Source organism: Pollicipes pollicipes, unplaced genomic scaffold (assembly GCF_011947565.3).
Source record: "Pollicipes pollicipes isolate AB1234 unplaced genomic scaffold, Ppol_2.1 Scaffold_4219;HRSCAF=4965_pilon_pilon_pilon, whole genome shotgun sequence".
NCBI lineage: Eukaryota > Metazoa > Arthropoda > Thecostraca > Pollicipedomorpha > Pollicipedidae > Pollicipes > Pollicipes pollicipes.
In genome coordinates, this window is record NW_023596448.1 from 29,857,198 (window position 1) to 29,923,979 (window position 66,782).

The window sequence follows — 66,782 nt, forward strand, 5'->3', positions numbered from 1 at the left end:
GCATGGCATTCATAAATCAGAATGCAAGAACCACACCTTTATCGGTGTGCAAGTGACATTTGCATGCCGCATTCCGCGGTAAGGCGCCACGCGACAGCATTGACGGCCAAAGCGTCGCAAAGGAAAAGAAAACCTTCAGCGTTCAGATACCAGGCAGACCGCTACGCCAAAAGCTCTGTTGGACTTCTGCGCCGCGTAAGGTTGAATCACACAAATATTTTTTGGTGCCTCGGGCGAGCAAGCATAGTCACAGGTGTCTGCCTACGCCTACTTTTTCGGGGTACGTTACACGAGTTGAGGTGCACTGGGGTAGTTTCGCAAAATGAGCTGGGGCTAAATAATTAAAAAGGGAAGAAATCTACCTCAAAAATATGCCTTCAATATGACTTTCCCCCATTATGACTCACTTTCTTCCAAAAGTTGGTGAGGCGGAGGGGGATGCCTGGAGCCTAGGAGGGGAAAGAGGGACGGGGAGCTGAAGCCACTTGAAACTGAACAGCAAACTACGCCCCTGAACAGAAGCCCCAAATTTTGTTTCGTTGTTTGATTGTCTTGCACACAACATATTTTTGTGATAATTTGTAGACGATTGCGTATTCTTGGTTGAATGCACGTGACTTAGCTGTTGACGACTGATGAAGTTGAGTAAAAACCAATATTTCCTGGTAAAGCCAACACATGGTTGAGATATAACATCACATATAATGTTTAACTTTTAAGAGCTTTTCAGCGCATCAATGCATTGTAGGAACGGCTGGTTGTTCGCCCTGTCATTTCTTTAATGCTAGGGTATTTTTGACGCTAGGGTTGCAGGCATATCATCCCCAAATTATGAGACAGTCCAGTTCATAAATGTACAGAAGACTCGAACTAGTTACCAAAACTATCAAGATTATCTGGCCAGCTATATTGTCATCATAATCAGGCATTATTCGACTTGTGCTGAAATTCGCGCTTTGTATAGTGGATTGCTGCTGTGATTGATGGTGTGATAATCCTAACCATACTCGTGTTTAATAACTAGTTGAAATGTATGTGAAACTCTAAACTCTGAGTTAACTCTAAGTAACCCGTGAACTCTAAGCAGCCGTGCAGTGGTACCAGTCGGGGGTGAAACCCACTGCAGTGGGCGCGCGAATGCCAGCAGAAGATTTGTTTACCATGCCTCATCAAATGAACGTGACCATCTGCCCTCATCATGCCGCAACACCCGACGGCATGCTGCCCAATGCCTGGACAATGCACAGTCTGTGAGCCTTCTGCGAAAGAAGTTCCCGGCCCGCAAACAAGCGCGTGTTTGTCGATACAAGGACACGGGCTTCATAAGAATTCACCGTGCCAGCAGCGGGAGAAAGAGTGTACATTCTCATGATAGGATAGAACGTGAGAGGACGTGAAGGGACATGAGAGGATAAAATGTAAACACTTTTCCCAATGAGTGCTCTATTGTCCGATGTATCCTATGAACTCATGAGCCAGTTCTGCACTGCAGAACGTGCAGAGCGACTTGATGCAGACCCGTCTTGAGACCTCAGCAGGCCCGCAACAGCAGATTTTCCCGTCACACCATAAACCCGGGGAACTCCCGAAATCCTGGAGCTAAGAGCACCTCCGTGTGGAAAAATCAAACAAAAACAATGCCTTCATACTCCCGTATAGAGCACCCTAACGATGTTTATGCAACCATGTAGCACACAAATGACACGTCAAATCACGTTATCACCTACAAATATCATGATGCAGAAGTGTAATACGCAGGGAGCGATGGCTACCAGCAGGATGATTGAGTGTTCAAGGCAGAGCCGTTGACGACAAACTTCGATTTATTCCGAAGGTTTTAAATCTGTCACGTCCTTGCATACACAAACCATAAGCTTCTGATGGATTCTGGGGTGATGCCGGTGGAGTGAGTCCATGAGATATGGTATCCAAGAGGAAATTTCAGTGATATTTCCAGCAAGGTGTTTGTTAGCTCATTCACGGGCATGTCTTCTGGGTTTTCCAATGTAAACAGTTTGCTCTTTGCCACACCAGTTACATAGAACTTCGTACACCGAGCTGTTTTTGTGAAAGCGGCCAGGCGGTCCACTTAGCACGTGTTGTTCCTTTTGGTACCCATTGTGGTGTTCGTGCTCGGTTTAGTGACGTCACGTGTGGGCAGCCCACCCTGCCGTTCGATATGCCGATTACGGCAACCTTGTCTGCCGAGAGTGGATGCGCTAAGTTGGCACGGCGTGCACGTGTCCAGAGAAGAACGCATCGTAGATTGGTTTAATCGTATGTGCCAACGAACCAAGGACTTGACATGGCGCGGTCGGTAGGGGATATAATGTGAATGTCATGTTTTGCACATTTCGCCTCAAGTACTTCTCGGCACGAGTACGACACTATAGGCAAGCCAGTCAAAGCCGAATGAGTATGGAAAGCACATGAGAAGCACACCGTACCAATAAGGTCCTCAGTAGTCTAGTACACAGCGCGTCGAGCTCTCATGCGGCGGGGCCGGGGTCAAGTGCCGGTGGAGACGATCGTTCTGACACGAGGGCGGATGGAAATGATTTTGCCGCTGCTGTAGCGATCCTCACTAATCTGTTGAAAGACTAAGTACGAAGCCGCTAACCAGCGTGAACCAACGTATGGGTGATCTTGTGACTCAGGCTTTGCAGGGCAGACAAGGGGGCGAGCCCGCAGACGAGGCCGTCGCCGAGAATTCACAATCCACGACCAGCAGACTTCGCCTTCCACCGTCAGCCACCCCAGCACCGCGGCTAGCCACCTCCGCTAGTCTGAGAGAGTTCTCGGCCTGGCGAGAGAAGCGCAAAGGCTACCGTCTTCTCACAGACCTCGACTCCCTCCCCATCAAAGAGCAACGAGCAGCGCTACTGGCACTCCTCGACGATGAATGGACGCGAGTCGTGCGCTATTCTCTGGACGTGAGCGACACCACTAAAGGAGACAACCTGCTGGATAAGATGGAGAAGCACCTCAGAAGCCTAAGGAGCGTCATACTCGACAGGAAGGAATTCTACACAAAACCGCAAGCAGATGGAGAGCCGTTCGACGATTACCTGATGGCGATAAAGGAACTGGCGGAATTCTGCGACTTCTGTGCCCACTGTATGGACGACAGACTCAGGGACAGGATCGTAACCGGCATCCGGTGTGTGAGAAAACGCTGCGACTTCTTCTCGCCATCGCTGACGCTGCAGAAGGCAATCGACATCTGCCAACCGTGTGAAAACGCACCACAGAAGAGCGAAGCGCTCCGCGGGAGCCACGCTCGCCGTGTCCGCCTACCGCCGTGGCCGGAGCCGGGACAGCAGAGGTAGACGGGACAGCCCAGACAGCCGACAAAGACGGAACAGCCCAGACGATCGTGGAACACGATCCAGCATGGAAAGACGGGACGCCAGCTACAGACGAGGCGACGACTTCAGACGAGGCGACAACTACAGGCGAGACGACGGCTACAAACGAGACAACCGATCGCATAGTCGCGAGAGGCGATGCAGTACTGTGCCGAACCATGGCGTCCCAAGGAGCAGATGGCCTCTTGCCCAGCCAGAAACACGACGTGTAGTGCCTGTTGCATCAAAGGACACTGCACATCAGTCTGCAAGCGGGCTAGACGGAGCAACACGTGGTCAGACTGCGGAGAACGACAGACGTCCGACAACCTCCATGTGAACGACGTGCGCGCTCAAGGCGTGACCGCCAAGAGGACGCCACAAGTGTTTCTCCTGATCAGCCATCAGTGAGGTGAAGAATCACTCCTGTGGACCCCACATGCTGGTGCCGAAGTCTCCGTCATCGGCACCAAAGAAGCAGAGCGGATCGGCATTGACTCCGCGCAGCTGACACAGCCGGCCGACAGTCTCCTGGCCGCTGGAGGGCATCAGCTGGAGTGTACCAGCACGTTCCAGTGCAAGTTGACCATGGGACGACGCCAGACGTCGAACACCGTGACAGTTGTGACAGGCGTAGACGCGGCCCTCCTGTCATGGCATGACTCCATCGCGGTTGGCATCATCTCGCCTGACTTCCCGAAACAGATCTACAGTGTCACAGGAACAACGACGCAACATACTGCTGCTGAAGAGACGACGGTCTACACCCGTGACGACTCAGGACGTTCAAGCAGCAGAAGTCAGCCCGTCCCTCCCAAGATGGAAACCAGACGACGGGGACCCGACGCCAGCCCAGAGGGACCAGCACCTGGACACGCCGAAGAAGGCGTTCCCGAGAGTGTTCAGCACCCAGCCACCGCTGAGGGAGATGTCAGGTGGTCCAATGCGGATCGATCTACGGCCAGGCGCTTGTCTGTACGCTGTGACAACCGCCAGACACATCCCGCATGCATGGCGAGACGACATCAAGCATCAGCTGGACGACCTGATCGCACAAGACGTCATGACGCCCGTAGCACACCCGACTGAGTGGTGTCACCCGATGGTCCAGTGTCGAATTCGCCCACGGACCGAAGTCACGGCAAGACCTCCGTACGCATGTGCGTGGATCTGACCAGACTCAATCTCTACGTTCGACGTAGAGCGCATCCAGCCACCACGCCTCACGATGTCGTCACCGGAATCGAGCAAGGGAGCCGGTACTTCACGAAGCTGGACGCGAAGTCAGGATACATTCAGGATCCTCGATCGCAGAGGAAGACCAGGACCTGACGTGTTTTATAACACCCTGGGGACGCTACAAGTTCAAACGCGCCGTCATGGGCCTCTGCACGTCCGGAGACGAGTATGGACGGCGTGGAGACGCAGCACTGGCGGGCCTGCCGAAGGCGAACAAGGTGACCGCCGACATCCTGGCCTGCGATGACGACTACTCGACCCACCTTCTGCACGTGGCCCAGATTATTCAGCGATGTGACAGCCATGGCATCACCCTGAACCCGGCGAAGGTGACGTTCGCCGCTCAGACGCTAGACTTCTGTGGCCATGTCATCAGCCCTGACGGCTACACAGCAGACTAGCGCACGGTGCAAGCTATCGCTGACTTCCCCGTTCCAGAGAACCTCACAGACTTAAGGAGCTTCATGGGACTGGTCAACCAGCTCGGAACGTTCTCGACGGACACAGCCAGGACAGCCGAGCCTTCACGCGACCTGCTGAGACCGCGGAGCCAGTGGACGTGGACATCGGTGCACCAGGCAGCGTTCGAAGCCGTCAAAGCAACGCTCGTCACCCCTCCGATCCTGGCCTACTTCGACCCGTCACTGCCAACCGCAGTCCACACAGACGCATCACGACTTCGAGGCCTGGGCTACGTGCTGCTGCAGCGTCACGGCCAGGAGTGGAAGCTGGTCAGTGTGGACTCCAGATTCTTGTCTGAGGTCGAGTCACGCTACGCTGTCGTGGAGCTCGAGAATGCTGGCGGTGACCTGGGCCGTGCGCAAGTGCCACATCTATCTGGCTGGAATGGCAGAGTTCAGCCTCGTCACCGACCACAGACCTCTGGTGCCCATCTTCAACACCAGGTCTCTGGCGGAGATAGAAAACCCCAGGCTCCAACGACTACGAGAGAAGCCCATGGCATACACCTTCACAGCCGCCTGGAAAACTGGAAAGACTCATCAGCTCCCAGACGCGCTGTCAAGGTCACCCGTCGATCAGCCGAACCCTGAAGACCAGGAAGCTGAACACGACGCGACGTACCAGACGCGCAGTGTCCTCCTGACACGCCCCACCGACGGCGGCGAAGACGAAGCGGGATCTACACCGTTCCAGGACGCTCTGCTGGAGAACGTCAAGGAAGTTGCCAGCGCGATCGAGGCATACCAAAAGGTGGCTGAGACCGTCATGCAAGGTTTTCCCGACCACAAGGCAGACCTCGCCAGTCTGGCTCATCCCTACTGGGACGTCTGAGAGCGCCTATCCATCGAGGACGGCCTTCTTGTCTGTGGAGCACGGCTCGTCATCCCGTACAGCCTGCGACGTGAAGTGCTCGAACGCCTTCATGACAGTCACCAAGGCGTCGATAGGGCAAAGCGGCGCACCAGACAGTCGGTGTACTGGCCGAACATCGACCAGGACGTCCACAATTTCGTGACATTATGTCGCCACTGCCATGAGAGACTGCCCAGCCTGCAGAAGGAGCCACTCATGACCGACCCCAAGCCGACAAAAGGCTTCCAGTCCGTGTCAGCGGACTTCTTTCACCACGCAGGAAAGACGTTCCTCGCGTACGCCGACAGACTTTTCGGTTGGCCCATCGTCGTCTCCTGCAACAGAGAAGTGACATCACGGACCCTCGTCTGCTCTCTGCGCGAGATCTTCTCCTCCATAGGGGAGCCAAACGTCCTGAGAAGCGACGGAGGCCCACAGTTCACGGCGCACCACACCAGGGACTTCCTCGTGCGCTGGGGGGTCAGACACGTGCTATCAAGTCCGCACTACCCGCAGTCGAATGGCCACGCAGAATCAGCAGTCAAGCTGGTCAAACGACTCCTGCAGAAGACGTCTGTGGCCGGCAACACGGACTCCGACGGGTTCGCCCGAGGCATCCTGGAGATCCGCAACACGCCCCGGGTGGACGGACGCTCATCCGCCCAGATCCTCTACGGGCATCCAGTTCGGTCGGCGGTCCCCATGCACCATCGCGCCCTCGACAAAGTTTGGCAGAAGGCTGCGGAGGATTGCGACCGGGAGGGGGAGGATGTAATGAGAGCGACGACTACAGCCTACGACAAAGGAGCAAAGTCACTGCACCCGATGCGAATCGGCACGAAAGTGAGCATGCAGGACAAGGAGACAGGACTCTGGGACAGAATGGGAGAGGTCGTGGCCATCGGGAAAATGAGGGATTACCTGGTAAAGTTCCCCAGCGGTCGCACCATGTGGCGGAACCGACGGTTTATTCGTATGTACCGGCGCGTTTGCGCCACACAGGGCGATCCGGCCCCGCACGTAGCGACGTCGCACCGAGACCAGCTCCAAAGAAGGTGCGGTGAGTGGACCAACCCAGGACGGTGGCGTCGCGTCGAGGCAACCGTCAGCGGAGGGCCCCAGAGAGGCCAGAGGTCGATCCGAAGATCAAGACCTACCGATCGAACTGGGGGGAGGTGTGGGAAACTGAGCCAAATCTGGGAAAAGCCCGTTTGTTCGCAAAGTTTCGTAGTAGGCTTCAACGCTGTTCACGGTTAAGCCCGCCCAAAATATGTTGCAAAACGAAGTCCTTGGTTTGAAGAACAGGTTGAGTCCATGACCCATGTCTTTGTGGGGTAGGTAAGGAGACATTCTTTTAAAAAAAAATGATAAGAAAATATTAGCGCAATTTAGGCATCAAGATATTGACGCTGTTGAGTACAGCTATCAGGCATTGTGTTGTTTGGTGACCCCTCAGTTAGTTTACATATCCCTGCTGTTGCGAATTCCCACAGTGTCAACAGCCGTGCACCAACGCACGTCTTGGCACGTTCTGGAAAACCACGGCAGAGAACGCCGCACCGTGCCCGACTACGAATTACACGAGTAAACGGAGCCAGCCCTTCCCCAGGCAGCTCCTCTCCCAGAATCAGCGACAGAAATTTCCCGGTCTAGTGTGCAAACACAGGCGTCACTGAGGTAATGTTGACGCTCGGGGGACCTCCAGGCTGCTCCACTCATGTATAAAACTGGTGTCACAGCGGGAGGAACCAACAGTCGCAGAAGAGCACGCACACAGCCAGGTAAGGCGCTTCAGCTCGGGCCGGCTCGGCCACCGCGGTGTCGAAGGCCTGGCCACTTCGCCACCGGTGCTGTGCAGTGGTCTGGGGCTACAGTAGTGTGTGTTTTGCTATCCACATTGATGTGACTGATCTCTCTGAACGAGGGCTGAAGAGCGCACAATCCGGGTTATGTTGCCATTTCTCAAGCCAATTGTAATTGTATATTAGGTTTTCATTTCAGCTTGGTGCAGCGTCGTCTTGATCCGATGTCTTGCTGCTGTATTACTTTTTACAAGTCATTTGAAATGTAAGAACTATGGTTTCCTGCTAAACTAATCGATAATCAATGCGTCCATCTATCCATTTTCCTGGCTATTCTTCGAGGAATAATGCTAGCAATATGTCTTATCGATATAGATAACGCTCCTCGCAAATGCGCGTACCAGTTTACGAAAGTCCGCATCTGTGCCCGTTTCGGGGAGCGAAACAACTTAACCCCTTTCGTTGGGTGTGGGGATGAGAGTTGTGTTGAGAAATGAGGACACGGACTACAGGCCACAAAGTGCTGGAATAGATACATACCCGTGATGTTTCATGCCTCAAATATATGCATTGTTGCGTTATAATGTGTAATACCTCAACACATTTGGTTGCATTTGCCAGCACCACGTGGAAGCACCATCGTTGTTTGGGCTTAGCAGCAGTATGTTCGCGGTATGACCAGTGACTTGTGTTGCAGCAGGTATGAAGGTCGTCGCTCTCCTGCTTGTGGTCTGCGCCTCCGTGGCCTGGGCAAAGCCCCTCTGCTTCGGAGGCATCTGCATTCCTAACGGCCAGGCCACTGGAGGGGCTGCGGGCACCGTCACCAGTGGCACCAGCAATACACCTGGTGGCACCAGCAAGGTTACGTCTGTCAGCTCCAGCGCAACGGTAAGTGCGCGGAAAAAAGAGCGCCGTCGAAGGGACACGCCTGAAAAAACATGAAATGGATTGATTTGGTTGTTCGCATTCCGATGAATGGAATGGAAATACATCATAGGTTATTCGCTCAGGCTAGCAAGCATTGTATGGATTCTGATAGACCGCATACATCGTTATCCCATTTCACTGAATTATTTTGTATTATTTATTAATTGCTCCCCAAAATTCGGGTTAGCATGGCGAAACGTAAAAATGCATTCGTCGGTGAACTGGACTAAACCAAACTGCGTACATTCGGCAGTGTCATTTACATTTTGCCTTGTGTGGTCCAGCACGATTATTAAATACCCGCTTGGATCACCGCCAGATGTGTCGTCCTCCTTTACTTCGTGAAGCGGGGCATGGCATGCAATGCGCAGTGACCAGCGCATGGCAAGTATGGCGCTCGGTCTCCATATCATTATCGTATCATTATCTCAATATAATTATCAACATCGTTTCGTTTGCAGGGATCCGCCAGCGGGCCGTGTGCAAACAGCCACAACTCCGCACATGCCTCCAACAAGAACAAACAGGGACTGCTGGGCAATGCGGAATCAAGCGACACCGGAGCCGTCTCAAACCAGAGCACCGGCTGCTAAATGACTCAGTCGCAGTCATCTCGGCATGCGTCGCAATGGCACATGTGAAACGCTTGTTACGTCGACAGACATTGTCATATCGGGCGTCGGTTGTGACATGGAATCGTAATGTGCAATACAGGCTTACCCCGCCATGATTCAGCTCCAATGTGTTGGCGCTGACAGTGCCAGGTGATGTTTCTCCGTGGAAGACGCACCACAGGATGCACGACAGTTAATGGCGTGCAAAGACCAATAAAACGTACGTCACCCATATCTTGGGGTAGCATCTTGATCACTGTATTCGATTCCACTTTAAGCACCAAAAAACCTATAGAGATCATGCCATAGCTTATAGCTGACGCCAAGTACTGGGCTAAGCCCATTTTCAATACTCGATGCGAGTTGACGAGAACGTTGGACTTGGAGGAGGCAACCGCATTATATACGATCAAAGGCTGGGTGATTACCGAATGTTCATGTTGTATAACGCACCATTACGGTTGGCATTTCGCTCCCAACCATGTTCTGACAGCTCTAAACAAACGTAATGTAATGGCTGGCGCTCTGAAGGCGTGGGCAAATGCTTTGAGATTACAAAAACCATCAACACTAATTAGATGTATATCACACGCTGCTAAATAGCCGAAATGAAGTGCAAGGAATACTGTTGTAAGCTTTGGATCTTATCGTTCAAGCGACCTCGGAACCCATCCACAACACCTAAAAAAAAATTGATGTCAAAACTATCAAACCGTTTGTTAGAATAACGCGTGGAACGGCTTTCAACAATGCTGAAAGCTAGCTCAGCGTTCAATGGAGGGACACGTCACCAAAACGTTGAGCCTATGTTCTCACGTTGAACTCTGTATAATGTTCGCCCCGAAAGTTTCATCTTACATATCTCAAAAAGCTGACACTCGAGCACACGAGCGAGCAGCCCGGGAGACGGAGGCATTGACACACCGGGGTGATGAAAATCGCTCTCCCGCGCACGGGTGAGAAAAGTGCTTTTTCCGTCACCGAACAAATTTGAAACCGTCTAATTGTCACCTGCAGCCGAACCTGTCAGAAACCGTTGCTACAGAACTCTAAATGCAATAAATCACAATACAGACAAACGTAATGCAATGCGGCATACTCATCAACCATATTTGTTTCGGTGGTTTATTTGCACTTACGTCAAATCTGTTGGCCTTTAAGCACTGAATGACGGCTAAGAGGTACATAATACAATTGTCAAAAAAGGCATGCTGAACATAACCAGCTTGAAGGAGTGTAGTTTTTTATTCAGCTAGAGGGAGTGAATTGTGCCTCTTGATCATGCATGTTGTTTCTTCTTGTTATTAATCATTTGAAACCTTGTTTTTCATTCCTTATCATATGTAGGACTTAGCCCACAAAAGCAATTTGAAGACACTACACTCCACATCCCGAATGGAAAAAGCGCTTGAGATGTGCGGAGAAAACTGTTTTCAGTGTATTTTTGGAAGCATGCTGAGCAATTTTGTCTTGTGCCTCCCCCATCCTCCGTCCTTCATCCCGACGTATTTTGCAAAAATTTATCCCTGCAGCTCTGCATTTACAGACAGCTTGGTTCTACAAGCACCTAACAACAATATCACCCTTGGTTTGTGACGTCTTCCAGCAATCAACCGAGCGCGCAGGCGACCTACCTTACCTGCGTTTAAGCACTACCGGTACAGAACTCACACTTCCTAACATGATCCGAATCATTTAGACCAAAACCCATGCAATATTGGTGACAACAGATGGGAACGACATTTTTCGACACCTCTACCACCTTCATTCATCTTTATCTGCAAGGTGATGAAATAAAAAGCGTGTAATCTCACGTCTGTACACCGATCAGCACGCTAAGCCTGAGGTGCTACAGGCAATGTCAGAGGCCTTCAAATGTAATGCCCAGAGTCTTACCCCAAAGCCGCCGTTACCCTCAGCACCACAAAAGGTCAGGGTGTACTTTCCTACCTAACGTTAGAAAAAAATCATTGTACACCATTCGTCGTGTTTAAGGCATGACATATCGTAAATAATCTCAAAACAGGTAGAATCATGCTCCTACCTTCAAATTTCAATAACTTCGATGGCGGGCCCCCGAGCGCCGCGCGCACCGCACCGCCTGGACTCCCCAGCGCCGTTTCCGCGTTGCCGTTGCGTAAATACAATATTTCTGCGTACCAAGAACTGTACAAAATGTACGGGACCAAAGTAAACCATTCGTCATGTTTAAGGCAGGACAACCATAACCTAACTGCGAACCATGAAAATATTTACTAAACATAAACCATATTTACCATAACCATATTTACCATACCATATTAGCCGTGAACCATACTATAAACCATAACTATAACTATAAACTATACTATATAAACCATACTATAACTATAAACCATATTTACTGCGAACCATAAAAATGTACCGGGACAAGGTAGCAAGAATCCATGAAATTTGATCCTCGACGCCAACGGGACCATGGGTTGCAGGGGGATTGGGTGGGGAATGTAAAGCAAAATGAGAACATGGCAGCTAAATAAAAGCTCACTATATGGCACCTATATATGGCATGGAACATGGATGCCAATGAGATGCTGGGTTGGAGGGGATATAGGGCGGGGAGGTTAGGTTAGGTTAGGTTAGGTTAGGTTAGGTTAGGTTAGGTTAGGTTAGGTCAGGTCAGGTCAGGTTAGGTCAGGCCAGGTCAGGTCAGGTCAGGTCAGGCTAGCTTAGCTTAGCTTAGCTTAGGTTCTGGTCTATTCTCTGTTAGGTTAGGTTAGGCTAGGTTAGGTTAGGTTAGGTTAGGTTAGGTTAGGATATGTTCTGGACTATTCTGGCCTGCATGTTTCATAAATGTACCTAAACTCGATAAGAAACGATTTTGGTTGCTTTATTATTGTTACCTTGGTCCCGTACATGTTTTATGGTTCTTGATAAGCAGAAATATTGTGCTTTCGCAACAACGTAGAAACGGCGCTTGGAAGTCGCGGCAGTGCGGTGCGGGGCGTGCGGCGCTCGGGAGCTCGCTATCGTATTTATTAAAATTCGAGGGTAGGAGCATGATTCCATCTGTTTTGAAATTATTTACGATATGTTCCGCCTTAAACACGACGAATGGTTTACCTTGGTCCCGTACATTTTGTAGAGTTCTTGGTAAGCAGAAATATTGTATTTACGCAACGGCAACGCAGAAACGGCGCTGGGGAGTCCAGGCGGTGCGGTGCGCGCGGCGCTCGGGAGCTCGCCATCGAAGTTATTGAAATTCGAAGGTAGGAGCATGATTCTACCTGTTTTGGGTGTAGGTGTACTTTCCTACCTAACGTTAGAAAAAAATCATTGCACACCATTCGTGTTCAAGGCGGCACATATCGTAAATAATCTCAAAACAGGTAGAATCATGCTCCTACCTTCGAATTTCAATAACTTCGATGGCGGGCTCCCGAGCGCCGCGCGCACCTCACCGCCTGGACTCCCCAGCGCCGTTTCTGCGTTGCCGTTGCGTAAATACAATATTTCTGCTTACCAAGAACTCTACAAAATGTACGGGACCAAGGTAAACCATTCGTCGTGTTTAAGGCGGAACATATAGTAAATACTTTCAAAACAGATAGAATCATGTTCCTACCCTCGAATTTTAATAAATACGATAGCGAGCTCCCGAGCGCCGCACGCCCCGCACCGCACTGCCTCGACTTCCAAGCGCCATTTCTGCGTTGTTGCGAAAGGACAATATTTCTGCTTATCAAGAACCATAAAACATGTACGGGACCAAGGTAACAATAATAAAGCAACCAAAATCGTTTCTTATCGAGTTTAGGTATATTTATGAAACACGCAGGCCAGAATAGTCCAGAACATATCCTAAACTAGCCTAACCTAACCTTACCTAACCTAACCTAACCTAACCTAACTGAGAATAGACCAGAACCTAAGCTAAGCTAAGCTAATGTAACCTGACCTAACATAACCCAACCAGACCTGACCTGACCTGACCTAACCTAACCTAACCTAACCTAACCTAACCTAACCTAACCTAACCTAACCTAACTGAGAATAGACCAGAACCTAAGCTAAGCTAAGCTAAGCTAAGCTAGCCTGACCTGACCTGACCTGACCTAACCTAACCTAACCTAACCTAACCTGAGAATAGACTAGAACCTAAGCTTAGCTAAGCTGACCTACCCTACCCTAACCTAACCTAACCTAACTAACCTAACCTAACCTAACCTAACCTAACCTAACCTCCCCACCCTATATCCCCTTCAACCCAGCATCTCATTGGCATCCATGTTCCATGCCATACATAGGTGCCATATAGTGAGCTTTTATTCAGCTGCCATGTTCTCATTTTGCTTTACATTCCCCACCCAATCCTCATGCAACCCATGGTCCCGTTGGCGTCGAGGATCAAATTTCATGGATTCTTGCTACCTTGTCCCGGTACATTTTTTATGGTTCGCAGTAATGTTGTGACCCCAGCAGTAATGGCGCCGGTGTCGCGGGTGCTGTGTGTGTGCGGCGCTCGGGAGCTCGCCATCGTAATTATAAAAAATTGAAGTTAAGATCATTAATCTACCTGTTTTGTGATTATTTACGATATGTCCTGCCTTAAACATGACGAATGGTTTACTTTGGTCCCGTACATTTTGTACAGTTCTTGGTACGCAGAAATATTGTATTTACGCAACGGCAACGCGGAAACGGCACTGGGGAGTCCAAGCGGTGCGGTGCGCGCGGCGCTCGGGGGCCCGCCATCGAAGTTATTGAAATTCGAAGGTAGGAGCATGATTCTACCTGTTTTGAGATTATTTACGATATGTCATGCCTTAAACACGACGAATAGTGTACTATGATTTTTTCTAACGTTAGGTAGGAAAGTACACCCTGATCCTGTTTTGAGATGATTTACGATATGTGCCGCCTTGAACACGACAAATGGTGTGCAATGATTTTTTCTAACGTTAGGTAGGAAAGTACACCTACGCCCCACAAAGCCCCACGTGAATCTTTGACAGGCGTCGCTCCAGCGTCCTACGCTTACCTCTGGAGCTACAGCCAAGCTATTCATAAACAACAATTGTCCACCATCGGCAGGTCTTTTTAAAGCTATTACATTAAGAGCTGACGATTGCCTACGTTGATCTAGCCAGTCAGATTCTCCTATGAACACCACCACCAGCAGCCCACAGCCTCGCCCTGAACCCAACGCATCACTGCGCGGCGAACGTTGGAGACCATCTGTTTCAAAAGACACGATGCTTTAAAACGCTGCCGAGCAAGCTGAACACGCACGTCACGAGGCATTGCGGCCAGCAACGATCTCAAGAACTAGTAGCAAGCCTAGTTATTTGGCATTTTATACTGTTAAGTGTGAGGAGTGACTATTGGCCCAAAAAGGTATAAAAAACCAGTCATGTGAGGGCATGGGAAAAACACCGTGTCGCCGCTGATCTGTGACGTCAGCAATGATGTAGTATAGTTTGTAGTATATTTCTGGCACCTGCTAAAAACCATCCTACTCAAAACTACTATGTTTGGCAGCATTTTATGGCTCCATTTGCCCATACAGCGAAGCGTTAACATTTCGGTATGTGCTGTAAGTGTATGTGTATGTGTATTTCCATATGCTCACGCTGGAAGTGTTAACGGACACACCCCAATACTAAGGTTTGATATTCGTTCAGCTGCGATAATAACTTCTAATATGGTCTGGTCTACTGAAATCTGTCTAATTTTTTGCAATTTTGTCACCAATTGGCTCACAAAAATATTAGCTTTTATCACCGAGCATATCTGGTAAATCAGAAGAATTTTAAGCCCTGCATCCGGGCACAAAATTGTCATGTTAATGTGCGACGCCATCTTATTTGAACTTGACGTAAGATGAGTACTGTAGTAGTCAGGAAGCCATTAGTGAGCATACGAGCCATATGATACACCGCGGCGACTCGGCGTAAGGCTACGACTCGATACGACGTAACGATCTTCCCTAACCAACACAACGTGACGTAACGCACCCAAACTAATCTAACCTAACCCAACCTAACCTAACCTAACCTAACCTAACCTAACCTAACCTAACCTAACCTAACCTAACCTAACCTAACCAAACCTAACCTAATCTAACCTAACCTAACCCAACCTAACAAAACATATCCTAACCTAATCTAACCTAGCCTAACCAAACCTAATCCAAGCTAGCCTAACTTAGCCTAACCTAACCTAAGTAAGACAGTAGTAATAGCCTTATTCCTCGGAGAATACCCAGGAGAACCAAAACTTGCGAATATGAAAGCAACCTACAAAGCAAACCCATTTTACAAGTGATCTAAGTGAGGGTAAATTAAAAAGGAATATTCCGCTTTCCCATGGGGATCTGAACTGAAATAGGCATATTTCGAAACTTTTGATGCAGTTCACAGTCAGGCCCTTTTTAAGACTCAAAACTCCCTGGTGCCTAAGTAATGCGCCCGCAAAGGTGCAAAAAGGTTCATTGGGAGACTACTTCAGTCACCTTGGCATTAAAGTCGCCAAAGAAACCTCATGCGATTGCCGATATATTACAGGCTATTTTCTGCTTATGTTCAAACAGCATGGCCGCTGATACATTGGCAATAGCGATGATGTGGCACGTATGATATAACCCGCCGAAAGTGATTGGCTGTTGGTAAGATTTCGCCGCTGAATGCGTGTCGCGAACGTAAGCGTGAGCACTTTCGGGTAGTGAGGCACTCGTCGCCAACGTGGCCAACAAAATGACAGTTGGAAATTGCAAGTACCTACTCTCTTCCGCCAGTAGTTACACAGATGGCAACAGACATCTTATTCCCACAAAATCGTTGTCACAGTGAGACTGACCCAGGCCAGTTGACATACCAAACTCAACATTCAAGGCACTGATCACGCAGGCCTTCTTCAATATTTCTGTCCACTATGCAAATTCAGTCATCTTCTGATAACACAAATAGTTCCCTGTTACCATCAAACAATAAGTTATGCCTATCTGATCAACTTGTTAGTCGCCATTCGTGAATGTTTCAGCAGACTGGTGAAGAAAAAAATGCGAATGCTCCTTAAACATTCCCCGTAGGTATGCAAATACGCTATTTACGACGAGTTTCGCCGGAAAAAAACCTCAATAGTAAGCCAGATTTGAGCCATTGTCAGATGTTCCCAGTGACATCAACCGTTTTGAAATCTTCTTAAAGTCATTAAAATGTTCTTGAGTCCAGAGGGATTTGAAAGACTATGGCAGCACCACGTTTTCGGTCTGGCTGCCAGATGCGGCCAGGCATCACTGTCGTAACAACATGTTTCCATGATGCTACCAAAACATGACGTAATGGGGCGCAATTTTTACAAACTTCGAAATTTTGCAATTTAGGGGACGTTTTTAACTCTTGAATGCTTACCAATACTTACAACTCAGCTTTCACCGTCATATTTGATGCCCATCTCAATATCTCCAAGCGTGGAACATTCCCTTTAACACTAAGCGTTGCTATATACTCGCTAACGCTTGCACCGTGAGTTCGTGTAGAGCGCGAATGCCACTTGCAAAATTGCAGTGCATTGAAAGTCGCCGCCCACCGCACATCAGTTCCATCGCAGCGATTACAGCATGCCTTTGCGGCCGGGTGAATGGCCGTCTTTGTAATTTGTTTTCAGTATTTTATACTGTCTAGTTCGGGGCACACACCGCCCGGGCCATAGAAAATACATCAATTTTTTGCAGACCTGTCCCGGAGCTGGCGGACCAACTAAAAATCATAGAATAGCTTTGACGCCAGGTTGGAATGAAATCTAAAAAATATACCATGGTGGCGTAGAGTACGGTAAACAGTCTACGGGAACGTTTGCTGGTGTTATATGACAAAACGCCTTATAATCGAGGCATAACATCTATGTATGCAGATCTAGCGTTATGTTTCGCATAGTGTGCGATATCATTTCATTTTGGCCGTCACCAAAACTTCCTGTCCGAAAAGTGGTTGGCACCAAGCTCTGGGTGAGTCTGAGCATTTTTGTTGCCGACTTTTTACACCAAGTTGGCGGGCTTTACCACCCTTGCCAGTAAGTACCATGCCGTTGATGTCAGATCATGAAGATGGGGTGTGTTCAGGCCTCATGCATGTTCGGGCACTTCCTACCTATGTTTTCATCAAATGCAGCTTCGTTTTGGTGTCAGGGCAACGTCATTAAACATATATGCGATGCGACCCCTCACTACCGCGTTTCGAAATTAATGTAGAAAGAGCCTGGCGGAAGACACATGTCGATCTTAGATCAGTTTGTGTTTTCAAATTGGTCTCAGCGGGATCTCGCGGATGGTGAGGAGTTTATGTCTCTGGGTGAAAAATATCTCGTTAGTCAGTTTTCCAACCACTTAAACGCTTTCAGTTTGTCATATCCGTCACATGAAAATATTCAAATTCCAATGTTCAAAATTGCGTTACCAAGAAGTTTAATGTCTTATACATCTGACCGTCGTGACAAACACGTGGGTAGCCATAAAACACCTGTAGCGTCTGCACGCATGTGGTGAAATGGTCATCTGTTTGAACCGGAGAATCCTCAGGAGATGTAAACCTGCCCGGAGAAAGCAATTTAATCTCGCGTTTCCCACTGAATTCAGGCTGGGGAACCGCTCAGCCGTAGACAAAGTTTTCGTACTACCAGGCGTACAAATATCTCTGTTGTTTTCGCATGCTTTGAACACCTCGGAAACTACCCCAAAACTACCAGAAACATCTTCCCTAGATTGCAGGCGGTTCGCAAATAACTCGCCTCACGGTGCACTGCCAGGTACTTCCAGAATAATGCCACAAGAGCCGACCCCAGAACAACCAGCCCTTCCCCAGTGATCTCCTAGAATCCACCGCAGGATTTTCACAGAAAGGTGCGCAGGCTCGGCCGCCGCCCGGCAGTGTGCACGTGCTTGCACCGGCTCTAGACCGGCTCGCCTGTATATAAATCCGGTGCACACCGAAGAGGGACGAGCAGTCGCAGCAGTGCAATCACTCAACCAGGTAAGGTGCTTCAGCGGAGGCCGGCTTGGCTACCGGTACTGTGGGAATGACTGGAAATGCGGTAGTTTGGGGTGTCATCATTATTAGTGGGAACGAGCTTACCGAGAAAGGGCGGCAGAAGGCGGATAGTTAGTCAGAATGTCAAACAACAATTTGTTAGTTGGATGAGATGCTCAGATTCGAAGTGGTTTGCAACCTGCCGGACGTTGAAAAGTTCCTTGAAAAAAGTTGAAACGTTGAAAAGTTAAACCCGAAGTTCCTGACAGCTTCAAAACGGGACTAGTTTCCAAGAGAAAAACTATACTTGAGCGATTATTTCACAGAGGGCGGTGGGGAGACAATTGTCTGAAATGATCTTGGCAAGTACAGGTCAAAATTTTTTGACGAAGGTGCCTCTTAAAGTTACTTGTTTTGGACCGCATGGGCCCAACAAAAAGCATATCAATAGTTCTGAGCATTTTTCTCCATATTATGCTCGCCTCAATATATTTAAATGTGGAACATTTCGTTTATAGGAGTGGGTGCTCGTAGTCTTCCTAAAAGTAACTAGCCACGGATGAGGATGCGTTTTACCAGCATTGCCCTATTTCATGTCCTAGAGCCCGCGAGCTAAATGGTCGCCAACGGGCATGTGAAAGCACCGTCATTCGCTTCAGACGAGTAGCAGTTTGTTCACGGTTTGACCAGTGATTTGTGTTGCGACAGCCATGAAGGTCGTCGCTCTCCTCCTTGTGGTCTGCGTCTCCGTGGGCTGGGCGAAGCCTCTCTGCTTCGGCGGCATCTGCATTCCTGCCAGCGAAGCTGCTGGGGGTGCCTCGGGCGAGGTCACCAGTGGTACAAACATTGGCCCTGGTGGTGTCACTAAGGTTTCGTCCGTCGGCGCCTCTGCAGGGGTAAGAACGCGCAAAAACTGAGCCGTCAAACGAGCACGTCTGGCAAAGATGGGCTGAATTGATGGACTGAGTGTTTGCGTTCCGGTAACTAGATTAAAACCCCGCCTTAGTTTATTTAGTCAGGCTAGCAACATAACATGCGTTCTGATACACTGCATGCATGAGCATCACGTTGGACTCGATTACTTCGGAATCTCACGTCACAGTAGTGCAACGTAAACATGCTTTGGTAATTGAGTAAGATCAAAGCAAGCTGCGCACATTTGGCAGGACCATTTACCTCGCTGCCTCGTGTGGTAAAACATGAGTATTCAGTGCGACCTTGCACCACCGCGAGGCGTGTCTTTCTCCTTCGCTCGGAACAGCGTGGCAAGCGTGCAATGCACAACCAGTGCATGGCACAAACGTGTGGTACTCTTGTTTGAATGTCTTTTTTTGCAGGGAACGGCCAGAGGACCATGTGCATCCAGCGTCAATGTCGGAAAAGCCAATAAGTTTAGCTCACAGACCATCTTTGGCAATACGGATGATAGCGACACTAGTGCCGTCTCAATCCAACAAACCGACTGCTGAGTGACGCAGTCACAGTCATCTCGGCATGCGCCACAATGGCACACATGAAACGCCTGTTACATCCACGAACGTTGTGATATCGAGCGTCGGTTGTGACATGTGATCGAAATGTGCAATACAGGCTTATCCCGACATGACTGATCTCGAATGTGTTGGTGCTGCCTGCGCCAGTTAAAGTTAATATATCTCCGTGGAAAACGTACCGCAGGATGCACGACATTTACTGCCGTGCAAATGCCGATAGAATTTAAGTCACTCATATATTTGGGTAGCATCTTCTATCATCTTGATCACGTATTCTATTATCTTAACACGTATTCGATTATCTTAGGTAGCATCTTAGCATCTTGATCACGTATTCGATTCCACTTTCAGGACCAAAGAACTATGGAGATCATGACATAGCTCATAGCTGACGCCGAGTACTTGGCTAGGCCAATTTTCAATACTCCATGCGAGTAGACGGGAACGTTGGACTTGGAGGAGACAACCGCATTATATACGATCAAAGGCTGGGTGATTACCAATGTTCATGTTGTATAACGCACCATTACGGTTGGCATCTCGCTCCCAACCATGTTCTGACAGCTCTAAACAAGCGTACTGTAATGGCTGGCGCTCTGAAAGCGCGGGTAAATGCCTTGAGATTACAAAAACCATAAACACTAATGAGATGTATATCACACGCTGCTAAAAAGTAGAAATGAAGTGCAAGGAATACTGTTGTAAGCTTTGGATCTTATCGTTCAAATAACTTCAGACACCATCCACCACACCTAAAAACATTGATGTCAAAACTATCAAACCATTTGTTAAAAAACGCGTGGAACGGCTTTCAACAATCCAAGAAAGGTAGCTCAGCGCTCAATGGAGGGACACGTCACCAAAACGTTGAGCCTATGTTCTCACGTTGAACTCTGTATAATGTTCGCCCCGAAAGTTTCATCTTACATATCTCAAAAAGCTGACACTCGAGCACACGAGCGAGCAGCCCGGGAGACGGAGTCATTGACACACCGGGGTGATGAAAATCGCTCTCCCGCGCACAGGTGACAAAAGTGCCTTTTCCGTCACCGAACAAATATGAAACCGTCTTTTTGTCACCTGCAGCCGAATCTGTCAGAAACCGTTGCGATAGAACTCTGAATGCAAAAAAATCACTATACAAAGACAAACGTAATGCAATGCGGCACAATCATCAACCATTTTTGGTTCGGTAGTTTATCTGCACTTCGGTAAGATCTGCTGGCCTTTAAGCACTGAATGACGGCTAAGAGTTACATAATACAATTGTCAAATAAAGGCATGCTGAACATAACCAGCTTGAAGGAGTGTAGTTTCTTATTCAGCTAGAGGGGAGTGAATTGTGCCTGCTGATCATGCATGTTGTTTCTTCTTGTTATTAATCATTTGAAACCTTGTTTTTCACTCCTTATCATATTTGGGACTTAGCCCACAAAAACAATTTGAAGAAAACTACACTCCTCCTCACAAATGTAAAAAAGCTCGTGAGATGTGTGGAGAAAACTGCTTTGAGTCTATTTTTGGAAGCATGCTGAGCAATTTTGTCTTGTGCCTACCCCACTCTCAGTTCTTCATTCCCACGTATTTTGCAAAAATTCATCCCTGCAGCTCTGCATTTACAGACAGCTTGGTTCTGCAAGCACCTGACAACAATATCACCCTTGGTTTGTGACGTCATCCAGCAATCAACCGAGCAAGCAGGCGACCTACCTTACCTTCGTTTAAGCACTACCGGTGCAGAATTCAAACTTCATAAAATGATCCGAATCATTTAGACCAAAACCCGTGCAAAATTGGTGTCAATTGGTGCGAACCTAAGTAACCTAACCTAGCCTAACCTAACCTAACCTAACCTAACCTAACCTAACCTAACCTAACCTAACCTAACCTAACCTAACCTAACCTAACCTAACCTAACCTAACCTAACCTAACCTAACCTGACCTGACCCAACCTATCCTAACCTAGCCTAGCCTAGCCTAACTTAGCCTAACCTAACCTAATTAAGATAGTAGTAACAGCTTTACTCCTCGGGGAAAAACCAGGAGAACCAAAAATTGCGAAAATGAAAGCAACCCACAAAATTGCCATATCACAAGTCATCTAAGTTAGTTGGAGCTTAAAGGGAATGTTGCACTTTCCTATAGGGATCTCAACTGAAATAGCCACATTGAAGACCTTTTGATGGCAGTTCCCAGCCATGCCCATTTCAAGACCTAAAACTCCCTGGTGCCTGAGATATACGTCCGCAAGGTCCTAAAAGGTTTATTGGGAGACTACTTCAGCCACCTTGGCATTGATGTCGCTAAAGAAACCTCATACGACTGCCGTTATATTACAGGCTGTTTTCTGCTTATGTTCAAACTGCGTCGCCGCTGATACATTGGCAATAGCGATGATGTGGCACGTGTGATACAACCCGTGGAAACAACTCGTTGCCCGATAGAAATTAAGTCACTTATATATTTGGGTAGCATCTTCATCACGTATTCGATTCCACTTTCAGGACCAAAGATCTATGGAGATCATGCCATAGCTTGTAGCTGACGCCGAGTACTTGGCTAGGCCTATCTTCAATACTCGATGCGAGTAGACGGGAACATTTGACTTGCAGGTGACGACCTCATTATATACGATCAAAGGCTGGGTGATTACCGATGTTCATGTTGTATAACGCACCATTACGGTTGGCATTTCGCTCCCAACCATGTTCTGACAGCTCTAAACAAACGTAATGTAATGGCTGGCGCTCTGAAAGCGTGGGTAAATGCCTTGAGATTACAAAAACCATCAACACTAATGAGATGTATGTCACACGCTGCTAAATAGTCGAAATGAAGTGAAAGGGACACTGTTGTAAACTTTCGATCTCTTCGTTCAAATGACCTCAGACCCCATCCACCATACCTAAAAACCGTGATGTCAAAGCTATCAAACCATTTGTTAGAATAACGCGTGCAACGGCTTTCAACAATGCAAGAAAGTTAGCTCAGCGCTCAATGGAGAGACACTTCACCAAAACGTTGAGCCTATGTTCTCACGTTGAACTCTGTATAATGTTCGCCCCGAAAGTTTCATCTTACATATCTCAAAAAGCTGACACTCGAGCACACGAGCGAGCAGCCCGGGAGACGGAGTCATTGACACACCGGGGTGATGAAAATCGCTCTCACGCGCACAGGTGACAAAGTGCCTTTTCCGTCAGCGAACAAATTTCAAACCGTCTAATTGTCACCTCGCGGCCAAATTTGTCAGAAAACCATTGTTATAGAACTCTAAATGCAATAAATCACAATACATAGACAAACGTAATGCAATGCGGCATACTCAACCATTTTTGTTTCGGTGGTTTATTTGCACTTACGTAAAATCTGCTGGCCTTCAAGCACTGAATGACGGCTAAGAGTTACATAAAACACTTGTCAAAAAGGCATGCTGAACATAACCAGCTTGAAGGAGTGTAGTTTCTTATTCAGCTGGAGGGAGTGAATTGTGCCTCCTGATCATGCATGTTGTTTCTTCTTGTTATTAATCATTTGAAACCTTGTTTTTCATTCCTCATCATATTTAGGACTTAGCCCACAAAAGCAATTTGAAGACACTACACTCCACATCCCGAATGGAAAAAGGCGCGTGAGATGTGCGGAGAAAACTGTTTTCAGTGTATTTTTGGAAGCATGCTGAGCAATTTTGTCTTGTGCCTCCCCCATCCTCCGTCCTTCATCCCCACGTATTTTGCAAAAATTCATCCCTGCAGCTCTGCATTTACCGACAGTTTGGTTCTACAAGCACCTAACAACAATATCACCCTTGGTTTGTGACGTCATCCAGCAATCAACTCAGCACGCAGGCAACCTACCTTATCTTCGTTTAAGCACTACCGGTGCAGAATTCAAACTTCATAAAATGATCCGAATCATTTAGACCAAAACCCGTGCAAAATTGGTGTCAATTGGTGCGAACGACATTTTTTAACACCTCCGCCACCTTCATTCATCTTTATATGCAATGTCATGAACATAAGAGCGTTTCATCTAACGTCTGTGCACCGATCAGTACGCTAAGCCTGACGTGCTACAAGTAATGTGAGAGGCTCACGCTGCTCACGCTGCAATTGTTAACGGGCACAGACCAATAATGAGCTTTGGGTTCGTTCAGCTGGGATAGGAACTTGTAACATTGTCTGGTCTACTGAAATCTGCTTGTATTTTTGCAAAGTTGCTACCAATTGGCTCGCAAAAGTGTCTGTCAGCTTTTGTCAGCGATCATATCCGGTAAATGAGAAGATTTTTAAGCCCTGCATCCGGGCACAAAAGCGTATGTTAGTGTCAGACGCCATCCAATTTGAACTCGACGTAAGATGACTACTGTAGTAGTGAGGAGCCTATTGGTGAACATACAAGCCATATGATGTTAGGCAACGACTCGGCGTAAGCCTACGACTCGATACGACGTAGCGATCTAACCGAACTAACATAACGTGACGAAACGCACCTAAACCAATCTAACCTAACCTAACCAAACTTAACCTAACCTAACCTAACCTAACCTAACCTAACCTAACCTAACCTAACCTAACCTAACCGTAACTAACCTAACTAACCTAACTTAACCTAACTTAACCTAACCTAACCCAACCTATCCTAACCTAACCTAACCTGGCCTAACTTGGCCTAACCGAACCTAATCAAGATAGTAGTAATAGCCTTACTCCTCGGGGAAAAACCAGGAGAACCAAAAATTGCGAAAATGAAAGCAACCCACAAAATTGCCATCTTACAACAAGTCATCTAAGTTAGTTGAAGCTTAAAGGGAATGTTCCACTTTCCTATAGGGATCTCAACTGAAATAGCCATGTTGAGGACCTTTTGATGCAGTTCACAGCCATGCCCATTTTAATACTCAAAACTCCCTGGTGCCTGAGATATACGTCCGCAAAGGTCCTAAAAGGTTTATTGGGAGACTACTTCAGCCACCTTGGCATTGATGTCGCTAAAGAAACCTCATACGACTGCCGTTATATTACGGGCTGTTTTCTGCTTATGTTCAAACAGGCATGGCCGCTGATACATTGGCAATAGCGATGATGTGGCACGTATGATACAACCCGTGGAAAGTGATTTCGCCCCTGAATGCATGTCGCAAACGTAAGCGTGACCACTTTCAGGTTGTGAGGCACCTGTCGCCAACGTGGCCAACATAACGGCAGCTGGAAATTGGAGGGGTACCTACTCCTTTGAACCAGTAGTTACACAGACGGAAACAGTGGTCTTATTCCTACAAAATCGTTGTCACAGTGAAACTGACACAACCATCTGACATACCAAACTGAACATTCAAAGCACTGGTCACACAGGCCTACTTCAACAGTTCTGTCCATAATGCAAATTCAGTCATCTTCTGATAATACAAATAGTTTGCTGTTACTATAAGAAAATAACTTATGCTTATCTGACTAACTCGTTAGCCGCTATTTGTGAATGTTTCAGCAGCCTGGTAAGAAAAAAATGCGAAGGCTCCTTACACATTCCCCGTAGGTACGGAAATACGCTATTGACGACAAGCATCGCTGGAAAAACGTCAATATTGCGTCAGATGTGAGCCATTGTCAAATCTTCCCAGCGATATCACCTGTTTTGATAATTGTATAAAGCCATTTAAGTGTTCTTGAGTCCAGTGGAAATTGGAAGAATCTAGCCGCGCCACATTTGAGGCATGCTTTAGATCTGGCTGTCAGATGCTGCCAGATATGGCTGTCGTAAGAACATGATTCCATGAAGCTATCAAACGATGAAATAATGGGGCGCAATTTTTACCAACAGCGAATCGGCCGACCGGCCGGCTCATACAAAATAAATTGATTTTTCGCCGACCTGTCCCCAAGCCGGCGGACCAAATAAAATCACAGAATGGTTTTGTCGCCGGGTTATAATAAAATCTAAAAGAGATACCCTGGTGTCGTAGAGTACGGTAAACAGTCTACGGAAACGTTTGCTGGTATCTGACAACACGCTTTTCTATCGAGGCATAACATGGCAATGTCCTGTTATGTTTTGCAGACTGTGCTATACTATTTCGTTTCGGCTGGCACCAAAACTTGCTGTCCGAAAAGTGTTTGGCACCAAGCTTTGTGTCTGTATAAATATTGTTGCCGCCGATCCTATGCAGCAAGTTGGTAGGTTTTACCGCACTTGCCAGTGAGTGCCATGCCGTTGATGTCAGATCTTGAACATGGGGTGTGTTCTGGCTTTGTGTATGTTCGGACGATTTCCGCCTATGCTTTCATCAAATGACGCTGCGGTTTGGTGTCAGGGTAACTTACATTTGCATTAAACTTACATGCGATGCGATCCCTCACTATGACGTTTCGAAATTAATATAGAAAGAGCCCGGCAGAAAACACATATCGAATTTGAATCAGTTCGTGTTTTCAAAGTGGTATCAGCACGATCTCACGGATGGCGAGTAGTTTATGTCTCTGGGTGAAAAATGTATCCAGAGTCAGCTTTTCCAATCACTTAAACGCTTTTAGTTTTTCATGTTCATCGCATCGAAACATTTGAATTCCAATGTTCAGAATTACGTCACCAAGAAGTCAAATCTTTTATAAATCTGACCGTCGTGAGAAACACGTGGTTAGCCATAAACGTTTGTAGGCTTTGTACATATGTGGTGAAATGCTCATCTATGTAAACAGGATGAGCCTCAGTAGATGTAAACCTGCCCTGAGAAAGCAATCCAAGCCGCACATAGACGATGACGAGCATCGACACGTTTCCAACTGAATTCAGGCTGGGAAGCCGCTCAGCCGTAGACAAAGTTTGTGTGCTACCAGGCGTACAACTATCTCTGTTGTTTTGGTGTGCCTTGCAAAATCTCGGGAACTTCCCAAAACCATCAGAAACCACTTCCCTATATTGCGAGTGCATCGCAAATAACCTCGCCTGACGGTGCACTGCCAGGTACTTGGAAAGTCCTGCCACAAGAGCTGGCTGCAGAACGACCAGCAGTTCCTCAGTGAGCTCCTGGAATCCACCGCAAAATTTTCCACAGAAAGGCATGCCGACTCGGTCGCCACCGTCGCCACTCGGTCGGCATTGTGCACGTGCTTGCACCGGCTCTAGACCGGCTCGCCTGTATATAAATCCGGTGCACACCGAAGAGGGACGAGCAGTCGCAGCAGTGCAATCACTCAGCCAGGTAAGGTGCTTCAGCCCAGACCGGCTTGGCTACCGGTACTGTGGGAAGGACTGGAAATACGGTAGTTTGGGGTGTCATCATTAGTGGTGGGAACGAGCTTGCCGAGCAAGGGCGGCAGAAGACGGACATTTGGTCAGAATGTCAAACAGCAATTTGCTAGTTGGATGAGACGCTCAGATTCAAAGTGGTTTGCAACCTGCCGGACGGTGAAAAGTTAAACTCGAAGTTCCTGACAGCTTCAAAACGGGACTAGTTTCCAGGAGAAAAACTACTACTTGAGCGGTTACTCCAAAGAGGGCGGTGGGGAGACAATTGTCTGAAATGAGCTTGGCAAGTACAGGTCAAATTTATTGACAAATATGCCTCTTAAAACTTACTTGTTTTGGACCGCATGGGCCCACCGAAAGTATATCAATAGTTCTGAGCATTTTTCTCCATATTATGCTCGCCTCAATATATTTAAATGTGGAACATTTCGTTTTATAGGAGTGGGTGCTCGTAGTCTTCCTAAAAGTAACTAGCCACGGATGAGGATGCGCTTTACCAGCATTGCCCTATTTCATGTCCTAGAGCCCGCGAGCTAAATGGTCGCCAACGGGCATGTGAGAGCACCGTCATCGCTTCAGGTTAGCAGCAGTTTGTTCGTGGTTTGACCGGTGATTTGTGTTGCGACAGCCATGAAGGTCGTCGCTCTCCTCCTTGTGGTCTGCGTCTCCGTGGGCTGGGCGAAGCCTCTCTGCTTCGGCGGCGTCTGCATTCCTACCAGCGAAGCTGCTGGGGGTGCCACGGGCGAGGTCACCAGTGGTACAAACATTGGCCCTGGTGGTGTCACTAAGGTTTCGTCCGTCGGCGCCTCTGCAGGGGTAAGAACGCGCAAAAACTGAGCCGTCAAACGAGCACGTCTGGCAAAGATGGGCTGAATTGATGGACTGAGTCTTTGTGTTCCGGTAACTAGATTAAAACCCCGCCTTGGTTTACATAGCCAGGCTAGCAAACATAACATGCGTTCTCACAGCCTGCATGCATGAGCGTTACGTTCGACTAGATTACTTCGGAATCTCGCGTCACAGTAGTGCAACGTAAACATGCTTTGGTAATTGAGTAAGATCAAAGCAAGCTGCGCACATTTGGCAGGACCATTTACCTCGCTGCCTCGTGTGGTAAAACATGAGTATTCAGTGCAACCTTGCACCACCGCGGGGCGTGTCTTCTCCTTCGCTCGGAACAGCGTGGCAAGCGTGCAATGCACAGCCAGTGCATGGCACAAACGTGTGGTGCTCTTGTTTGAATGTCTTTTTTTGCAGGGAACGGCCAGAGGACCATGTGCATCCAGCTTCAATATCGGAAAAGCCAATAAGTTTAGTTCACAGACCATCTTTGGCAATACGGATGACGCCAACACGGATGCCGTCTCAATCCAAGAAACCGACTGCTGAATGACTCAGCCACAGTCATCTCGGCATGCGCCGCAATGGCACACATGAAGCGCCTGTTACATCCACGAACGTTGTGATATCGGCGTCGGTTGTGACATGTGATCGAAATGTGCAATACAGGCTTATCCCGACATGACTGATCTCGAATGTGTTGGTGCTGCCAGCGCCAGTTAAAGTCAATATATCTCCGTGGAAAACGTACCGCAGGATGCACGACATTTAACGCCGAGCAAATGCCGATAGAATTTAAGTCACTCATATATTTGGGTAGCATCTTCTAGCATCTTGATCACGTATTCGATTATCTTAACACGTATTCTACTATCTTAGGTAGCATCTTAGCATCTTGATCACGTATTCGATTCCACTTTCAGGACCAAAGAACTATGGAGATCATGACATAGCTCATAGCTGACGCCGAGTACTTGGCTAGGCCAATTTTCAATACTCCATGCGAGTAGACGGGAACGTTGGACTTGGAGGAGACAACCGCATTATATACGATCAAAGGCTGGGTGATTACCAATGTTCATGTTGTATAACGCACCATTACGGTTGGCATCTCGCTCCCAACCATGTTCTGACAGCTCTAAACAAGCGTACTGTAATGGCTGGCGCTCTGAAAGCGCGGGTAAATGCCTTGAGATTACAAAAACCATAAACACTAATGAGATGTATATCACACGCTGCTAAAAAGTAGAAATGAAGTGCAAGGAATACTGTTGTAAGCTTTGGATCTTATCGTTCAAATAACTTCAGACACCATCCACCACACCTAAAAACATTGATGTCAAAACTATCAAACCATTTGTTAAAAAACGCGTGGAACGGCTTTCAACAATCCAAGAAAGGTAGCTCAGCGCTCAATGGAGGGACACGTCACCAAAACGTTGAGCCTATGTTCTCACGTTGAACTCTGTGTTATCTTCGCCCCGAAAGTTTCATCTTACATATCTCAAAAAGCTGACACTCGAGCACACGAGCGAGCAGCCCAGGGGACGGAGACATTGACACACCGGGGTGATGAAAATCGCTCTCCCCGCGCACGGGTGACAAACGTGCCTTTTCCGTCAGCGAACAAATATGAAACCGTCTAATGGTCACCTGCAGCCGAACCTGTCAGAAACCGTTGCTATAGAACTCTAAATGCAATAAATCACAATACAAAGACAAACGGAATGCAATGCGGCATACTCATCAACCATTTTTGTTTCGGTGGTTTATTTGCACTTACGTAAAATCTGCTGGCCTTTAAGCACTGAATGACGGCTAAGAGTTACATAATACAATTGTCAGAAAAGGCATGCTGAACATAACCAGCTTGAAGGAGTGTAGTTTCTTATTCAGCTGGAGGGAATGAATTGTGCCTCCTGATCATAATTGTGCCTCCTGATCAAAAGCCATCAACACTAATGAGATGCATATCACGCGCTGCTAAAAGTCGAAATGAAGTGTAAGGAATACTGTTGCTAGCTTGAACCTCATCGTTCAAATAACTTGAGACAACCATCCACCACAGCTAAAAACATTGATGTCAAAACTATCAAACCATTTGTTGGAATAACGCGTGGAATGCTTTATTGGAGCGCTGGGCCAGCTTTCAACAATGCTGAAAGCTAGCCCAGCACTCAATGAAGGGACACGTCACCAAAACATTGGGCCTATGTTCCCACGTTGAACTCTGTATATTGTTCGCCCCGAAAGTTTCATCTTACTTATCTCAAAAAGCTGACACTCGAGCACACGAGCGAGCAGCCCAGGGGACGGAGACATTGACACACCGGGGTGATGAAAATCGCTCTCCCGCGCACGGGTGACAAAAGTGCCTTTTCCGTCAGCGAACAAATTTGAAACCGTCTAATTGTCACCTGCAGCCATATCTGTCAGAAACCGTTGCTATAGAACTCTAAATGCAATAAATCACAATACAAAGACAAACGTAATGCAATGCGGCATACTCATCAACCATATTTGTTTCGGTGCTTTATTTGCACTTACGTCAAATCTGTTGGCCTTTAAGCACCGAATGACGGCTAAGAGGTACATAATACAATTGTCAAAAAAGGCATGCTGAACATAACCAGCTTGAAGGAGTGTAGTTTCTTATTCAGCTAGAGGGAGTGAATTGTGCCGCCTGATCATGCGTGTTGTTTCTTCTTGTTATTAATCATTTGAAACCTTGTTTTTCATTCCTTATCATATTTAGGACTTAGCCCACAACAGCAATTTGAAGACACTACACTCCACATCCCGAACGGAAAAAGCGCTTGAGATGTGCGGAGAAAACTTTTTCAGTGTATTTTTGGAAGCATGCTGAGCAATTTTGTCTTGTGCCTCCCCCATCCTCCGTCCTTCATCCCGACGTATTTTGCAAAAATTTATCCCTGCAGCTCTGCATTTACAGACAGCTTGGTTCTACAAGCACCTAACAACAATATCACCCTTGGTTTGTGACGTCTTCCAGCAATCAACCGAGCGCGCAGGCGACCTACCTTACCTGCGTTAAGCACTACCGGTACAGAACTCACACTTCCTAACATGATCCGAATCATTTAGACCAAAACCCATGCAATATTGGTGACAACAGATGGGAACGACATTTTTCGACACCTCTACCACCTTCATTCATCTTTATCTGCAAGGTGATGAAACTAAAAAGCGTCTAATCTCACGTCTGTACACCGATCAGCACGCTAAGCCTGAGGTGCTACAGGCAATGTCAGAGGCCTTCAAATGTAATGCCCAGAGTCTTACCCCAAAGCCGCCGTTACCCTCAGCACCACAAAAGGTCAGGGTGTACTTTCCTACCTAACATTAGAAAAAATCATTGTACACCATTCGTCGTGTTTAAGGCATGACATATCGTAAATAATCTCAAAACAGGTAGAATCATTCTCCCACCTTCAAATTTCAATAACTTCCATGGCGGGCCCCCGAGCGCCGCGTGCACCGCACCGCCTGGACTCCCCAGCGCCGTTTCTGCGTTGCCTTGCGTAAATACAATATTTCTGCATACCAAGAACTGTACAAAATGTACGGGACCACAGTAAACCATTCGTCATGTTTAAGGCAGGACAACCATAACCTAACTGCGAACCATAAAAATATTACTAAACATAAACCATATTTACCATAACCATATTTACCATATAAACCATATTAGCCGTGAACCATACTATAAACCATAACTATAACTATAAACTATACTATATAAACCATACTATAACTATAAACCATATTTACTGCGAACCATAAAATATACCGGGACAAGGTAGCAAGAATCCATGAAATTTGATCCTCGACGCCAACGGGACCATGGGTTGCAGGGGGATTGGGTGGGGAATGTAAAGCAAAATGAGACTATGGCAGCTAAATAAAAGCTCACTATATGGCACCTATATATGACATGGAACATGGATGCCAATGAGATGCTGGGTTGAAGGGGATATAGGGTGGGGAGGTTAGGTTAGGTTAGGTTAGGTTAGGTTAGGTTAGGTTAGGTTAGGTTAGGTTAGGTTAGGTCAGGTCAGGTCAGGTTAGGTCAGGCCAGGTCAGGTCAGGTCAGGTCAGGCTAGCTTAGCTTAGCTTAGCTTAGGTTCTGGTCTATTCTCAGTTAGGTTAGGTTAGGTTAGGTTAGGTTAGGTTAGGTTAGGTAAGGTTAGGTTAGGTTAGGTTAGGTTAGGTTAGGTTAGGTTAGGTTCGGTTAGGGTATGTTCTGGACTATTCTGGCCTGCATGCTTCATAAATGTACCTAAACTCGATAAGAAACGATTTTGGTTGCTTTATTATTGTTACCTTGGTCCCGTACATGTTTTATGGTTCTTGATAAGCAGAAATATTGTGCTTTCGCAACAACGTAGAAACGGCGCTTGGAAGTCGCGGCAGTGCGGTGCGGGGCGTGCGGCGCTCGGGAGCTCGCTATCGTATTTATTAAAATTCGAGGGTAGGAGCATGATTCCATCTGTTTTGAAATTATTTACGATATGTTCCGCCTTAAACACGACGAATGGTTTACCTTGGTCCCGTACATTTTGTAGAGTTCTTGGTAAGCAGAAATATTGTATTTACGCAACGGCGACGCAGAAACGGCGCTGGGGAGTCCAGGCGGTGCGGTGCGCGCGGCGCTCGGGAGCTCGCCATCGAAGTTATTGAAATTCGAAGGTAGGAGCATGATTCTACCTGTTTTGGGTGTAGGTGTACTTTCCTACCTAACGTTAGAAAAAATCATTGCACACCATTCGTCGTGTTCAAGGCGGCACATATCGTAAATAATCTCAAAACAGGTAGAATCATGCTCCTACCTTCGAATTTCAATCATTTCGATGGCGGGCTCCCGAGCGCCGCGCGCACCTCACCGCCTGGACTCCCCAGCGCCGTTTCTGCGTTGCCGTTGCGTAAACACAATATTTCTGCTTACCAAAAACTCTACAAAATGTACGGGACCATTGTAAACCATTCGTCGTGTTTAAGGCGGAACATATCGTAAATAATTTCAAAACAGATAGAGTCATGTTCCTACCCTCGAATTTTAATAAATACGATAGCGAGCTCCCGAGCGCCGCACGCCCCGCACCGCACTGCCTCGACTTCCAAGCGCCGTTTCTGCGTTGTTGCGAAAGCACAATATTTCTGCTTATCAAGAGCCATAAAACATGTACGGGATTAAGGTAACAATAGTAAAGGAACAAAAATTGTTTCTTATCGAGTTTAGGTATATTTATGAAACACGCAGGCCAGAATAGTCCAGAACATATCCTAAACTAGCCTAACCTAACCTTACCTAACCTAACCTAACCTAACCTAACTGAGAATAGACCAGAACCTAAGCTAAGCTAAGCTAAGCTAGCCTGACCTGACCTGACCTGACCTAACCTAACCTAACCTAACCTAACCTAACTGAGAATAGACCAGAACCTAAGCTAAGCTAAGCTAAGCTAAGCTAGCCTGACCTGACCTGACCTGACCTGACCTGACCTAACCTAACCTAACCTAACCTAACCTAACCTAACCTAACCTGAGAATAGACTAGAACCTAAGCTTAGCTAAGCTGACCTACCCTACCCTAGCCTAACCTAACCTAACTAACCTAACCTAACCTAACCTAACCTAACCTAACCTAACCTAACCTAACCTAACCTAACCTAACCTAACCTAACCTAACCTAACCTAACCTAACCTAACCTCCCCACCCTATATCCCCTTCAACCCAGCATCTCATTGGCATCCATGTTTCATGCCATACATAGGTGCCATATAGTGAGCTTTTATTCAGCTGCCATGTTCTCATTTTGCTTTACATTCCCCACCCAACCCCCATGCAACCCATGGTCCCGTTGGCGTCGGGGATCAAATTTCATGGATTCTTGCTACCTTGTCCCGGTACATTTTTATGGTTCGCAGTAATGTTGTGACCCGAGCAGTAATGGCGCCGGTGTCGCGGGTGCTGTGTGTGTGCGGCGCTCGGGAGCTCGCCATCGTAATTATAAAAAAATTGAAGTTAAGATCATTAATCTACCTGTTTTGTGATTATTTACGATATGTCCTGCCTTAAACATGACGAATGGTTTACTTTGGTCCCGTACATTTTGTACAGTTCTTGGTACGCAGAAATATTGTATTTACGCAACGGCAGCGCGGAAACGGCACTGGGGAGTCAAGGCGGTGCGGTGCGCGCGGCGCTCGGGGGCCCGCCATCGAAGTTATTGAAATTCGAAGGTAGGAGCATGATTCTGCCTGTTTTGAGATTATTTACGATATGTCATGCCTTAAACACGACGAATAGTGTACTATGATTTTTTCTAACGTTAGGTAGGAAAGTACACCCTGATCCTGTTTTGAGATGATTTACGATATGTGCCGCCTTGAACACGACGAATGGTGTGCAATGACTTTTTCTAACGTTAGGTAGGAAAGTACACCTACACCCCACAAAGCCCCACGTGAATCTTTGACAGGCGTCGCTCCAGCGTCCTACGCTTACCTCTGCAGCTACAGCCAAGCTATTCATAAACAACAATTGTTCACCATCGGCAGGTCTTTTTAAAGCTATTACATTAAGAGCTGACGATTGCCTACGTTGATCTAGCCAGTCAGATGCTTCTATGAACACCACCACCAGCAGCCCACAGCCTCGCCCTGAACTCAACGCATCACTGCGCGGCGAACGTTGGAGACCATCTGTTTCAAAAGACACGATGCTTTAAAACGCTGCCGAGCAAGCTGAACACGCACGTCACGAGGCATTGCGGCCAGCAACGATCTCAAGAACTAGTAGCAAGCCTAGTTATTTGGCATTTTATACTGTTAAGTGTGAGGAGTGACTATTGGCCCAAAAAGGTATAAAAAAACCAGTCATGTGAGGGCATGGGAAAAACACCGTGTCGCCGCTGATCTGTGACGTCAACACTGATGCGGTATAGTTTGTAGTATATTTCTGGCACCTGCTCAACACTATCCTGATTAAAGCCACTATGTTTGGCAGCATCTTATGGCTCCATTTACTCATACAACGAAGCGTTAACATTTCGGTATGTGCTGTAAGTGTATGTGTATGTGTATTTCCATATGCTTACGCTGGAAGTGTTAACGGACACACCCCAATACTAAGGTTTGATATTCGTTCAGCTGCGATAATAACTTCTAATATGGTCTGGTCTACTGAAATCTGTCTAATTTTTTGCAATTTTGTCACCAATTGGCTCACAAAAATATCAGCTTTTATCACCGAGCATATTTGGTAAATCAGAAGAATTTTAAGCCCTGCATCCGGGCACAAAATTGTCATGTTAATGTGAGACGCCATCTTATTTGAACTTGACGTAAGATGAGTACTGTAGTAGTCAGGAAGCCATTAGTGGGCATACGAGCCATATGATATAACGCGGCGACTCGGCGTAAGGCTACGACTCGATACGACGTAACGATCTTCCCTAACAAACACAACGTGACGTAACGCACCCAAACCAATCTAACCTAACCCAACCTAACCTAACCTAACCTAACCTAACCTAACCTAACCTAACCTAACCTAACCTAACCTAACCTAACCTAACCTAACCAAACCTAACCTAATCTAACCTAACCTAACCCAACCTAACAAAACATATCCTAACCTAATCTAACCTAGCCTAACCAAACCTAATCCAAGCTAGCCTAACTTAGCCTAACCTAACCTAAGTAAGACAGTAGTAATAGCCTTATTCCGCGGAGAATACCCAGGAGAACCAAAACTTGCGAATATGAAAGCAACCTACAAAGCAAACCCATTTTACAAGTGATCTAAGTGAGGGTAAATTAAAAAGGAATATTCCGCTTTCCCATGGGGATCTGAACTGAAATAGGCATATTTCGAAACTTTTGATGCAGTTCACAGTCATGCCCTTTTTAAGACTCAAAACTCCCTGGTGCCTAAGTAATGCGCCCGCAAAGGTGCAAAAAGGTTCATTGGGAGACTGCTTCAGTCACCTTGGCATTAAAGTCGCCAAAGAAACCTCATACGATTGCCGATATATTACAGGCTATTTTCTGCTTATGTTCAAACAGCATCGCCGCTGATACATTGGCAATAGCGATGATGTGGCACGTATGATATAACCCGCCGAAAGTGATTGGCTGTTGGTAAGATTTCGCCGCTGAATGCGTGTCGCGAACGTAAGCGTGAGCACTTTCGGGTAGTGAGGCACTCGTCGCCAACGTGGCCAACAAAATGACAGTTGGAAATTGCAAGTACCTACTCTCTTCCGCCAGTAGTAACACAGATGGCAACAGAGATCTTATTCCCACAAAATCGTTGTCACAGTGAGACTGACCCAAGCCAGTTGACATACCAAACTCAACATTCAAGGCACTGATCACGCAGGCCTTCTTCAATATTTCTGTCCACTATGCAAATTCAGTCATCTTCTGATAACACAAATAGTTCCCTGTTACCATTAAACAATAAGTTATGCCTATCTGATCAACTTGTTAGTCGCCATTCGTGAATGTTTCAGCAGACTGGTGAAGAAAAAAATGCGAATGCTCCTTAAACATTCCCCGTAGGTATGCAAATACGCTATTTACGACGAGTTTCGCCGGAAAAAACCTCAATAGTAAGCCAGATTTGAGCCATTGTCAGATGTTCCCAGTGACATCAAACCGTTTTGAAATCTTCTTAAAGTCATTAAAATGTTCTTGAGTCCAGAGGGATTTGAAAGACTATGGCAGCACCACGTTTTCGGTCTGGCTGCCAGATGCGGCCAGGCATCACTGTCGTAACAACATGTTTCCATGATGCTACCAAAACATGACGTAATGGGGCGCAATTTTTACAAACTTCGAAATTTTGCAATTTAGGGGCGTTTTTAACTCTTGAATGCTTACCAATACTTACAACTCAGCTTTCATCACCGTCATATTTGATGCCCATCTCAATATCTCCAAGCGTGGAACATTCCCTTTAACACTAAGCGTTGCTATATACTCGCTAACGCTTGCACCGTGAGTTCGTGTAGAGCGCGAATGCCACTTGCAAAATTGCAGTGCATTGAAAGTCGCCGCCCACCGCACATCAGTTCCATCGCAGCGATTACAGCATGCCTTTGCGGCCGGGTGAATGGCCGTCTTTGTAATTTGTTTTCAGTATTTTATACTGTCTAGTTCGGGGCACACACCGCCCGGGCCATAGAAAATACATCAATTTTTCGCAGACCTGTCCCGGGTCTGGCGGACCAACTAAAAATCACAGAATAGTTTTGACGCCAGGTTGGAATGAAATCTAAAAAGTATACCATGGTGGCGTAGAGAACGGTTAACAGTCTACGGAAACGTTTGCTGGTGTTATATGACAAAACGCCTTATAATCGAGGCATAACATCTATGTATGCAGATCTAGCGTTATGTTTCGCATAGTGTGCGACATCATTTCATTTTGGTCGTCACCAAAACTTCCTGTCCGAAAAGTGGTTGGCACCAAGCTTTGGGTGAGTCTAAACATTTTTGTTGCCGACTTTTTACACCAAGTTGGCGGGCTTTACCACCCTTGCCAGTAAGTACCATGCCGTTGATGTCAGATCATGAAGATGGGGTGTGTTCAGGCCTCATGTATGTTCGGGCACTTCCTACCTATGTTTTCATCAAATGCAGCTTCGTTCTGGTGTCAGGGCAACGTCATTAAACATATATGCGATGCGACCCCTCACTACCGCGTTTCGAAATTAATGTAGAAAGAGCCTGGCGGAAGACACATGTCGATCTTAGATCAGTTTGTGATTTCAAATTGGTCTCAGCGGGATCTCGCGGATGGTGAGGAGTTTATGTCTCTGGGTGAAAAATATATCCATAGTCAGCTTTTCCAATCACCTAAACGCTTTCAGTTTGTCATATCCGTCACATGAAATTATTCAAATTCCAATGTTCAAAATTGCGTTACCAAGAAGTTTAATGTCTTATACATCTGACCGTCGTGACAAACACGTGGGTAGCCATAAAACACCTGTAGGGTCTGCACGCATGTGGTGAAATGGTCATCTGTTTGAACCGGAGAAGCCGCAGGGGATGTAAACCTGCCCGGAGAAAGCAATTTAATCTCGCGTTTCCCACTGAATTCAGGCTGGGGAACCGCTGAGCCGTAGACAAAGTTTTCGTACTACCAGGCGTACAAATATCTCTGTTGCTTTCGCATGCTTTGAACACCTCGGAAACTACCCCAAAACTACCAGAAACATCTTCCCTAGATTGCAGGCGGTTCGCAAATAACTCGCCTCACGGTGCACTGCCAGGTACTTCCAGAATAATGCCACAAGAGCCGACCCCAGAACAACCAGCCCTTCCCCAGTGATCTCCTAGAATCCACCGCAGGATTTTCACAGAAAGGTGCGCAGGCTCGGCCGCCGCCCGGCAGTGTGCACGTGCTTGCACCGGCTCTAGACCGGCTCGCCTGTATATAAATCCGGTGCACACCGAAGAGGGACGAGCAGTCGCAGCAGTGCAATCACTCAACCAGGTAAGGTGCTTCAGCGGAGGCCGGCTTGGCTACCGGTACTGTGGGAATGACTGGAAATGCGGTAGTTTGGGGGTGTCATCATTATTAGTGGGAACGAGCTTACCGAGAAAGGGCGGCAGAAGGCGGATAGTTAGTCAGAATGTCAAACAACAATTTGTTAGTTGGATGAGATGCTCAGATTCGAAGTGGTTTGCAACCTGCCGGACGTTGAAAAGTTCCTTGAAAAAAGTTGAAAAGTTGAAAAGTTAAACCTGAAGTTCCTGACAGCTTCAAAACGGGACTAGTTTCCAAGAGAAAAACTATACTTGAGCGATTATTTCACAGAGGGCGGTGGGGAGACAATTGTCTGAAATGATCTTGGCAAGTACAGGTCAAAATTTTTTGACGAAGGTGCCTCTTAAAGTTACTTGTTTTGGACCGCATGGGCCCAACAAAAAGCATATCAATAGTTCTGAGCATTTTTCTCCATATTATGCTCGCCTCAATATATTTAAATGTGGAACATTTCGTTTTATAGGAGTGGGTGCTCGTAGTCTTCCTAAAAGTAACTAGCCACGGATGAGGATGCGTTTTACCAGCATTGCCCTATTTCATGTCCTAGAGCCCGCGAGCTAAATGGTCGCCAACGGGCATGTGAAAGCACCGTCATCGCTTCAGACGAGTAGCAGTTTGTTCACGGTTTGACCAGTGATTTGTGTTGCGACAGCCATGAAGGTCGTCGCTCTCCTCCTTGTGGTCTGCGTCTCCGTGGGCTGGGCGAAGCCTCTCTGCTTCGGCGGCATCTGCATTCCTGCCAGCGAAGCTGCTGGGGGTGCCTCGGGCGAGGTCACCAGTGGTACAAACATTGGCCCTGGTGGTGTCACTAAGGTTTCGTCCGTCGGCGCCTCTGCAGGGGTAAGAACGCGCAAAAACTGAGCCGTCAAACGAGCACGTCTGGCAAAGATGGGCTGAATTGATGGACTGAGTGTTTGCGTTCCGGTAACTAGATTAAAACCCCGCCTTAGTTTATTTAGTCAGGCTAGCAAACATAACATGCGTTCTGATACACTGCATGCATGAGCATCACATTGGACTCGATTACTTCGGAATCTCACGTCACAGTAGTGCAACGTAAACATGCTTTGGTAATTGAGTAAGATCAAAGCAAGCTGCGCACATTTGGCAGGACCATTTACCCTCGCTGCCTCGTGTGGTAAAACATGAGTATTCAGTGCGACCTTGCACCACCGCGAGGCGTGTCTTTCTCCTTCGCTCGGAACAGCGTGGCAAGCGTGCAATGCACGACCAGTGCATGGCACAAACGTGTGGTACTCTTGTTTGAATGTCTTTTTTTGCAGGGAACGGCCAGAGGACCATGTGCATCCAGCGTCAATGTCGGAAAAGCCAATAAGTTTAGCTCACAGACCATCTTTGGCAATACGGATGATAGCGACACTAGTGCCGTCTCAATCCAACAAACCGACTGCTGAGTGACGCAGTCACAGTCATCTCGGCATGCGCCACAATGGCACACATGAAACGCCTGTTACATCCACGAACGTTGTGATATCGAGCGTCGGTTGTGACATGTGATCGAAATGTGCAATACAGGCTTATCCCGACATGACTGATCTCGAATGTGTTGGTGCTGCCTGCGCCAGTTAAAGTTAATATATCTCCGTGGAAAACGTACCGCAGGATGCACGACATTTACTGCCGTGCAAATGCCGATAGAATTTAAGTCACTCATATATTTGGGTAGCATCTTCTATCATCTTGATCACGTATTCTATTATCTTAACACGTATTCGATTATCTTAGGTAGCATCTTAGCATCTTGATCACGTATTCGATTCCACTTTCAGGACCAAAGAACTATGGAGATCATGTCATAGCTCATAGCTGACGCCGAGTACTTGGCTAGGCCAATTTTCAATACTCCATGCGAGTAGACGGGAACGTTGGACTTGGAGGAGACAACCGCATTATATACGATCAAAGGATGGGTGATTACTGATGTTCATGTTGTATAACGCACCACTAAGGTTGGCATTTCCTTCCCAACCATGTTCTGACAGCTCTAAACAAACGTAATGTAATGGCTGGCGCTCTGAAGGCGTGGGTAAATGCCTTGAGATTACAAAAACCATCAACACTAATTATATATATATATATATATATATATATATATATATATATAGAGAGAGAGAGAGAGAGAGAGAGAGAGAGAGAGAGATATATATATATATATATATATATATATATATATATATATATATATATATATATCACACGCTGCTAAATAGCCGAAATAAAGTGCAAGGAATACTGTTGAAAGCTTTGGATCTTATCGTTCAAATGACCTCAGACCCCATCCACCACACCTAAGAACAATGATGTCAAAACTATCAAACATTTGTTAGAATAACGCGTGCAACGGCTTTCAACAATGCAAGAAAGCTAGCTCAGCTATCAATGGAGGGACACTTCACCAAAGCGTTGAGCCTATGTTCTCACGTTGAACTCTGTATTATGTTCGCCCCGAAAGTTTCATCTTACATATCTCAAAAAGCTGACACTCGAGCACACGAGCGAGCAGCCCGGGAGACGGAGTCATTGACACACCGGGGTGATGAAAATCGCTCTCCCGCGCACAGGTGACAAAAGTGCCTTTTTCCGTCACCGAACAAATATGAAAACCGTCTTTTTGTCACCTGCAGCCGAATCTGTCAGAAACCGTTGCGATAGAACTCTGAATGCAAACAAATCACTATACAAAGACAAACGTAATGCAATGCGGCACAATCAGCAACCATTTTTGGTTCGGTAGTTTATCTGCACTTCGGTAAGATCTGCTGGCCTTTAAGCACTGAATGACGGCTAAGAGTTACATAATACAATTGTCAAATAAAGCCATGCTGAACATAACCAGCTTGAAGGAGTGTAGTTTCTTATTCAGCTAGAGGGAGTGAATTGTGCCTGCTGATCATGCATGTTGTTTCTTCTTGTTATTAATCATTTGAAACCTTGTTTTTCACTCCTTATCATATTTGGGACTTAGCCCACAAAAACAATTTGAAGAAACTACACTCCTCCTCACAAATGTAAAAAAGCTCGTGAGATGTGTGGAGGAAAACTGCTTTGAGTCTATTTTTGGAAGCATGCTGAGCAATTTTGTCTTGTGCCTACCCCACTCTCAGTTCTTCATTCCCACGTATTTTGCAAAAATTCATCCCTGCAGCTCTGCATTTACAGACAGCTTGGTTCTACAAGCACCTGACAACAATATCACCCTTGGTTTGTGACGTCATCCAGCAATCAACCGAGCAAGCAGGCGACCTACCTTACCTTCGTTTAAGCACTACCGGTGCAGAATTCAAACTTCATAAAATGATCCGAATCATTTAGACCAAAACCCGTGCAAAATTGGTGTCATTGGTGCGAACCTAAGTAACCTAACCTAGCCTAGCCCAACCTAACCTAACCTAACCTAACCTAACCTAACCTAACCTAACCTAACCTAACCTAACCTAACCTAACCTAACCTAACCTAACCTAACCTGACCTGACCCAACCTATCCTAACCTAGCCTAGCCTAGCCTAACTTAGCCTAACCTAACCTAATTAAGATAGTAGTAACAGCCTTACTCCTCGGGGAAAAACCAGGAGAACCAAAAATTGCAAAAATGAAAGCAACCCACAAAATTGCCATATCACAAGTCATCTAAGTTAGTTGGAGCTTAAAGAGAATGTTGCACTTTCCTATAGGGATCTCAACTGAAATAGCCACATTGAAGACCTTTTGATGCAGTTCACAGCCATGCCCATTTCAAGACTAAAACTCCCTGGTGCCTGAGATATACGTCCGCAAGGTCCTAAAAGGTTTATTGGGAGACTACTTCAGCCACCTTGGCATTGATGTCGCTAAAGAAACCTCATACGACTGCCGTTATATTACAGGCTGTTTTCCTGCTTATGTTCAAACTGCGTCGCCGCTGATACATTGGCAATAGCGATGATGTGGCACGTGTGATACAACCCGTGGAAACAACTCGTTGCCCGATAGAAATTAAGTCACTTATATATTTGGGTAGCATCTTCATCACGTATTCGATTCCACTTTCAGGACCAAAGATCTATGGAGATCATGCCATAGCTTGTAGCTGACGCCGAGTACTTGGCTAGGCCTATCTTCAATACTCGATGCGAGTAGACGGGAACATTTGACTTGCAGGTGACGACCTCATTATATACGATCAAAGGCTGGGTGATTACCGATGTTCATGTTGTATAACGCACCATTACGGTTGGCATTTCGCTCCCAACCATGTTCTGACAGCTCTAAACAAACGTAATGTAATGGCTGGCGCTCTGAAAGCGTGGGTAAATGCCTTGAGATTACAAAAACCATCAACACTAATGAGATGTAGGTCACACGCTGCTAAATAGTCGAAATGAAGTGAAAGGGACACTGTTGTAAACTTTCGATCTCATCGTTCAAATGACCTCAGACCCCATCCACCATACCTAAAAACCATGATGTCAAAGCTATCAAACCATTTGTTAGAATAACGCGTGCAACGGCTTTCAACAATGCAAGAAAGTTAGCTCAGCGCTCAATGGAGAGACACTTCACCAAAACGTTGAGCCTATGGTCTCACGTTGAACTCTGTATAATGTTCGCCCCGAAAGTTTCATCTTACATATCTCAAAAAGCTGACACTCGAGCACACGAGCGAGCAGCCCGGGAGACGGAGTCATTGACACACCGGGGTGATGAAAATCGCTCTCACGCGCACAGGTGACAAAAGTGCCTTTTCCGTCAGCGAACAATTTCAAACCGTCTAATTGTCACCTGCGGCCAAATTTGTCAGAAACCATTGTTATAGAACTCTAAATGCAATAAATCACAATACATAGACAAACGTAATGCAATGCGGCATACTCAACCATTTTTGTTTCGGTGGCTTTATTTGCACTTACGTAAAATCTGCTGGCCTTTAAGCACTGAATGACGGCTAAGAGCTACATAATGCAATTGTCAAAAAAGGCATGCTGAACATAACCAGCTTGAAGGAGTGTAGTTTCTTATTCAGCTGGAGGGAGTGAATTGTGCCTCCTGATCATGCATGTTGTTTCTTCTTGTTATTAATCATTTGAAACCTTGTTTTTCATTCCTCATCATATTTAGGACTTAGCCCACAAAAGCAATTTGAAGACACTACACTCCACATCCCGAATGGAAAAAGGCGCGTGAGATGTGCGGAGAAAACTGTTTTCAGTGTATTTTTGGAAGCATGCTGAGCAATTTTGTCTTGTGCCTCCCCCATCCTCCGTCCTTCATCCCCACGTATTTTGCAAAAATTCATCCCTGCAGCTCTGCATTTACCGACAGTTTGGTTCTGCAAGCACCTAACAACAATATCACCCTTGGTTTGTGACGTCATCCAGCAATCAACTCAGCACGCAGGCAACCTACCTTATCTTCGTTTAAGCACTACCGGTGCAGAATTCAAACTTCATAAAATGATCCGAATCATTTTGACCAAAACCCGTGCAAAATTGGTGTCAATTGGTGCGAACGACATTTTTTAACACCTCCGCCACCTTCATTCATCTTTATATGCAATGTCATGAACATAAGAGCGTTTCATCTAACGTCTGTGCACCGATCAGTACGCTAAGCCTGACGTGCTACAAGTAATGTGAGAGGCTCACGCTGCTCACGCTGCAATTGTTAACGGGCACAGACCAATAATGAGCTTTGGGTTTCGTTCAGCTGGGATAGGAACTTGTAACATTGTCTGGTCTACTGAAATCTGCTTGTATTTTTGCAAAGTTGCTACCAATTGGCTCGCAAAAGTGTCTGTCAGCTTTTGTCAGCGATCATATCCGGTATATGAGAAGATTTTTAAGCCCTGCATCCGGGAACAAAAGCGTCATGTTAGTGTCAGACGCCATCCAATTTGAACTCGACGTAAGATGACTACTGTAGTAGTGAAGAGCCTATTGGTGAACATACAAGCCATATGATGTTAGGCAACGACTCGGCGTAAGCCTACGAGTCGATACGACGTAGCGATCTAACCGAACTAACATAACGTGACGTAACGCACCAAAACCAATTAAACCTAAACCTAAACCAATTCATCTTTATATGCAAGGTGATGAAAAAAAGCGTCTAATCTCACGTCTGTACACCGATCAACACGCTAAGCCTGAGGTGCTACAGGCAATGTCAGAGGCCTTCAAGAGTAATGCCCAGAGTCTTACCCCAAAGCCGCCGTTACTCTCAGCACCAGAAAGCCCCACGTGAATCTCTGACAGGTGTCGCTCCAGCGTCCTACGCTTACCTCTGGAGCTACAGCCAAGCTATTCATAAACAACAATTGTCCACCATCGGCAGGTCTTTTTAAAGCTATTACATTAAGAGCTGACGATTGCCTACGTTGATCTAGCCAGTCAGATTCTCCTATGAACACTACCACCAGCAGCCCACAGCCTCGCGCGCTGAACCCAACGCATCACTGCGCGGCGAACGTTGGAGACCATCTGTTTCAAAAGGCACGACGCTTTAAAACGCTGCCGAGCAAGCTGAACACGTACGTCACAAGGTATTGCGGCTAGCAACGATCTTAGGAACTAGTAGCAAGCCTAGTTATTTGGCAATTTATACTGTTAAGTGTGAGGAGTGACCATTGGCCCAAAAAGGTATAAAAACCAATCATGTGAGGGCATGGGAAAAACACCGTGTCGCCGCTGATCTGTGACGGCAACACTGATGCGGTATAGTTTGTAGTATATTTCTGGCACCTGCTCAACACTATCCTGATTAAAGCCACTATGTTTGGCAGCATCTTATGGCTCCATTTACTCATACAACGAAGCGTTAACGTTTCGGTATGTGCTGTATGTGTATGTGTATGTGTATTTCCATATGCTCACGCAGGAAGTGTTAACGGACACACACCAGTACAAAGGTTTGATATTCGTTTAGCTGCGATAATAACTTGTAATATGGTCTGGTCTATTGAAATCTGTCTAAATTTTTTGCAATTTTGTCACAAATTGGCTCACAAAAATAGCAGCTTTTATCACCGAGCATATCTGGTAAATCAGAAGAATTTTACGCCCTGCATCCGCGCACAAAATTGTGATGTTAATGTGAGACGCCATCTTATTTGAACTTGACGTAAGATGAGTACTGTAGTAGTCAGGAAGCCATTAGTGAGCATACGAGCCATATGATATAACGCGGCGACTCGGCGTAAGGCTACGACTCGATACGACGTAACGATCTTACCTAACCAGCATAACGTGACGTAACGCACCTAAGCCACTCTAAACTAACCTAACCTAACCTAACCTAACCTAACCTAACCTAACCTAACCTAACCTAACCCAACCTAACCTAACCTAACCTAACCTAACATAACCTAACCTAGCCTAACCTAACCTAACATAACCTAACCTAACCTAACATAACTTAACCCTGCCTAACCTAACCTAACCTAACATCTCTTAACCTAACCTAACCTAACCTAACCTTACCAAACCTAACCTAGCCTAACCTAACCTAACCTAACCTAACCTAACCTAACCTAACCTAACCTAACCTAGCCTAGCCTAGCCTAACCTAACCTAACCTAACCTAACCTAACCTAGCCTAACCTAACCTAACCTAACCTAACAAAACCTATGCTAACCTAATCTGACCTAGCCTAACCTAACCTAACCTAACTCAAGCTAGCCTAACTTAGCCTAACCTAACCTAAGTAAGACAGTAGTAATACCCTCATTCCTCGGAGAATACCCAGGAGAACCAAAACTTGCGAAAATGAAAGCAACCTACAAAGCAAACCCATATTACAACAAGTCATCTAAGTTAAGGTAAATTAAAAAGAAATATTCCGCTTTCCCATGGGGATCTGAACTGAAATAGGCATATTTCGAAACTTTTGATGCAGTTCACAGCCATGCCCTTTTTAAGACTCAAAACTCCCTGGTGCCTAAGTAATGCGCCCGCAAAGGTGCAAAAAGGTTCATTGGGAGACTACTTCAGTCACCTTTGCATTAAAGTCGCCAAAGAAACCTCATACGATTGCCGATATACTACAGGCTGTTTTCTGCTTATGTTCAAACAGCATGGCCGCTGATACATTGGCAATAGCGATGATGTGGCACGTATGATATAACCCGCCGAAAGTGATTGGCTGTTGGTAGGATTTCGCCCGCTGAATGCGTGTCGCGAACGTAAGCGTGAGCACTTTCGGGTAGTGAGGCACTCGTCGCCAACGTGGCCAACAAAATGACAGTTGGAAATTGCAAGTACCTACTCTCTTCCGCCAGTAGTTACACAGATCGCAACAGACATCTTATTCCCACAAAATCGTTGTCACAGTGAGACTGACCCAGGCCAGTTGACATATCAAACTCAACATTCAAGGCACTGATCACGCAGGCCTTCTTCAATATTTCTGTCCACTATGCAAATTCAGTCATCTTCTGATGACACAAATAGTTCCCTGTTTCCATCAAACAATAAGTTATGCCTATCTGACCAACTTGTTAGTCGCCATTCGTGAATGTTTCAGCAGACTGGTGAAGAAAAAAATGCGAATGCTTCTTAAACATTCCTCGTAGGTACGCAAATACGCTATTTACGACGAGTTTCGCCGGAAAAAAACTCAATAATAAGCCAGATTTGAGCCATTGTCAGATGTTCCTCAGTGATATCGACTGTTTTGAAATCTTCTTAAAGTCATTAAAATGTTCTTGAGTCCAGAGGGAATTGAAAGACTATGGCAGCACCACGTTTTAGCTCTGGCTGTCAGATGCGGCCAGGCATCACTGTCGTAACAATATGTTTCCATGATGCTATCAAAACATGACGTAAGTGAGGCGCAATTTTTACAAACTTCGAAATTTTGCAATCTAGGGGCGTTTTTAACTCTTGAATGCTTACCAATACTTACAACTCAGCTTTCACCATCATATTTGATGCCCATCTCAATATCTCCAAGCGTGGAACATTCCCTTTAACACTAAGCGTTGCTATATACTCGCTAGCGCTTGCACCGTGAGTTCGTGTAGAGCGCGAATGCCACTTGCAAAATCGCAGTGCATTGAAAGTCACCGCCCACCGCACATCAGTTCCATCGCAGCGATTAGAGCATGCCTTTGCGGCCGGGTGAATGGCCGTCTTTGTAATTTGTTTTCAGTATTTTATACTGTCTAGTTCGGGGCACACACCGCCCGGGCCATAGAAAATACATCAATTTTTCGCAGACCTGTCCCGGGTCTGGCGGACCAACTAAAAATCACAGAATAGTTTTGACGCCAGGTTGGAATGAAATCTAAAAAGTATACCATGGTGGCGTAGAGAACGGTTAACAGTCTACGGAAACGTTTGCTGGTGTTATATGACAAAACGCCTTATAATCGAGGCATAACATCTATGTATGCAGATCTAGCGTTATGTTTCGCATAGTGTGCGACATCATTTCATTTTGGTCGTCACCAAAACTTCCTGTCCGAAAAGTGGTTGGCACCAAGCTTTGGGTGAGTCTAAACATTTTTGTTGCCGACTTTTTACACCAAGTTGGCGGGCTTTACCACCCTTGCCAGTAAGTACCATGCCGTTGATGTCAGATCATGAAGATGGGGTGTGTTCAGGCCTCATGTATGTTCGGGCACTTCCTACCTATGTTTTCATCAAATGCAGCTTCGTTCTGGTGTCAGGGCAACGTCATTAAACATATATGCGATGCGACCCCTCACTACCGCGTTTCGAAATTAATGTAGAAAGAGCCTGGCGGAAGACACATGTCGATCTTAGATCAGTTTGTGATTTCAAATTGGTCTCAGCGGGATCTCGCGGATGGTGAGGAGTTTATGTCTCTGGGTGAAAAATATATCCATAGTCAGCTTTTCCAATCACCTAAACGCTTTCAGTTTGTCATATCCGTCACATGAAATTATTCAAATTCCAATGTTCAAAATTGCGTTACCAAGAAGTTTAATGTCTTATACATCTGACCGTCGTGACAAACACGTGGGTAGCCATAAAACACCTGTAGGGTCTGCACGCATGTGGTGAAATGGTCATCTGTTTGAACCGGAGAAGCCGCAGGGGATGTAAACCTGCCCGGAGAAAGCAATTTAATCTCGCGTTTCCCACTGAATTCAGGCTGGGGAACCGCTGAGCCGTAGACAAAGTTTTCGTACTACCAGGCGTACAAATATCTCTGTTGCTTTCGCATGCTTTGAACACCTCGGAAACTACCCCAAAACTACCAGAAACATCTTCCCTAGATTGCAGGCGGTTCGCAAATAACTCGCCTCACGGTGCACTGCCAGGTACTTCCAAAATAATGCCACAAGAGCCGACCCCAGAACAACCAGCCCTTCCCCAGTGATCTCCTACAATCCACCGCAGGATTTTCACAGAAAGGTGCGCAGGCTCGGCCGCCGCCCGGCAGTGTGCACGTGCTTGCACCGGCTCTAGACCGGCTCGCCTGTATATAAATCCGGTGCACACCGAAGAGGGACGAGCAGTCGCAGCAGTGCAATCACTCAACCAGGTAAGGTGCTTCAGCGGAGGCCGGCTTGGCTACCGGTACTGTGGGAATGACTGGAAATGCGGTAGTTTGGGGTGTCATCATTATTGGTGGGAACGAGCTTACCGAGAAAGGGCGGCAGAAGGCGGATAGTTAGTCAGAATGTCAAACAACAATTTGTTAGTTGGATGAGATGCTCAGATTCAAAGTGGTTTGCAACCTGCCGGACGTTGAAAAGTTCCTTGAAAAAAGTTGAAAAGTTGAAAAGTTAAACCCGAAGTTCCTGACAGCTTCAAAACGGGACTAGTTTCCAAGAGAAAAACTATACTTGAGCGATTATTTCACAGAGGGCGGTGGGGAGACAATTGTCTGAAATGACCTTGGCAAGTACAGGTCAAAATTTTTTGACGAAGGTGCCTCTTAAAGTTAGTTGTTTTGGACCGCATGGGCCCAACAAAAAGCATATCAATAGTTCTGAGCATTTTTCTCCATATTATGCTCGCCTCAATATATTTAAATGTGGAACATTTCGTTTTGTAGGAGTGGGTGCTCGTAGTCTTCCTCACAGTAACTAGCCACGGATGAGGATGGGTTTCACCAGCACTGCCCTATTTCATGTCCTAGAGCCCGCGAGCTAAATGGTCGCCAACGGGCATGTGAAAGCACCGTCATCGCTTCAGGTCAGCAGCAGTTTGTTCGTGGTTTGACCAGTGATTTGTGTTGCGACAGCCATGAAGGTCGTCGCTCTCCTCCTTGTGGTCTGCGTCTCCGTGGGCTGGGCAAAGCCTCTCTGCTTCAGCGGCATCTGCATTCCTACCAGCGAAGCTGCTGGGGGTGCCTCGGGCGAGGTCACCAGTGGTACAAGCATTGGCCCTGGTGGTGTCACTAAGGTTTCGTCTGTCAGCGCCTCTGCAGGGGTAAGAACGCGCAAAAACTGAGCCGTCAAACGAGCACGTCTGGCAAAGATGGACTGAATTGATGGACTGAGTGTTTGCGTTCCGGTAACTAGATTAAAACCCCGCCTTAGTTTATTCAGTCAGGCTAGCAAACATAACATGCGTTCTGATACACTGCATGCATGAGCATTACGTTGGACTCGATTACTTCGGAATCTCACGTCACAGTAGTGCAACGTAAACATGCTTTAGTAATCGAGTAAGACTAAAGCAAGCTGCGCACATTTGGCAGGACCATTTACCTCGCTGCCTCGGGTGGTAAAACATGAGTATTCAGTGCAACCTTGCACCACCGCGAGGCGTGTCTTTCTCCTTCGCTCGGAACAGCGTGGCAAGCGTGCAATGCACATCCAGTGCATGGCACAAACGTATGGTACTCTTGTTTGAATGTCTTTTTTTGCAGGGAACGGCCAGAGGACCATGTGCATCCAGCGTCAATATCGGAAAAGCCAATAAGTTTAGCTCACAGACCATCTTTGGCAATACGGATGATAGCGACACTGGTGCCGTCTCAATCCAACAAACCGACTGCTGAGTGACGCAGTCACAGTCATCTCGGCATGCGCCGCAATGGCAAACATGAAACGCTTGTTACATCCACGAGCGTTGTGTTCGAGCGTCGGTTGTGACATGTCATCGAAATGTGCAATACAGGCTTATCCCCGACATGACCGATCTCGAATGTGTTGGTGCTGCCAGCGCCAGTTAAAGTTAATATATCTCCGTGGAAGACGCACCACAGGATGCACGAAATTTAACGCCGAGCAAATGCCGATAGAATTTAAGTCACTCATATATTTGGATAGTATCTTCTAGCATCTTGATCACGTATTCGATTATCTTAACACGTATTCGATTATCTTAGGTAGCATCTTAGCATCTTGATCACGTATTCGATTCCACTTTCAGGACCAAAGAACTATGGAGATGATGTCATAGCTCATAGCTGACGCCGAGTACTTGGCTAGGCCAATTTTCAATACTCGATGCGAGTAGACGGGAACGTTGGACTTGGAGGAGACAACCGCATTATATACGATCAAAGGCTGGGTGAATACCGATGTTCATGTTGTATAACGCACCATTACGGTTGGCATTTCGCTCCCAAGCATGTTCTGACAGCTTTAAACAAACGTAATGCAATGGCTAGCGCTCTGAAAGCGTGGTTAAATGCCTTGAGATTACAAAAGCCATCAACACTAATGAGATGCATATCACGCGCTGCTAAAAGTCGAAATGAAGTGCAAGGAATACTGTTGCAAGCTTTGAACCTCATCGTTCAAATAACTCTAGACACCATCCACCACAGCTAAAAACATTGATGTCAAAACTATCAAACCATTTGTTGGAATAACGCGTGGAATGCTTTATTGGAGCGCTGGGCCAGCTTTCAACAATGCTGAAAGCTAGCCCAGCACTCAATGGAGGGACACGTCACCAAAACATTGGGCCTATGTTCTCACGTTGAACTCTGTATAATGTTCGCCCCGAAAGTTTCATCTTACATATCTCAAAAAGCTGACACTCGAGCACACGAGCGAGCAGCCCAGGGGACCGAGGCATTGACACACCGGGGTGATGAAAATCGCTCTCTCGCGCACGGGTGACAAAAGTGCCTTTTCCGCCACCGAACAAATTTCATACCGTCTAATTGTCACCTGCGGCCAAATTTGTCAGAAACCATTGCTATAGAACTCTAAATGCAATAAATCACAATACATAGACAAACGTAATGCAATGCGGCATACTCAACCATTTTTGTTTCGGTGGTTTATTTGCACTTACGTAAAATCTGCTGGCCTTCAAGCACTGAATGACGGCTAAGAGTTACATAAAACACTTGTCAAAAAAGGCATGCTGAACATAACCAGCTTGAAGGAGTGTAGTTTCTTATTCAGCTGGAGGGAGTGAATTGTGCCTCCTGATCATGCATGTTGTTTCTTCTTGTTATTAATCATTTGAAACCTTGTCTTTCATTCCTCATCATATTTAGGACTTAGCCCACAAAAGCAATTTGAAGACACTACACTCCACATCCCGAATGGAAAAAGGCGCGTGAGATGTGCGGAGAAAACTGTTTTCAGTGTATTTTTGGAAGCATGCTGAGCACTTTTGTCTTGTGCCTCCCCCATCCTCCGTCCTTCATACCCACGTATTTTGCAAAAATTCATCCCTGCAGCTCTGCATTTACCGACAGTTTGGTTCTACAAGCACCTAACAACAATATCACCCTTGGTTTGTGACGTCATCCAGCTATCAACTGAGCACGCAGGCAACCTACCTTATCTTCGTTTAAGCACTACCGGTGCAGAATTCAAACTTCATAAAATGATCCGAATCATTTTGACCAAAACCCGTGCAAAATTGGTGTCAATTGGTGCGAACGACATTTTTTAACACCTCCGCCACCTTCATTCATCTTTATATGCAATGTCATGAACATAAGAGCGTTTCATCTAACGTCTGTGCACCGATCAGTACGCTAAGCCTGACGTGCTACAAGTAATGTGAGAGGCTCACGCTGCTCACGCTGCAATTGTTAACGGGCACAGACCAATAATGAGCTTTGGGTTTCGTTCAGCTGGGATAGGAACTTGTAACATTGTCTGGTCTACTGAAATCTGCTTGTATTTTTGCAAAGTTGCTACCAATTGGCTCGCAAAAGTGTCTGTCAGCTTTTGTCAGCGATCATATCCGGTAAATGGGAAGATTTTTAAGCCCTGCATCCGGGCACAAAAGCGTCATGTTAGTGTGAGACGCCATCCAATTTGAACTCGACGTAAGATGACTACTGTAGTAGTGAGGAGCCTATTGGTGAACATGCAAGCCATATGATGTTAGGCAACGACTCGGCGCAAGCCTACGACTCGATACGACGTAACGATCTAACCTAACTAACATAACGTGACGTAACGCACCTAAACCAATCTAACCTAACCTAGCCTAACCTAACCTAACCTAACCTAACCTAACCTAACCTAACCTAACCTAACCTAACCTAACCTAACCTGACCTGACCCAACCTATCCTAACCTAGCCTAGCCTAGCCTTACTTAGCCTAACCTAACCTAATTAAGATTGTAGTAACAGCCTTACTCCTCGGGGAAAAACCAGGAGAACCAAAAATTGCGAAAATGAAAGTAACCCACAAAATTGCCATATCACAAGTCATCTAAGTTAGTTGAAGCTTAAAGGGAATGTTGCTCTTTCCTATAGGGATCTCAACTGAAAAAGCCACATTGAAGACCTTTTGATGCAGTTCACAGCCATGCCCATTTCAAGATTAAAACTCCCTGGTGCATGAGATATACGTCCGCAAGGTCCTAAAAGGTTTATTGGGAGACTACTTCAGCCACCTTGGCATTGATGTCGCTAAAGAAACCTCATACGACTGCCGTTATATTACGGGCTGTTTTCTGCTTATGTTCAAACAGCATGGCCGCTGATACATTGGCAATAGCGATGATGTGGCACGTATGATACAACCCGTGGAAAGTGATTTCACTCCTGAATGCATGTCGCAAACGTAAGCGTGACCACTTTCGGGCTGTGAGGCACCTGTCGCCAACGTGGCCAACATAACGGCAGCTGGAAAATGGAGGTACCTACTCCTTTGAACCAGTAGTTACACAGACGGAAACAGTGGTCTTTTTCCTACAAAATCGTTGTCGCAGTGAAACTGACACAAACCATCTGACATACCAAATTGAACATTCGAAGCACTGGTCACACAGGTCTACTTCAACATTTCTGTCCATAATGCAAATTCGGTCATCTTTTGATAATACAAATAGTTTGCTGATACTATAAGATAATAACTTATGCTTATCTGACTAACTCGTTAGCCGCTATTTGTGAATGTTTCAGCAGCCTGGTAAGAGAAAAATACAAAGGCTCCTTACACATTCCCCGTAGGTACGCAGATACGCTATTTACGAGTATCGCTGGAAAAAAACGTCAATAGTGAGCAAGATTTGAGCCATTGTCAAATCCTCCCAGTGACATCACCTGTTTTGATAATTGTATAAAGCCATTTAAGTGTTCCTGAGTCCAGTGGAAATTTAAAGAATCTAGCCGCGCCACATTTGAGGCATGCTTTAGATCTGGCTGTCAGATGCTGCCAGATATGGCTGTCGTGAGAACGTGATTCCATGACGCTATCAAACGATGAAATAATGGGGCACAATTTTACAAACAGCGAATCGGCCGACCGACCGGCCCATACAAAATATATTGATTTTTCGCCGACCTGTCCCCGAGCCGGCGGACCAAATAAAATCACAGAATAGTTCTGTCGCCGGGTTGTAATAAAATCTAAAAGAGATACCATGGTGTCGTAGAGTGTGGTAAATAGTCTACGGAAACGTTTGCTGGCATCTGACAAAACGCCTTTCTATCGAGGCATAACATGGCGATGTCCTGTTATGTTTTGCAGAGTGTGCTATACCATTTCGTTGTGGCTGTCACCAAAAACTTGCTGTCCGAAAAGTGTTTGGCACCAAGCTTTGGGTCAGTATAAACATTTTTGTCGCCGATCCTATACACCAAGTTGGCAGGTTTTACCACACTTGCCAGTGAGTACCATGCCGTTGATGTCAGATCTTGAACATGGGGTGTGTTCAGGCTTTATGTATGTTCGCGCAATTCCTGCCTATGCTTTCATCAAATGACGTTGCGGTTTGGTGTCAGGGTAACGGCATTAAACTTACATGCGATGCGATCCCTCACTATGACGTTTCGAAATTAATATAGAAAGAGCCCGGCAGAAAACACATATCGAATTTGAATCAGTTCGTGTTTTCAAAGTGGTATCAGCACGATCTCACGGATGGCGAGTAGTTTATGTCTCTGGGTGAAAAATGTATCCAGAGTCAGCTTTTCCAATCACTTAAACGCTTTTAGTTTTTCATGTTCATCGCATCGAAACATTTGAATTCCAATGTTCAGAATTACGTGACCAAGAAGTCAAATCTTTTATAAATCTGACCGTCGTGAGAAACACGTGGTTAGCCATAAAACGTTTGTAGGCTTTGTACATATGTGGTGAAATGCTCATCTATGTAAACAGGATGAGCCTCAGTAGATGTAAACCTGCCCTGAGAAAGCAATCCAAGCCGCACATAGACGATGACGAGCATCGACACGTTTCCAACTGAATTCAGGCTGGGAAACCGCTCAGCCGTAGACAAAGTTTGTGTGCTACCAGGCGTACAACTATCTCTGTTGTTTTGGTGTGCCTTGCAAAATCTCGGGAACTTCCCAAAACCATCAGAAACCACTTCCCTATATTGCGAGTGCATCGCAAATAACCTCGCCTGGCGGTGCACTGCCAGGTACTTGGAAAGTCCTGCCACAAGAGCTGGCTGCAGAACGACCAGCAGTTCCTCAGTGAGCTCCTGGAATCCACCGCAAAATTTTCCACAGAAAGGCGTGCAGACTCGGTCGCCACCCGACATTGTGCACGTGCTTGCACCGGCTCTAGACCGGCGCGCCTGTATATAAATCCGGTGCACACCGAAGAGGGACGAGCAGTCGCAGCAGTGCAATCACTCAGCCAGGTAAGGTGCTTCAGCCCAGACCGGCTTGGCTACCGGTACTGTGGGAAGGACTGGAAATACGGTAGTTTGGGGTGTCATCATTAGTGGTGGGAACGAGCTTGCCGAGCAAGGGCGGCAGAAGACGGACATTTGGTCAGAATGTCAAACAGCAATTTGCTAGTTGGATGAGACGCTCAGATTCAAAGTGGTTTGCAACCTGCCGGACGGTGAAAAGTTAAACTCGAAGTTCTTGACAGCTTCAAAACGTGACTAGTTTCCAGGAGAAAAACTACTACTTGAGCGGTTACTCCAAAGAGGGCGGTGGGGAGACAATTGTCTGAAATGAGCTTGGCAACTACAGGTCAAATTTATTGACAAATATGCCTCTTAAAACTTACTTGTTTTGGACCGCATGGGCCCACCGAAAAGTATATCAATAGTTCTGAGCATTTTTCTCCATATTGTGCTCGCCTCAATATATTTAAATGTGGAACATTTCGTTTTATAGGAGTGGGTGCTCGTAGTCTTCCTAAAAGTAACTAGCCACGGATGAGGATGCGCTTTACCAGCATTGCCCTATTTCATGTCCTAGAGCCCGCGAGCTAAATGGTCGCCAACGGGCATGTGAAAGCACCGTCATCGCTTCAGGTTAGCAGCAGTTTGTTCGCGGTTTGACCAGTGATTTGTGTTGCGACAGCCATGAAGGTCGTCGCTCTCCTGCTTGTGGTCTGCGTCTCCGTGGGCTGGGCGAAGCCTCTCTGCTTCGGCGGCATCTGCATTCCTACCAGCGAAGCTGCTGGGGGTGCCTCGGGCGAGGTCACCAGTGGTACAAGCATTGGCCCTGGTGGTGTCACTAAGGTTTCGTCCGTCGGCGCCTCTGCAGGGGTAAGAACGCGCAAAAACTGAGCCGTCAAACGAGCACGTCTGGCAAAGATGGGCTGAATTGATGGACTGAGTGTTTGCGTTCCGGTAACTAGATTAAAACCCCGCCTTAGTTTATTTAGTCAGGCTAGCAAACATAACATGCGTTCTGATACACTGCATGCATGAGCATTACGTTGGACTCGATTTCTTCGGAATCTCACATCACAGTAGTGCAACGTAAACATGCTTTGGTAATTGAGTAAGATCAAAGCAAGCTGCGCACATTTGGCAGGACCATTTACCTCGCTGCCTCGGGTGGTAAAACATGAGTAATCACTGCAAGCCCACACCACCGCCAGGCGTGTCTAACCAGTGCATGGCACAAACGTACTACTACTGGTACTAACATATTGGTACTATTGCTTGGATCTCTTTTTTTGCAGGGAACGGCCAGAGGACCGTGTGCAAGCAGCTTCAATACGGCAGCAGCCAATAAATTTAGCTCACAGACTATCGTTGGCAATACCGATGAAGCCAACACGGATGCCGTCTCAATCCAACAAACCGGCTGCTGAATGACTCAGCCACAGTCATCTCGGCATGCGCCGCAATGGCACACATGAAGCGTCTGTTACATCCACGAACGTTGTGATATCGGCGTCGGTTGTGACATGTGATCGAAATGTGCAATACAGGCTTATGCCCGACATGACTGATCTCCAATGTGTTGGTGCTGCCAGCGCCAGTTAAAGTTAATATTTTCCGTGGAAAACGTACCGCAGGATGCACGACATTCAACGCCGAGCAAATGCCGATAGAATTTAAGTCACTCATATATTTGGGTAGTATCTTCTAGCATCTTGATCACGTATTCGATTATCTTAACACGTATTCGATTATCTTAGGTAGCATCTTAGCATCTTGATCACGTATTCGATTCCACTTTCAGGACCAAAGAACTATGGAGATCATGTCATAGCTCATAGCTGACGCCGAGTACTTGGCTAGGCCAATTTTCAATACTCGATGCGAGTAGACGGGAACGTTGGACTTGGAGGAGACAACCGCATTATATACGATCAAAGGCTGGGTAATTACCAATGTTCATGTTGTATAACGCACCATTACGGTTGGCATTTCGCTCCCAACCATGTTCTGACAGCTCTAAACAAGCGTACTGTAATGGCTGGCGCGCTGAAAGCGCGGGTAAATGCCTTGAGATTACAAAAACCATCAACACTAATGAGATGTATATCACACGCTGCTAAAAAGTAGAAATGAAGTGCAAGGAATACTGTTGTAAGCTTTGGACCTTATCGTTCAAATAACTTCAGACACCATCCACCACAGCTAAAAACATTGATTTCAAAACTATCAAACCATTTGTTAAAAAACGCGTGGAACGGCTTTCAACAATCCAAGAAAGGTAGCTCAGCGTTCAATGGAGGGACACGTCACCAAAACGTTGAGCCTATGTTCCCACGTTGAACTCTGTATTATGTTCGCCCCGAAAGTTTCATCTTACATATCTCAAAAAGCTGACACTCGAGCACACGAGCGAGCAGCCCAGGAGACGGAGGGAGTGACACGCCGGAGCGATGAAAGTCGCTCCCCCGCGCACAGGTGACAAAAGTGCTTTTTCTGTCACCGAACAAATTTGCAACCGTCTAATTGTCAGCTTAAGCCGAATCTGTCAGAAGCCGTCCCCATATAACTCTGAATGCAATAAATCACAATACAAAGACAAACGTGATACAATGCGGCGTAACCGTCAAAAATTTTGGTTCGGTAGTATTTTTACACCTACGTAAATACTGCTGGCCTGTAAGCTCTGAATGACGGCTGAGAGTTACATAATACAATTGTCAAATAAAGGCATGCTGAACATAACCAGCTTGAAGGAGTGTAGTTTCCTATTCAGGTAAAGGGAGTGAATTGTGCCTCCTGATCATGCATGTTGTTTATTCTTGTCATTAATCATTTGAAACATTGTTTTTCATTCCTTATCATATTTGGGACTTAGCACACAAAAGCAATTTCCAGAAACTACACTCCTCCCAAATGTAAAAAAGCGCGCGAGATGTGTGGAGAAAACTGTTTTGGGTCTATTTTTGGAAGCATGCTGAGTAATTTTGTATTGTGCCTCCCCCACCCTCAGTTCTTCATCCCCACGTATTTTGCAAAAATTTCTCCCTGCAGCTCTGCATTTATGGACAGCTTGGTTTTACAAGCACCTGACAACAATATCACCCTTGGTTTGTGGCGTCATCCAGCAATCAACCGAGCGCGCAGGCGACCTACCTTATCTTCCTTTAAGCATTGCCGGTGCAGAATTCACACTTCCTAACATTATGAGAATCATTTAGAGCAAAAGCCATGCCATATTGGTGTCAACAGATGCACAACACGCTATGCTGCGCGATGGTTTGATAAATCCTTAGGATGCTGCATGGACGTGGATCCGTTGTGAATTGTTTCCAGGGTAGATCTACTGTGGAGTGGCATATCTGTCAAGGGCTGGGAACGTCTTAGAATATGTGTTCACATATTTGAATTTCATTCATTCACTGTTGAGAGACGATGATGAACCTTGGTGGGTCAGGCCTCCCTCGGTTGTGTTATTTGGTTGCATGTAGCCGCGACTTTGACGTGGGCCGGATCAACAGCGCTGCACCCAATACCACCCACGTCCTGGGTGGGTCGTCAAGACTGGTGACCTTGTCTTAACCTGCCACTTGGTTTGCCAGCTCGCCGTTTCGTTCCCTTGATTGAAACTGGCGTCACCCATTCCCCAGTGCAGAGTCGGGTTATTATGCAACGCGTGCATCACCCTCTGCATTATAGCTGACTGGATAAGAATCTGACCGCAAAGCACGTCTGCAACAACTGCTCATCCCGACCCGATGCAGATCCGCAATGAGGCGGGTCTCGTAGACACGCTTGAGGTCCGAGGGTGGCAGACTGCACAACTTCCAGCGCTGCAAAATAACGCCCTCCTTTGCACGCGGCCTTAAGTGGCTCTTAAGTTTTCGGAGGCTACCCCTCCGGCACTTCGTACAATCATGTCGGAGCTTCCGGTATATTCCGGGCATTAATTTAATTAATAATCATTAATTGCGCGTGTCTTGACGTGTCCCTAGTGGTTCTGCTTTATGAGTAGCTACTGTCTTTTAGGAACACTGCACGGCGATCCGCGGCTGGCCGGGCGGCGGCGGCGACTGGCGATGCCCGGGGCCTGCGCGGCAAGCCGACACTGGTGTCTTAATGGGTCCCTTTATTATAAATAGGTTCAGAAATACGGCTGTTTAAATTCCGTCGCGCTGCGGGCTTTGGTTTTATGAAAAGGGCACGATCAGCTCAAAAATTTCGATGTCAGGAATGTACTTATTTTACCTGGCTTACAAGAGTCAGTCATCGACCTAGCAACATGCGACTTGTTGCAAATTAAAAGATGTTGAGGTCCATTCACCATTTTTCTGCGACAACCCATCCTAGTTTGTAAACGGTAGAGGGGGTTGGATCGACCCCCCCCCCCCCCCCCTGATCCCCATCGCGTTCCCCTCCTCAGTCTTCACTATGACAAAGCGGCGAATCAGGGCGAGGCTCCGCAGCCGGGCGTCGGCCTTTCTAACCTCTGCCTTTCTCAAGGTCGAGCGGGCGCCCACCCTGGTGCTGGACGGCCGCTTCTGTGTCAGACACGCGTTGTCTCTTGTTCCGCAATCACTCCAGTGCGGAAAGCATGGCCACCCTAGTGCTGGGCTGCTCTTGTGCCCGCACGCGGTCTTTCCTGTGCCGGACGGCCGCTCCTGTACCGGACACCCGGCCGCTCCTGTGCTGGACACTCGGCCGCTCCTGTACCGGACACTCGGCCGCTCCTGTACCGGACACTCGGCCGCTCTTGCACCGGACACCCGGCCGCTCCTGTGCTGGACACTCGGCCGCTCCTGTACCAGACACTCGGCCGCTCCTGTACTGGACACCCGGCCGCTCCTGTACCGGACACTCGGCCGCTCCTGTACCGGACACTCGGCCGCTCCTGTACCGGACACTCGGCCGCTCTTGCACCGGACACTCGGCCGCTCCTGTGCTGGACACTCGGCCGCTCCTGTACCGGACACCCGGCCGCTCCTGTGCTGGACACTCGGTCGCTCCTGTACCGGACACCCCGGCCGCTCCTGGCTGGACACCCGGCCGTTCCTGTACCGGACACTCGGGGCCGCTCCTGTACCGGACACTCGGCCGCTCTTGCACCGGACACTCGGCCGCTCCTGTGCTGGACACTCGGCCCGCTCCTGTACCGGACACCCGGCCGACTCCTGTGCTGGACACCTCGGCCGCTCCTGTACCGGACACCCGGCCGCTCCTGTGCTGGACACTCGGCCGCTCCTGTACCGGACACCCGGCCGCTCCTGTGCTGGACACTCGGTCGCTCCTGTACCGGACACCCGGCCGCTCCTGTGCTGGACACTCGGTCGCTCCTGTACCGGACACCCGGCCGCTCCTGTGCTGGACACTCGGCCGCTCCTGTACCGGACAACCCGGCCGCTCCTGTGCTGGACACTCGGCCGCTCCTGTACCGGGCACCCGGCCCGCTCCTGTGCTGGACACTCGGCCGCTCCTGTGCTGGACACCCGGCCGCTCCTACGCCAGTGCCCTGTGCCCTGTGCCAGTACATCCGACAGTCCCAGCGTTTGAAATAGCGACGACGTTCTTCGCGCGCCGCGCTGCCGGTCCGGGTGCGTTGCCCTGAAGCTTCCTGCCTCACCGCGCTGTGTCTCGTCCCCGCGTGTATGCCAGTGACACTGTCTGTGTCTCGTCCCGCGTGTCTGCCAGTGACGCTGTCTGTGTCTCGTCCCGCGTGTCTGCCAGTGACACTGTCTGTGTCTCGTCCCGCGTGTCTGCCAGTGACAATGTCTGTGTCTCGTCCCGCGCTGTATGCCAGTGACACTGTCCTGTGTCTCGTCCCGCGTGTCTGCCAGTGACACTGTCTGTGTCCTCGTCTCGCGTTTATGCCAGTGACACGTCTGTGTCTCGTCCCGCGTGTATGCCAGTGACACTGTCTGTGTCTCGTCCCGCCGTGTCTGCCAGTGACACTGTCTGTGTCTCGTCCCGCGTGTATGCCAGTGACACTGTCTGTGTCTCGTCCCGCGTGTCTGCCAGTGACACTGTCTGTGTCTCGTCCCGCGTGTATGCCAGTGACACTGTCTGTGTCTCGTCTCGCGTGTATGCCAGTGACACTGTCTGTTGTCTCGTCTCGCGTGTATGCCAGTGACACTGTCTGTGGTCTCGTCCCGCGTGGTATGCCAGTGACACTGTCTGTGTCTCGTCCCGCGTGTATGCCAGTGACACTGTCTGTGCAGGGGAGTGATCACCTGCGTGACGAACTGTCACGTGAATTCCGTGCTAGTCCGACGACGAAAGTGTCTACTCGACGGAACTGTCTACTCGACAAAACAGTCGGCTCGACGAAACAGTTTGCCTCCGCCGCGGCAAAGATGTACGGTGATCTTGCCAGCCATGTGGTGCTGCTGGTGTTGCGTTCCTGCTCGTAACGTCTGCGAGGGCCAGCATCACAGCCAACCTCCCCGACCCGGGCCAGCATCACAGCCACCTCCCCGACCCGGGCCAGCATCACAGCCACCTTCCCGACCCGGGCCAGCATCACAGCCACCTCCCCGACCCGGGCCAGCATCACGGCCACCTTCCCGACCCGGGCCAGCATCACAGCCACCTTCCCGACCCGGGCCAGCATCACAGCCACCTTCCCGACCCGGGCCAGCATCACAGCCACCTCCCCGACCCGGGCCAGCATCATAGCCACCTTCCCGACCAGGGCCGGCATCAAAGCCACCTTCCCGACCCGGGCCAGCATCACAGCCACCTTCCCGACCCGGGCCAGCATCACAGCCACCCTCCCCGACCCGGGCCAGCAACACAGCCACCTTCCCGACCCGGGCCAGCATCACAGCCACCTCCCCGACCCGGGCCAGCATCATAGCCATCTTCCCGACCCGGGGCCACACCATCGTCAGCGACGTTGTCCTGCAGCGAACCTCCAGCTCGTCGGCCCTGTCGACATGCTGGTCCATCTCCAGCTCATCGGCCCTGTCGACATGCTGGCCCATCTCCAGCTCATCGGCCCTGTCGACATGCTGGCCCATCTCCAGCTCATCGGTCTCGAGGCGACCTCGTCCCGCACCTCGGCCGCGATGACCTTGATCACAACCATGCCTTGTGGTCGCTCGCGCTGCTCAGCGAGGCAGGCGCGGTGCCGGCACCAGGCGCCGGGGCTGCAGGGGCGGCCAGGCGTGACAGCGCTCTTCTCCGGACGGTCGTCGTCAGAACCTACTGGCGGGACTGATCAACATCCAGTCCCTGCTGCCGATGATAAATCCACTGCAGCATAACCATCCAGACTGGATGCCTCACGACTTTTGCGTGATCACCGAGACGTGGCTTCGATCCGCCATTGCGTCCGGGCTGGCCACAGTCCCCGGCTAGGCGCTGCACCGTGCAGACCGGCCAGGAGAGGTCGGCTGTCGGGGTGTGGCGATCTTGAGCCGGGACTGCTACCAAGTCATTGCCGTCACCCAGGCGGCATCTGAGTGTCCGGACTGTCGGCTGGAGTCCCTCTCACTGCGAGTGACATCGGAGTCCGGCCTGCATTTCACTGTGGCTGCCGTCTATCAGCCCCAGTGCCGCGCCGTGGCTGCCCTCCAGGCGGACTTCAGCGAACTGGAGCTGCAATATTAGCGAGTGCGCCTACGGCACCCCGGACCGATCGTCATCATGGGTGATTTGAATTGTAATTTACTCGACCCCGCTAGTGACGTTGCATAAGACCCAACCGGTCCTTTGCAACGCAATAAAATACCGTCCCGCGGTATGTGCGTGTTACACCAGGGCCGCGTTCCTCACCGGCAAAGTATTTTCTTGAGTTACTACCTACGACATCACAAGTACCCACGCCATACATGAGCGACTATCCTCCAAGCCGCAGGAGCTGTTGTGACGCGCGTACCTCTGATGTCATAGGCTGCAACTTGTTGACAACTGTCGGTGATGGGGAACGCGGCCCAGGCCTTGTCTAGTATGCAGCAGGAATCGCGCAGATTTACCTTCGTGCTTAAGGTCCTATGTGGTACAATACTTTTTTAGTCGGCTTGTGTTGGATGCAGGCCCCGCCCACATGTGATGATATCGAAGATAGGCGTAGCGCTGCTCGCCGCTGGTGCTTTTTTATGTCTTTACTGTTCAGATAACTTTAGGATTCATGATCCATAAAACGCCGTGACTACCACGTAGGTAGCCATAAATCGTCTGTAAGCGGCTAACCTACTAAAGCGGTAAACCTAAAGCGGTAAACCCGAGGTGGCTCCCCTCGGGTGAATGGCGAAGCAAGAGGGACGACCCTCGCTGAAAGGACAACATCAGAGGTGTCTCTCGTCCTCGAGTGAAAAAATGTCGGTGCTGGTTGCTGAAGACGCCGCAGGTCACAACAGAACTCTTGCAGTTATTCAATGACACCTCCTGTGTCGATTTCACGGATATCTCGGACTCGAGAACAGAAACGTCCGTCAACTTTCAAGAGCGCTTAAACAGCAACCTCAGGAGTTGCCAGTCTGAGAGGAGGAGATTCGAGCTGCAGTTAGTCAGAAAATGGCAGGCATCGACGCGATTCCAGCTGAAATCAGGCTGCGGAATCGCTCAACCGCAAACGAGCCGTGCGTCTTGCCAGGCGAGCAAGTCTCTCTGTTGTCTTGGTATGTCTTACGAGTCTCTCTGTTGTCTTAGTATGTCTCGCGAGTCTCTCTGTTGTCTTGGTATGTCTTGCGAGTCTTCAGAACCACCCGAAACGTATTCGGAACCTCTTCTCCAGATTGCGCACGCATTGCACATAAGTTTGTCTGACGGTGCACTGGCAGGAGCCCCCAAAGTCATGCCACAAGAGCCGACAACACAACGGCGTGCGGCCGTCCGCAGTGGTGGCGATGAAGACCACGCGGAAGACCACGCGGATACACTCAACGCTGGTGCAGAGTTGCGTGACGAACCACCCATGAAGACCCTCCTACGGGAAGATCATGAACCAATCGCAAACAAGGCGGCGTTGAACAGATTCCCGTCACCGGACGGGGCAGAGTAAGCAGGGAGGTGGGCACCGTGGCTCGCCAATGGACCACGGTACCCCTGGGCGATCGTTCCACAGATGGGTGTCATCCGAGATGCTGTGCCAAGAGGCCCCGTGCTCGACTACCAAATTCTCGTTGCAGCCGTTCCGCAGTGGGCTCCTAGAATCCGCCGTGGGATTTTCGCAGCCGAGTACGCAGGGTCGGCCGTTGTCTTGTAGCGTGCACGTGCCGGTGCAAATGGAGTCCGTGCAACCGGCTCCAGACCGGTTCACCTGCATATAAAAGCGACGCACTCCGTAAGAGGACCAGCAGTCGCAGCAGTGCAATCACGCAGACAGGTAAGGTACTCAGCCCAGGCCGACTTCGCTACCGGTGCGGTGGGAAGGTCTGGAAATGCGGTGTTTTGTGGAGTCATCATCATTGATGCCACCGGGCTTGCTGAGCAGGTGGCTCGAAAATCGGGGTATGCTGTCAAACGAGCAGCAACTGATTATTTGAGTGTGATATTGAGATCTCGACGCAGCGTGCTACCTGACTGATGCTGAAAACGTGGCAGAAAAACCCCAAGGTCCTAGAACCCCAAAACGTAACTAGTTTCCAACAGCAAAATTACACATCAAACTGTTATTTGATAGAGGTGTAGGGAAGAGGGAAAAACTGTGTGAAATGACTTAGTAGTATGGGCCACAGTTGACTGCATTTATTACAAATATACATTCTACTGTTCTAAGCTATAAAAAACAGGTCCTCCAAAGAATTTTCCTGTTGCGTGCCTGTGCTGGGGTACAAAAGCATTCCAATAGTAATAAGTGAGCTTTTATCCTATGTGATGCGTGCTTCATATCTTCAAATGTGGGTTTCATAAAAGTGGGTGCAGTGCACTCGTAGCTCGCCCCACAGCAACTAGTCACGGATGAGCGTGTGTTTTGTCCGCCTTACCTCACTTCATGCAGAGCCCGCGAGTTAAGCGGTCGTCAACGGGCATGTGGAAACACTAGCATCGTTTCAGGCTAGTAGTAGTTTGCTCATGGTTTGACCAGTGCTGTGTGTTGCAGCAGCTATGAAGGTCGTCGCTCTCCTGCTTGTGGTCTGCGCCTCCGTGGCCTGGGCGAAGCCTTTGTGCTTCCACGGCATCTGCATTCCTGACAGTCAAGCCACTGGGGGTGCTTCGGGCACCGTCACCAGTGGCGTCAGCAATACATCTGGTGGCTCCAGCAGGATTACGTCAGTCGGCTCCTCTGCAGGGGTAAGCACGCGGAAAGACGGGAGCCGTTGAATGAGCGCGTTTGAAAAAGATGGACTGGATTGATTTAAGTTCGCGTGTTTCGATAAACGGAACAGAAGCACGCCCTAATTTATGTGTCATGCTAGCTCACATGTTATGCATTCTGGTAGGCTGAAGGCGTCACTATCACGCTGGACGGGATTACTTCACAAACTCGAGTCAGAACTGTGCAAAGTAAAAAATGTGTTGGAAATTGAGTTAGACTGAATCAAACTGCGTATTTGGGCCGCGACCTCTCCCTCGCTGGCTCGGATGGTTCAGCACGATTAATAACTGCCAGCTTGGACCACCGCCCGGTGCATTTCTTCTGCACTTCGCATAGCGAGGCATGGCATGAAATGCATAGTGACCAATGCATGCCAAGTGAGGTGCTCTGTTTTTAATCTCATTTCTTTTGCAGGGAACGGCCAGAGGACCGTGTGCAAGCAGCTTCAACAGTGGAAAAGCCACCAGCTTTAGCTCACAGACTATTTTGGGCAATACGGATGCAAGCGACACCAATGCCGTCTCAATCCAACAAACCGGCTGCTGAATGACCCAGTCACAGTCATCTCGGCATGTGTCGCAATGGCGCACCATGTGAAACGCTTGCTCCGTCGACAGACGTTGCGACATCGGGCGTCAGTTGTGACATGTGATCGAAATGTGCAATACAGGCTTACCCCGCCATGATTGAACTCTAATTTGTTGGCGCTGCCAGTGTCAGTTGATGTTTCTCCGTGGGAGAGGCGCCACAAATTTCGTGCCAACTCCGATAGTCATATCTTGGAGACGCATCTCCATGATATATTCAAACCAGTGAAACTAAAAAACAGCTCGGATTATGCTTCTTGTTACTGTTGGCGAGGAACACTGAAATAAACACGACCTTTTCGATACTGGATCAGAGTAGCCGGGAACGTTCGACTTGAAGGAGCTAACCATATATATATATATATATATATATATATATATATATATATATATATTATATATTATATATATATCTATATATCTATATATCTATCTCTCTCTCTCTATATATCTCTCTCTCTCTCTCTCTCTCCTCTCTCCCTCTTCTCTCTCTCTCTCTCTCTTCTCTCTCTCTCTCTCATCTCCCTCTTCCTTCTCTC

General features: G+C 47.7%; 1 protein-coding gene and 7 long non-coding RNA genes across 8 annotated transcripts; all 8 read left to right on the plus strand.

The window, feature by feature from the left end:
• The first annotated feature begins 6,116 nt into the window (after positions 1-6,116).
• Positions 6,117-6,924, plus strand: LOC119095148 (uncharacterized). The gene is made up of 2 exons (XM_037218030.1): positions 6,117-6,589; positions 6,903-6,924. The coding sequence occupies exons 1-2, from the start codon at positions 6,117-6,119 to the stop codon at positions 6,922-6,924; spliced, it is 495 nt and encodes a 164-aa protein (XP_037073925.1).
• Positions 6,925-8,402: 1,478 nt separating this feature from the next.
• LOC119095412 (uncharacterized) lies at positions 8,403-9,494 on the plus strand. Its single transcript, XR_005093885.1, has 2 exons — positions 8,403-8,590; positions 9,091-9,494. It is a non-coding gene; the product is annotated as an uncharacterized LOC119095412 (long non-coding RNA).
• An 8,686-nt stretch (positions 9,495-18,180) lies between these two features.
• On the plus strand, positions 18,181-19,851 carry LOC119095417 (uncharacterized). The gene is made up of 3 exons (XR_005093890.1): positions 18,181-18,251; positions 18,957-19,144; positions 19,586-19,851. It is a non-coding gene; the product is annotated as an uncharacterized LOC119095417 (long non-coding RNA).
• Positions 19,852-26,880: 7,029 nt separating this feature from the next.
• Positions 26,881-28,568, plus strand: LOC119095419 (uncharacterized). The gene is made up of 3 exons (XR_005093892.1): positions 26,881-26,940; positions 27,616-27,803; positions 28,245-28,568. It is a non-coding gene; the product is annotated as an uncharacterized LOC119095419 (long non-coding RNA).
• Positions 28,569-38,287: 9,719 nt separating this feature from the next.
• LOC119095415 (uncharacterized) lies at positions 38,288-39,961 on the plus strand. The gene is made up of 3 exons (XR_005093889.1): positions 38,288-38,358; positions 39,065-39,252; positions 39,696-39,961. It is a non-coding gene; the product is annotated as an uncharacterized LOC119095415 (long non-coding RNA).
• Positions 39,962-48,849: 8,888 nt separating this feature from the next.
• LOC119095420 (uncharacterized) lies at positions 48,850-50,523 on the plus strand. The gene is made up of 3 exons (XR_005093893.1): positions 48,850-48,920; positions 49,626-49,813; positions 50,256-50,523. It is a non-coding gene; the product is annotated as an uncharacterized LOC119095420 (long non-coding RNA).
• Positions 50,524-55,384: 4,861 nt separating this feature from the next.
• LOC119095413 (uncharacterized) lies at positions 55,385-56,971 on the plus strand. The gene is made up of 3 exons (XR_005093886.1): positions 55,385-55,410; positions 56,087-56,274; positions 56,697-56,971. It is a non-coding gene; the product is annotated as an uncharacterized LOC119095413 (long non-coding RNA).
• Positions 56,972-64,656: 7,685 nt separating this feature from the next.
• Positions 64,657-66,544, plus strand: LOC119095418 (uncharacterized). Its single transcript, XR_005093891.1, has 3 exons — positions 64,657-64,723; positions 65,441-65,631; positions 66,071-66,544. It is a non-coding gene; the product is annotated as an uncharacterized LOC119095418 (long non-coding RNA).
• Positions 66,545-66,782: the final 238 nt, after the last annotated feature.

Excerpts from the sequence above, each read along its gene's own strand:
- LOC119095148 (XM_037218030.1), top strand. The coding sequence starts at position 6,117 with ATGACCGACCCCAAGCCGACAAAAGGCTTCCAGTCCGTGTCAGCGGAC. Across the intron at positions 6,590-6,902 it reads CTCTACGGGCATCCAGTTCG|GGCGATCCGGCCCCGCACGT; the intron begins GTCGGCGGTCCC and ends TGCGCCACACAG.